A 72,089-nucleotide genomic window follows, 5' to 3' on the forward strand; every position below is an offset into this window, starting at 1 on the left:
AAATCTTTCAGCTAAGAAAATGACACAAAATTGATATGATAAAGCAAGGTCTGGGACAAGCAGAAATGTTTGCACTTCCAGCATTTTCCTTCATCTTGACTTATTTCTAAAAAAAATTCCAACCACATGAAAGGACCTCAAGCACCAGGCTGTGACAAGATGCTCCTCACTGTCTATTTTCTGGCTTGCAACTTCAGTAAGGAGCAGTGCATACCCAGGGAGAGCTGGAGGGAAGAATCCACTCAGCTGTTCTCTTCAGAAAATCCAGGACAGCATGGCAGCACTTGTTTCCTTCAAAACTTCTCTAATTATCCCATTTCTTTTCCCTGCACCTAGCTGGCAGAGCCTTCATGATCCAGCCTGTTGTGTATAACACAGCAGAGAGACATCTGCTTTTGTACATTGTTATATTTATATACCTTGTTTTCCAAAATGCCTCACTCTGACTCTGCTCATGAACGACAGATGAAGCAAAGCCATGTCACCCAGCCAGGGTGAATGTGTCACCCCTGCCTCAGCTCCAAAAGGATGAATTTAACTTGCTCTGTGACAGTTCACAGGGATGCAACTCCTATTTGCTGAATAACGCCTGGATCTTCCCCATATCAGCATTGTGTGAGCGAGGTGAAATGAAGTGAAATTAAGTAAGGTGACTGGAAGGGGCTGGAAAAACACAGGTGTGGCTGACTGCTCTGACACATGAACCCAAGGAGAGGAGGTGGTAAGGATAGGACCCCACCTGAACAGCAGAGAACCTCAGATTAGCTGAAAGTAACCACAGACCACTGCTAGAAACAAATTTCAAGTTCTTTCCCCTCTAAGAAATAGCAGTCTGGGGACAGGGAAATTGGGAATGGAAGATGAAGGTTAATGAGTCATTCTCAAAAAGGTTTGTCATCAGTTCACCTCTATGTTTTGCTGTGACAGTAAGTGCATAGTGCAGAGTCTTGCTTCCATTTCCGTTGCGCTTTTAAGATCAGGTATGTGATTAAAGTCATTGCAGGGTATCACACTCTTTGTGTGGAAAAGCCTGAAGACCTCCCACAGGAACGAGCCTTCACTCAGTTCCTCCCAGTGTCCCAGTGTAACAATTATTCCACTGTTGTGCTCTCTGTAGAAGACAAATATTTAATGACTTTTGATAGACACTTCAGACTATACCTCTTTTATCCATATTTGTGATTCAGACTCCCTTCCTTCCTTCCTTTCCTGCTTTATTACCAAAGGGGGAAGGAAAACTGCTTCCTGGAAGGTTTGTAGGTTCTAGTAAGGCCTTCAATTCCCTTGCACCAGATATCATAGCAGTAGCAACAGGAGTGATTGCTCTGATTTTTTCTTTATTTTTTCAATACTTCTGGCCCATCTGAGGCAGGGCTTCACAGGCAGTTCAGGATAGTTGGAAGTCTTAATAAGCCAGAGTATGAAAGATTAAATCAAATGCAAAAAGCAGTTTTTAATTGTATGTTTGTTTCTTACAGTCCTACTTCCCCCAGCAGCCTCTCCTCACACAGAATTTCCTTATGACCCCTAGATGCCTCAGAGGGAAATGAACTGCCTGTTGCTAAGTGTCTTCACCCATGGGTCTGCTGCCACCAGATACGGTCTTACTCCATCTTCTAAAATGGAAAATAGTTAAATCTAGCCTCATTTTGTGAAGCTGCCTGGGAGGAGTCAGTGGGCAGCAGAGACACCATGCAGAGAGTGGGAGAGAGCATCAGTCTCAGCAGAGCACATCACTGGTCTTGGGGGAACAGAGCTGCAGAGCATCTTCTCGTGGATGGGAGGCTGTGAGGCAGCAATTCCTTCTCTCTGCTCTGTGAGGGGCCAGGGATTAGAGCTGGCATGCTGGTTCATTGAGTTTCAGCTGAGCAGCACACTGGATACCACTTGCCATGATACATCTGCAGCTTCCTTTGGCAGTGAGAGGCAGCGACTGGGGCCTGTCAGGGAGAAAGCATTTGAAATGTACACAGCCACCTCTCTGCATTGTATATTCTCTTAAGCAAGTACAAAACTTCTGTGCTTGCTGGCAGAGACAGATGTAGAAATATTATGTATATTACTTATCTGAGAAGAAATGCATTGGAACTGGAGGTGCAGCTGTGTTAGTAATTACTCTAACAGCTCTAAACTCCTTATCATGTGTCAGATAAGACTGGAGACATTTATTATCATTTTCCCCTGAGGAAACTGTTTCAATTGAATTATTCAATCCATTCTTTTTGATTTGCCATCTCCTTTCTGGCAGTTTCAAGAACCTGGAAGAATATTGCCACATGGACCATGGGGGACTGATGTCTGAGAGCCTTGACTCTTCCCTTGACCCTTTGTCTGTCTCAGAGAAACAGCTTAGGCTTGGCTCCTGCAGGTTACATGGATAAGGTGACCTACAGTATTTCATTTGGCATTACATGTAAAATCCCATCATGACTGAGAAGTGTTTGCACCCCTTATTCATGACAGTGATGGTTCAGATCATTTCCTTTAAGAATGAAAGCTGAGGTGTAAAATCCAGATCTGGATATACAAAATATCTGCTCTCAGACATAATTTTGATGATTGACATGTCTTTTTTGAGGAGAAAACATTTGTCTTCACAGCATAGACCCAGTACATCTCAGATATTGAAACCTTTTCACTGCCTTTTACAGATATTCTACCAGAAATTTACCTGAATGGGCTGGAGAGGTTGGGATTAGATGTTTATTAAAATCACTGTTCCCTGTCTCCAGACCAATGAGTGAGGACAATTTTTGTGATGGCTACATTTAATCAAGGGCTTCAGATTTGCTACACTAGCCTCAAAGGTGCTTCCTGGGAAAGGCAGAATATTACATGAGCTGTAACTCTTTTAGTTTTCCAACCCTGTTAGGGTTCACAGAAGACACCAGCCCAGCATTTTTACAGCTGACTCAAGAGACTGCAGAGCAAAGGTAGCAGTAATTTAATTGCCCAAACCATGTCTGTGTGCAAGCCACAAGCACCCTCTGCACAGAAGCAAATCCCACATCCAGCACGTCCTGTGGAGAGCCTGACCTCAGGCTTAGGCAAGGGGACTTTCTGTCCCACATTCCAGCACAGCCCCAGCCAGAGCAAGGGGATTTTCCACTACAGTTGTGTCTTGCTGGATGTACCTGGACCTGCTCCATCCATCCGTGTTTCAGCTTGCTGCAAGACACCCTTTGCCTCCATCCTCTCTTGAGTTTCCCTGCTCCCAGTGAGCTGAGATAGTGAGCCTCAAAATCTGCCTTTTTTTTAGGCAGAGAACTGATAAAATATTAGTGCTTATCATGGCACCAGATTCTCATCTGTGCTACTGCATTCTCCTCACAGCACGCTAGATTTCTGCTCTTCCTCCTTTCAGGTTTTGGTACCTACAATATAATCTTTTCCCACTGCTCAGACTGCACTTTAGGTACCTTGCTCCACTCTCTGTACCCCTTTTATGAGGTCCCTGCTCCTCTATCTCTCCTCAACTGTTCTGCACCACTCTATCCTCTCCCTTGTCTTCCCTCTCATTTCTCTGCCTTTTTTCTCCATGTCTTTTTCCCAGCACTCTTCTTGCTGGTCGCTTGCACTGGAATATCTTTTCAAAACATCTTTTCAGTTATCTCTATTTTCCTCTCACAGGCCTCTTCCCATCTCCTCACACCTTCCTCCACTTCCTCCTTTTCAGCCTCACACTAAGCATTCTTCTCCTGAATTTCTCTTGGCTAAAAAATGGTGTTCCTGTTTGGGAAACAGCCTTCCTCTAAACAATAATAAATAATTAAAGTGGCTTTATTACATAAAAAAAAAACCAACCAGCTCACATTTGGAGGATTTTGTGTTACACCTTTACTCCCAGACATCTGTTTACTCCTTCTCTTTGTTATGGAAAATTGGAAGCATTTCAGTTCATCTGGCACTTCGGGTAGACATGGTTTTTACAGGGTGGAAAAATGTGATGGTAATTTTGTTGTAGAAAGAAGACTACAAGAAATCATTTAAACTGTGTGTTTGCCATGACAATTTCCCTTTGGATGAAATATACATATGCAAAAAAGATCCAAGGGTACATAAATGTGCAGATATAATTGAGGGAAAAAAAGGCATATTCAAATGCCTTCTTTTGTTTAAGTGTTTACAATTACTCATTTTGACAGCAGTATGGCCTAAGTTATTTTTATGGGGTTTATCATCCCTTCCCTTAACTCCTGTTTTGTCATCATAGCAGATTTTATATTTTTTGTCATATATTATGTTTAGAGTGTGACTCTAAAGGAGCGTGGAGCATTTCTCAGTCTCCAGAAACTAGCAGATTGTATCTGGATGCTGAAGAATATATGACAATAAACTTCTATTTGTCATGTTGCATACATATATATAGACACACACAAATGACAAATAATAAAGGAGGAGTTTCCGTTTGTAAATGACTCTGCCTGACCATCCAGAACACTAGCAAGAGTCCAAATATTCCACATTACACTGACTGTGAAGCCCCCTGGTGCAATCCTTCACTTGAATGTGTGCTTAATCTTGCAAGCATTACAGTGACAGTCAGGGTAAATAAAGCACACTCAAAGTTAAATATGTGCTTAATTCCTTTCCTGAAATATGATCTCCAATTTAAAACCAACAGAATAGAGGTGGAAAGCACAGTAACCCCTATTCATGCTCTTCAACCAAGTAAATTTAAAAAGGGTGCCTAAGGAAGAAAAAAACAATTCATCAGAGATCTGTTTTTTTCACTGCAGCTACTTGGTGAGAAAAGTGTAAAGAATTCCCAAACGTGTGACTGGGCTTGCAGGAAGTGATTATCCAAAGCAGGTGAGCCTCCTCAAATGGATTAGGCACAGGCAACATCTGTATTCGATTATCTGTGGTGGTTATGATGGAAATAGTATATCCAAGAAGGCACATCTAATGTGTTTCTGAGTTAGCAGCTGAAGCTTTTCTTTAGCCTCCGGTGATTTTTTCAATAACAAGCTGTTGGGCTCAGACAAAATAAGGGATATGAAAATAAAGTGTCTCAAGAAAGGTCAGATGATCACCAACCAGCAGATATAATACAATTCAAAGTTGTTTGTCTGGAGGTGAATTCACTGACCTATGGTTTCATTTGCTTGACTTCCAAGAGGTGACCTCTCCTTCCTTCCTCATCCTAAAGTTGCGCAGTCGGCTTAATTTGTCAAAGTTCTGCCTCATTTGATTCTCCAGGAATAAGCTCTGCATTTAGAAAATAGCTTCTCCTTCCTCAAAGTCTTGAGCCTCAGGGTCAAAATAAATGTCAGCTTTCAATTTTTTTTCTAAACATTTTCTTAAGAGTAGGCAAAAGGGAACTGTGAGGAGCCTAGAAATGCAGTCAATTTATAAAGCCCTGGAAAAAAACATAAATAAACATGTTTATTTGTGCACAATTCAATGTCCCTATGGTACAAACTGTGTAAAGGTGTTCCAAACAAAAGACTGTGTTGTCCCATCTGCATTACCTTTCAGAGAGATCACAGACCAGCACAGAGCCAGGAGCTGCAGTTCCTGTTGGGGTCTGCAATTGTTGCTCATGGTAACACCTGGAAAATAACTTTGTAATTCTCTTATGCAGGAAAAGATACCACAACGTTGATGAAAAGGGACGAAAATGTGGTTCTGCTGCAATTTCTGTTGGGTGGGCTGATGGTTTGAAAACCGATTTCTTATACTGACAGATTGGGCTGTGTTATTCTCTTTATCCCCATAACCCAATGCCCCTGAGAGACCTACAAGGGTCCTAATTCAAGTAGAATAACCAAGCTGTCCTTGGACCTTCCCTGTCAGTGACAAATTAGATTAACAGAGGCACAGCAGAGGAAGAGGAAGGGGAGAAGGACAGACACTACATAGAAGAAAAGCAACAACTGGAAAAAGCACAAGAAAGTAAAGAATTGTAGGATCTCTGCAGCTAAAAATCTAAAAATTATATAGGAATGGGAATGTGTATCAGGTGTTTAAGGGATAGACAAAACAATTGTGACATATTTTGCCAAACCCCTGACACACCGAAATATAAATATTAAACTGAGGAGTAATGCAAACACACAAAATAAAACATCTGAATAATGTTAATTGCATCCTGTAGAGCAATGTCTTTAGGAGTATGATTTAAGCATTCTAGACTAAGCTGGCTTTTAAGACATATTTTTCCTTGTGCTTGTCATTGCATACCGTTAAGCAAAAGAAGGTAAAACTTTCTCATGGTGTTATAAAAAAAATTAAATATTATTTTTGCATGAGGAGGCAAGAGGAAGAGACGTGTTCATTGGAACCAAAAATAAATTTTGTTTGAGGTGTGGGTTTTCTCTGATAGTTGTTTTATGAACATTTACAAACAAAAGATGAATCATGGGCTCCAGGCTGTTGTGGAAAATTGTTCAGGCTAAGGGGAATAACACTACAGTGTGGTAAGTTGAGGAGACATCCTGTTACCAATCCAACAGCATTATCAGAACAAAGTGAAAGACCATTCACTTAAATTTGCTGATATAAGAAGGTGTCAAGAGGAATTCTTTTGATCTTGAACTGACAAACATTTGGTGTGAGGGCAAAGAGAATTTTTAACTGAAGTACATGACACTGTACTGTGCCGTGATAGCTGCATATGTTTAACTGTAAGTAGAAAAATGAATGTTTTGATTGTAAAAATAATCAATAGGAGAGTTAAGATCAAGGCACAGTCTGTGAGGGGCGTGAGTGGTGTCTGAAGTCTGTTAGAATATGCCTACACTGTGTGTTTTTTTCATTTGCTGAAGCAAAACATTGGGCTGAAACAGCAGCTGCCAAACTGCCTATGTTCCTCCCCAGGGTACCTGAGGGGCCTCATTCAGCATGAAACTCGGAGTGATGGCAACCACCACACCTCTGCCAGGTCGTGCTGCCTACAGCCCCTGTGCCTGTGTGTAGCTTGGGCTTTAACAGGTACCAGGCTTAAGATGTTTTTTCTACTGTAAAAAACACCACAAGGCAGAGACTAACCCAGGCCCTGCTGGGCTGTTAATTACTGTGTAGACTCATAATTTTTATTGGCAATATTAACCCAAGCAGAAGTATCAGAACTAGCAGATTTGACTACAGATGTATCAAACCTGGGACTACTGGGGAAAGAGTTCTAAGTGGCAAGTTGGTTTCTGGGAGATGGGGATGAGGTGCAAGGGGTCCTTGTCAGGCAGGCCTGCAGCCAGTCATTGTAATTTTTTGGGGTATGTGGGAATGATCCTCTTCTACAGCCAGAAGGGACTCAGAATTCTTCCTGTTATTGGTGGGGGGAAGCCTGGGATCTTTCCACCTGACACCCATGAGGACCTCCTGCAACAAAATAACTGAATTTTCATTTTACATTGTTGTGAGCAAATATGCACAACACTCATAAAATTACCCAGGGTGTGGGTCCTTTCCAATTGCTTACTTGGGTTGAGTGGAAATTACACTTTAGACAGTGTGATGCTCTGTCAAATAGGAGATTTAAATGTCATTTGATTAGAAGATGGTGTGCTAGAAATTGAGGTCTTCATGAGGAAACTGTTGTAGAATAGCAAGGTGAGATCATCATCCAGTGCCCTTGATCCCTTACAGAGAAGGAGACCTGTTTCCACTGCCCCAGCCAGAGCACAACAGCCCTCCCACATGCAGTGGATCCCTTTTGCTCTCTTTGAAAATATTTTTAATAATGCCTGGTCATGAAGTCTCTAAATCTGCATTGATGTCCCATTAAAACACTTGTCTATTAGGTACAAGACATTAAGAAAACACTGCTTTTTCCTTCTCCATTAAAGTGTACTTCACTTGTGATTCTACATCAGAAAACATGTTTGAGCTGACTGGTACCATTCCCATCCTCCAGACAGTTTCACTCTCTTTTTCTCTGATTGTTCTTGAAAGTTTTCAGGCCCTCTGCGGATATCTTTGAGGAAGATGTTTTTCTTCCTAGCTGATTGATAAACGTTTTTCAGGGTCTTCTGACAGCAAATCCCCTTGTATTTGTGAGATTTGATTAACAGAGCACTAAATTTCAACTAAAATCAAATCAGCAACACCCAGTGTGAGATCTGCTTTCTCTTTATATCTGCATAAGTTAAGCTTGATTTGTTGGTCTGTTTTACTCCAGGGTTTGTTCATTTGTTCCCTTTTTTATGTTTTTTTTTTTGCCTGTGCTAGTGACTTCAAAATGATAGCTCAACTCCCATGCCTCCCCACCCAGTTTCTTCTTATCTGATTGTCCTTTTGGAAATATAACCACATGCACTTTCTTTATCTCTGTGTGGGGCCAAATCTCTTATCACACAATTTACATTCTTGAGGAGACAGCACTGGCAATACTGTAATAGTTTATCACCAGACTGATAGTTAATAGCTCTGGCTTTCTTGTCATAATAAGCCTTTTTTGTCTCCATTGTGCCTTTTCTTTGCTTTTCTCCTGTCTGTTTGCTTGCCTTATTAAATGCAGAGCACTCAATTTCTGTAATGTGTTATATTTTCTTCTGAAGAAATCTTTGCCTCCTACTGCTTTTTCTTCACTCTGTGCTCAATCCTCTTCAATTGTTGTCCCAATTACCATTTCAAACACAGAAAGACCTGAAATGTCTTGGGGTGCTTCCAAAACTGAAAATACTGTGGGAAAGAAAAGCAGGCAGTGCACTTAATTCATCTTTAATAAATATACATATCTCTCTGTACAAGTGTATTTGTCAGGCTAATGCCACAGCAAATCCTGCCCTTTTGTTCTCATTGATGGAAGAGGCATTAGTCCAACCTTTAAGTGGCCTGTGAATGCTGACCCTATCTTAAAAAAAATCATATTTATTAAATCAAACGAAGAAAGGAAAGAAGAGGAAACAGGAAGAGAAAAAAACATACCACACTGGAAGTAGCTGAGAATTCTGTACTCCTTAGGACATTATTGGACTCCAGCTGAGAAACCAGAAGGAGCTGGACTGAGCCTACTCAGCACAGAAAGAAGCAAGATTATGATTGATGTGTTTTCCCCTTTTACTGAGGTCTGTCTTCTCTCTGATTGTTTACCTTGTAACCACCTTGGGCCAATTGACTGAGCGTACTTCATAATGTCTTATTTCCTAAATGGAAAACCCTGTCCAAATCACATGTCTAATATTCCTTTCCCAAATTAGTTTTCATTGTCATTTACAACTCAAGCCACATAAATCAACTGAACATAGCAGAAGACATCCATAACTGGGAATTTTACTCCTCTGAGTTCTCTTAATCATCACTGCATGACTTCACTGACTATAGCCAAAAATCTCCTTTTATGTCATGCACCTTTACATGTCCTGAAGTAAATGGTTCACAACTTTTGCTTCATGTTAAAATAATGATGCTCCTTGAGGTGGGGTCAGGGATGATTGGGATTTTTATTTTGTTTTGTTATGTTTTCCCAGAAAAGGTGTCTTTTTGCATGTTTTCATTGTAAATGATGCCAAGTACAAGCCAGTTCAGGCAAGCCACTTTGGTACAGCTTCTCAAAATCTGTAGTGAAGTTTAGCACTCTCTAAGCACAGGGCAGTGGACTATGTGTGTGACATCAATTTGAAATAAAACCATCACAGGGATGGAAAATATAAGTAATAATGAGAAAGCACACAATGATGAGAGCATACACTGCAAAGCAGGAGAAATACTTTTGTTATTATAACTTTTACAGAACTTAAAATGTTTTTAAATAGAGCCCTCCTGCCCAAGCTGAATAAATGTTTTTGTAGTGCTCCAAATGTGATGTTATTACATTTCAGTGTGGTACCTTCATGGCTCCGTAGGATAACTGGTGTCCAAGGTTTCCCTCATAATGGCCAAATAGTCTAAGCAACTTGCTCTTCAAGACTGTGAGTAATCACACCCAGAAACAAAGAGTCAGAGTAGGAATTCAAACAATTGCTCAGGAGAAAGTCTCTTGGGGATCATTTAAGCTCTAGTGTCCAAGAACATTCCAGGGCAAGTAAAAATGAGACTAAAATATTTATATAAGGCATGTGTAGCTTTGCCAAAAGCACGCAGTAGAAGTTCTAGTCAAACATTTTATATATTCATTGGGGAAAGCAAGTTTTTGTAAGTCTCCTATACAGACAAACTGCATTTTTACTTCATATTGAAATGATGGGAGTGGCAGAGGGTGGTTTTTCCACTGACATGGAGCATGACGGCATGACATTTGGTACAGAAACAGTCAGCAAAAATTATGTTTCCATATGATTTGGGATCATTTTGGAGCTACTAAATTAATACATTTTGCTCTTCCTATGGTGCCCGAGTCTCATGCATCACAGACTTGGTCCTTACCATGAGACTTTTAGTGAATCTAGTAACTTCAGTCCAGTTTTTAAAAATATTCTAAAGCCTGAAGGTTATAAGTAAGATATATAAGTACCTGCACAAAATTCTATATTAAAATGGCTGACAGGAGAAAATAAGATATGCCCAGAAAAGACTGAGAGACTGAATTTGGGCCTAATATGGAGGAGAACAAGAATAATTCATCCTTGCAGAGAGGTATTACCTGTGTAGTACTATAAAAGACAGAGAGACTGCCAGGCTCAGCTACAAATGGTTACATAAAACTCCAACTGGGAATAGAGTTTAAATGAAATTCTGAAGGCAAATGGATCATCTCAACATTTTTGCTTAGAGCCTGTAGATTTCAGCCAGCTTTGGAACAGATTTTAAAGAATAAAGGAAATTCCAGTTCCTTAGGTCAATGTGTTGGGCTCGAGTGTGCATCTTAGGGTCTCACTATGGTACAGATATTGTTCTTCACACCCATTATCTGCTAACTGTAGCAAGGTGACACCCTGCAAAATGGAGATCTTGGTGTATTCTGAATAAAAGGCATGGTTTAAGGCTTATGGCATTAGCAGCTGCAGTGGACTTGAGCCCTTGTGTTAGCTCATGGAACAGCGTGGTGTCCACAGGAAACCTGCTGGCATTGTGCCACTGACATTCAACAGAGAGAGAGAGGATTATATTTTGGGGGTTTGTTTATCTGTTTTTTTTCACTCCACATTGTTATTTTCAAGGCCTTTTAGATGCAGAAGCTCCCTGGTTTCCAGTTATTCTTTTGATTTGCAGGGGTCCAGGGGCATGTCACATGCACCAATTCTGTCACTGCCCCTCATCACTGGTCCCTCAGGTAAAGCAAGGTCATTGCCTTGGATATCAGTTGGAATTCTGCTCACTAAGGCAGACATGGGTAGAGCCCTTTCTAGAAGAATTAATCAGCCTTTTATCTGAGTGGGTTAAAAAGAGCATCTACAACTCATGGGCACCCAGAGATCCGAGCTCTGCTTGCTGCTTGGACCTGCCTTGCTTCTAGGTAACCACTGCCAGCTACCTGTGCTTCCTTTGGTGCTTTCTGGTTGGTTTGTGAACTTCTCAGAGCAGTGCCTAATAGACAAGGTCTGGTTTTGCAGGGTCCCAGTAAGTCTCTGTAAGAAGTCACAAAGAGCTTCAGCATTATATATACAAAGCTTATGCAATTCCTTCTCCTCCTCCAAGGGTTTTAAATCATTCAGGCTAATCTAATTATTTCACCAAGTAGTGGGCTTGTCTCTCTTTATGCAAAATACCCCAAATATTGTAAAGACTCCAAGTTATTTGGCCACCTTCCAGTTAATTAACTTAACACTGAAGGAAGTACTGAAAAACAAAATTAAAAGCCATCCAATTTCTAGCCATCCCAATTCCTCACAAAAAGTAATGCCATTATATCTGTCTTCGCTCAGAATATGTAAGCTACTTTCATATGACCCTAAACCCACCTTTTTTATTTCTTATTCTTAATCACTACTTGATTAAAAAAAAAAGGCACAAACCCATGTGACTGATTGCAGTTACACAGAGAAAAAATACAGGCATTCAGTTTGTCGAAATGCAAAAAAAATCATCTGGCCCAGCAGATGAATCTCTCAGACAACAGAGAATTCCTGAGCACCCAAATCAAAGGTATGATCAGAAAAACAAGAGGAGAATGTTCCCAGAGGGGTTGTGCACATGCTTGGATCCATTCTGAATCTAGGGGCAGAGGGAATTCAGGTACATCCAGGTACATGGCAGCTGCTTTCCCACATGGCTGGGAGACAACTGGGTAGGATCAGGGGATGGGCTGTTGGAATGGAATCCCAGTTTTTCTGGCACCTTGATCACAGTTCTATTCATGTGTTGTTTGCAATGGATCTGGTCGTATCTGTAAATTTAAGAATGCATGAAAACCTTTTCACAGTGGTTGTCTGTGTTCCTGTACAGCTGGTAAGACTGCTAAGATTTATTTCTCTACTGCCCCACATTTTTCAGTAGGATCGTGTCCTTTTTGGACACATTTTTTTTTCCATAATCAGGTTTAATGAACATGAGCTCAGTGCAGATACTATAAGAATATATCTGAGTTAACAGCACTGTTTCTCCCACCATGCAGGTGGAAGAAATTGGCAGGTCAAAGATTAAAAAGAATTCTACCTGCTAGAGCTGGTGCAAGCTAAACTTGATAAAAAGCCAGGGGAATAAAAACTATACCTAGACCAAGGAGAATCTGTAACTGGCTGCTGAATCTATGCCCCTCCAGCCCCTGGTCTCTGGGTCTCGCTCTGTCCAAGGAATGCCATTTGAGAAGCAGAGCAGGATCTGAGACTCAGTCAGAAAACCCTGTGCTTTTTACCCAGCTCTGCTGCTGGGTGAAACTCTGCAAGTTTATTGCAGCTGGACCTCTGTATGTTGACCCACTCTCCTCATCCTGTGGAGCTTTCACAGACCTTTTTTCTCTCCCTGTGGCTTGGAGAGTGAAAATGGGGTTATTGTGCAGCCCCAGGGAGGTGTGAAAGGCTGTATGGGGACACAGCCACACTTTTGAGTAAGGCACAGAGTTAGTGCTGGCTCCATTTCCATGCAGCTCTGTGCCCTGCGCTCTGCACACAGAGGTGTGAGGGAAAGTGAAGTGTTAATGCCAGTCAACAGAAAATCTCCATTTTTCCATCACGCTCGCTCATCTTAGGAGAGCTCGCAAATAATGAAACTCATATAGGAAAAATCAGTATTACTTTAAATGACATACATAAAGAGGTCTCCAAAGTCAATACCAAGTCAGGCTAATGAGCTACAGGACAGTCTTGCTGCACTGTTTGATGCAATCTGAAATGTTATTCTGTATGTTCAGGACTGGAATATCATGTCTTTTTCAGTGTTTCTTTTATGCTTTTAATTTTAATCCTCCTCATTTATTCCCTTTTGCACCTGAGCAATGTTTTCTGCAGGAGAAATAAAGTACATCTCTGGCTGTCCTTTGCCATCTTCTCAAGGAGATGGGTGTAAAGGATCTGATCTTGCACCACTGAAATCAGGAGAGTGCTGCTGCTGAATGAAGGCACAGACACATCAAGCTTATGGTGCAGAAAGATATTCATACATTTACCTCTCAATGATCTCTGAGTTCAGTACCCTGAGGCCTCCAGCCTCCTCCACTGCTTGTAAGCACAGCTAGGGTGGAAGGAAAATGGCTTTTCACAGGTTGTTCCTCACATGCAGGGCAGGACGCAGCATCTTGTATCTTCATGCAGTGCATGACAGAAAGCAGCTGGTCCTCAGAAGCTTTTCAGGATCTGAATTCCTGCCCATTTAGAAAGATCTCTGTTTCTAAGCATGTTTTGAAAATTGGTTCACTGCTACTTGACAAGACTCAGTTCACTGATACTTTCTGTACTTGGAAATGTCAATTCACCAGCCCCCCTATGCCTGCTGCTGAATTCTGAGGGCTCCTGGAACCCACTAGGTGGTATGATCATTACACTGATAGAGTCTAAAGATGCGTTTTGAATCTGTTAGAAAATGCCTCCTATAAAATTAAGCATATACATCACATCTAAGCCCTCCAGGCTTCCCATTATGCTCCCACACCGCTCCCACTTCTGGAGCTCAGATTGGAAAGTGCTCTCACATCAAGTTTGCTATTTCAGGTCCCATGTGAAAATAGGACAGACCCACTGCCTGTTTGTTACTCAGAGACTTGATCAAATCATGAAAGATCCACATTCAAGTCCTTTTGCTTCTCCTTAAACTGTGTTCTCACATGGGTAACGGATGAGCTTGGCTGGAAATAGATGCAAGATCAGAGGGCAGGGCAGGGATTTATGAAGGAGGAAGATCAACCTGTGATTTCCTAAGGGAAAATGTAGGAGTCATATTTAGTGGGCATCTGATAAAGAGGGGTTCTAAGGTGAGGATTTGTATGCATTTCTGGAAATAACAAGGGAAGTCCAAGAGAGTCAGCTTGGATTAGAACAATCTCTGGTTCCTCCAGCACACTGGAAATTTTGTCTACTTATTCTTGGTGAAAATTGCCTGGAAAATGCAGCTACCCTGAAAGTCAATGGTGTCTAGGCAGTGTCCCAAAGAAAACATGTTGGGAGATGAGAACAAGGTAGAACAGTGCTAACTCATTTGCTCTACACTGATTCCTGTTCCATGGCATTTACCCACAGCTGAAACAGGTCCCAGGACTCTGTGTATCACTTTTGCCAAAGGCAGAGCCTGCCTCCAGAGCAGATGAGCTATTACTATGCTCTGTACCAAGCTTAAAGTGATTAGGGATTGTCTGCCCCACTAAAAAAATAAAAATCAATGTCTAATGACCAGTTCAATGTTCCATCACAGGAAGAGGGGTTCATTGTATACAGCAGCTCTTATGATGACCCCAGGGTGAAATTGGTATCCTGCTTTGTCTCATTATTGCACCTCCCTGTTGCCAAGCACCTTACAGCTTCGCTCTTGTCTGCCTTTTCTCGTGGAAGTTCTTAATGTTGGAGCATAAAGATATGATGACCCTAGAGAACAGCATGGGCCACACATGCATTTCAGACAAGAGCTTTGTGTATCCTATAGGGACACATTTCTATTTATTCTTTGTCTGTTCATGAGAGGATTTCTCTCTAGCCCCTACCTGTATTACATTTCTTTTTATTCAGTATCACAGTTCTAAACCAGCTGCGGAACAGCAGTGTCATTTCTTTATCAGTGCCGCAGAAACATCCTCAGAGATGGGTGGTTTTGTAATGGGATCCATTTCTGCTGAATGAACCCACAACCCTTCCCAGGGAGGCACCTCTCACAGTCAAATGAACATTAATACTAAATCCCACTCACACTATGGCAGGCTGCTAGGATTAAACCCTGCTCCTCATGGTATGCTATAACTTCCCAGAGCTTTTAAAGGAAGATTTGCAGCTCTAACAATAGTGGGAATAGAATTTTTACTACACAACTAGCTGGTTTTTTAGCTAGTACAACGATATTTCAGTTGCAATTTGATGTCAGATCACATCAATTCCTAGGAAACACCAATTAACACCCATTTGTACAGAAAAAACCTACAAATTGAAAAGTGCATTTACAAGCGTCTACAATAAAACATGGGCATTTTTTTCATATTCATTTCCAACATGTTAGATAAGATACATTCTCCTTATGGGGTGAGGGTTCTTTAGTGCTAACTCATAAACTTTACTGCTTGAATACATCTAAATAACTTCATTTTCTGAACCAGCTTCTTTTATTTCTTTGAGTGTCTTTTTTACCTACATGGAGATAATGTAAAGTGTTACAACCAGGGTAAATTAACAGAGAGTTTGGATCTGATAGTCTTGAGCAAAGTGTGCATAGATGTGAGGTGCTAAAATGTCAGCGGGTGCCATGTTGTTTCCCCTGTTTGTTACTGGGATTCAGATTGATTAGCTCTGAAATGTGTGATCCACTTACAGAGAAAGGAAATGTTGTGTGGAAAACCCAAAGATGAGGTTCCCTATTGATGTCAGCCCCAGTAAGGCATCACAGTTTGGATCAGCTGAGGATATAACCCCAAATGTTTCTGAGATGTCAGTTTATTCCCACAGTTTTGTGAGCAGCAGTAACAAATAAAGGAGTGGAGGATGAAGGAGAAAACTGGAGAAAAATCAATCTGTTTTTTCAAACAAATTGACAGAGGACCCACATATTTTCGCTTCTCTGCCATTTTAGCTGTCTTATGTTGGACATAAATGCATTGCAGATACTGAAATTTGAGATCAATTGACCCAGTGAACTGTTACAAGCAAACAGAAGAGGGAAGGCATGCATGATCAGAGCAGGTCTGTTTAGAGGTTACAAGACTTCACAGACACCAAGAGACTGCAGACAAAGTCCACATGCTCTATGTAGAAGAGCTGAAATGAAACATAAGCCAATATTAAAAAAAAGGAATGCTGAATGATTTTACCACTGAGCTGTTCTTTCTGACCTAGATGGTTCTTTGTTCACAAAAGCTCTCCCAAAATAAAAAGAAAACAAAACCAGAAGAACAAACACTTGCCTAGCTGGGCTGATAAAATGTCTCTGACTTTCCCCACTGTACGCAGAGTTGGTTTTCATGTCTGCAATATGTTGTGTGAAACAAAGGGCCAAGTGTGAGGAAACAATATACTTTTCAGTAGAGGAAAACATTCCGTTTTCAAAGAAAAATTAACATTTCACAGCAGCTGGGAAAAAAAACCCACTCTTCTCCCCAGCAAGATCAAAAGGAATAGTGCAGAGAGAGGTACTGAGGCTGCCACTTCGGAACTTGGCAGCCACCAGACTTTGGTTAACTTCAACAGTGAGTCTGAGACTTCACAGCTGCAGGGATGATGGTGCAGAGAGAAAGGCCCTCACAAGACAGCTTTGGAGGAAAGATCTTGAAGAGAAATTGTGGTTTATTTATCGGTATGGATGTTGTTGGAGCAAGATTTAGGTGTAAGACTTTCAAAATGTGTAACAGTTGCAGTCAGATGTTCGGTATTGTCTAGAGTTTTGAGAGTTGTGGGATTTAAGGCTAATTTAGTTGTTAACCATTGTTGGGGTTCCTCCCCCATGGCATGGAGTCCAGGGGGAGGGGGACCCTGGGGTGGAGGCACGGGGTTTCCCTACTCCCTGGTCAGCCTCGTTCCCCATTGGTTGTTTTGTGTTCCCCTGCCCAGGAAGGACCCTGCTGGTCCCGTGATTGCTCAGTTCTTCAGCAGTCCCCGGCCATGCGGCTGGAAAATAAACATCTCTGAAAAATGTCTATCAAGAATCGATCCTTATATTTTTCCACGGGCCTTGCTGTCTTATGCATGTTGCAAAAATCCCCACTGCAACAAAATGATGGAGATGCCAGGGAAAACGATCCCCTGGAGACAGTGCCTGTGAAATAACTGAAATTCTGAAGATCCCCGAAAATTCGAGAGTAAAGGACATTCTGGGTCTCTCTCTTTTTGCCTTGGTTTGGCTGTTCTCTCTGGACTATGGAGGAATCGTGGGAAGTGTGGCTGTCAAAGCCACAGAAAGAAATGTATCTAGAAGTTAAAGGAATCCTGGCACAGCAAAACAGGAAACTTGTTCTGGGAGATCTAGAACATTTTTTTAACTGGCTTTTCAAAAATTTCTTTTATATTTCTCGAGATTTACTTTTTGATATTAATCCTCCTGGAATTGGTACCTTGAATTTTTGGTTCAAGATCTTGGGTGAGATAATAGCTCAATCAAAACATGCACTAGTGATAGAACTTCTCCGTGCATCTCCTGTAATCAGTGAAGCTCTTCAGGAGCATTTGCATGGTCCCATTACTTCTGTGGTGGAAAATGACCGTCATAACACGGCTGGGACCGTGCGGCGGCCATCCCAGGGGTGTGTGACTGCAGCCACAGGGTTTCCTCTACCTGTGCCGGCGGAGGTGCCTGTGCTGGATGCGCCCGGCCCCCTTGGGAGCCTGTGCCTTATCGCGGACCCCATCCCTGTCTCGGGGTCCCCTGCCACGAGACCGTGAGTGAGGGAACGATGCTGCAGGCACTGCGGGTGCTGTGGGCCACGTGCAGCAGAGAGGCGGCCCCCCACGAGCAGCCAGGAACCGGGGGCCAGCGTGGAAACCCGCTCCGAGCACACGGCTCGGAGAGCTCTGTGGAGGGAGAAGTGGCGGTTTCCATAAGGACACGAGAAGCCGCGCGGTGCCGAGCTGAAGCAGCGCCGCTCGGAGGGCGCAGAGCAGCAGCAGCAACGCGGGGGCCCGACCGAGACACTGGAGCTGGCAAGGCAGCGGCTGCGCAGGACCAGCAGCCATGACACAGACGCAAGTGCGTAATAGGAGAAATTCTAGCTATGAAAATCACAGGAATTGTGAAATGGAACAATATCGAAAACAACTATGGTTTTATAACGAGATGTGACAGCCAGGAAGATGTATTCATCCACAGAACTGCCATTAAAAGGAATAACCCTGAAAAATGCCTCCAAAGTGTAGGAGATGGAGAAGTTGTACAATTTGATATTGTCCAAGGAAGAAAAGGCCCACATGTGGCCCACGTGACAGGGCCTGGGGGTATTCCAGTCAAAGGCAGCTGTTATGCACAACATTATAAACAATATCCATCCCAGCAACTTCCCTACCCGCAGCCTACTTTCCCCTTTGTACTAGTTTGAAAACACCAGTGGTAGGCACCAAGTCAGAATAACAATTTAATGGGGAAATTAAAGAAAAGGAAAAAAAAAAACTAAAAGAAAACACTGTTTCAAACTGACAGAGTCAAGATACAGCCTGAGTCCTTGCTAGTCAGGGTGGTGGTAGCAGTCTGGTAGAATGGTGGCTGCAGTCCTCTGAAGTGGTGATCCTGTAGAAAAAAGGGTCTGCTCTTCCTCAGAAAGTCCAGTGGTGGCTGTGTAGCTCCTGTCCTCTGGATATCCAGTGGAAAGGGTTCTCTCTGGTGTTCAGTCCCAGATTATATCCACGATGGGACGCTTGGTTCCTCTCTCTGGGTGGAGCATCTCACAATGGGGTAATGAGTCATGATGCCAAGTGTTGATTAGGCTCGTTAACAGAAGATAGTCCGGAGGGAGTTATCTCTGAGTCATGGGGCAGGACAATGATGGGCCATTAACAGAAAGATAGTCTGGGGGGAGGAGGCAAGGAAACACTGCCCCACCTGATTTCAACAGCTCATGAGGATGGTAATAGAATACACTGCAATCCAGGACACCGTTTTACCCTATACCCAATATGAACCCTTTCCTAAGTTTACCCCATCCCCAATTTATCCCTAATCCGTTTTTTATGCCATGGCTTCCCTATACAATTCCCTTTCCCTACAATTCCTCTCCAATGCCAAGGGGGGGATGAAAAAGGGGAGGGAAGAAATTAACTATTTTTGTTTAGAGTTCCAACAGGTACAAATGGAAGAAACCCTCTCCTGCCTCAGTTTCCCCACAAAGCATGCTCAGAGAGTCCTGTCTCCCGTCTGTCAGCCTTAAGATGTTCCAAAGGAAAAAAAAAAAAAAAAATCCATTTGGACGTTTAGAGACTCAGGAGGGTGGCTTGTTTTTTTTTTTTTTGAAATTGTTCTTGTTATCTTATGTTTATCCAGTTGTTTTCAATGTTAAGTTTTAAATCTCTTTTTGTTAAAATAAACGGGTGAAGTGTTGGGGTTCCTTCCCCCTGGCGTGGGGTCTGGGAGGAGTGGGACCCTGGGGTGGAGACACGGGGTTTCTCTACTCCCTGGTCAGCCTTGTTCCCCATTGGTTATTTTGTGTTCCCCTGCCCAGGAAGGACCCTGCTGGTCCCATGATTGCCTCAGTTCTTCAGCAGTCCCCAGCCATATGGCTGGAAAATAAACATCTCTGAAAAACATCTATCAAGAATCGATCCTTATATTTTTCCAAGGGCCTTGCTGTCTCAAGCATGTTGCAAAAATCCCCACTGCAGCAAACCATTAATATGAGTTAATACATTTTACTGTTATTTTCTGTGAAATTGACATTATTCATTAATTAAAAAAAAACCAAAAAACTGCTATATATTAATCCTTAAAATAAAGGTTCTGTTACCTATAGTCAGTGAATTTTAATATAAAATAGAAATATACATCTTCTATCAAAATCTTCCTACACACACAGACTTAGAGATGGCAGAGACATATAACTTATACCACAATATTTCTTCCTGTGAGGATTTTTTCCTTGTTTAATATAGCCTCCAAATTAACATGCAACTGCATATAATTTTCCCTACTATGAGTAGTAAATGCCTAATAGACATCCATTTAGTGAGTTCCTGCTTTTCTTCTGAACCAGGCAAATCCTAACTCTGCTAAACTGAGATACAAGCATGCCCATTTTCTTCATTCTTCTTCCACAGCTCAGTTCACTTAAGGACTGATGGATAACAATAGCCATGGAGAACTGTGGCTATCAAACCTATCTTCCCTGGAGACCTGGCCCTTCTCACGGGTTTTACTGTCACTGTCTATTGCTTTGAATGTAAAAGGCTTCCTTTACTAGAATGCAGTAATTCAGGTAAAGGGCTTTCTCTGTAGACGTACTTTCAGTAGAGGTTTGGGGGGGATTTATGTTCAAATGTGCTAAAAAAGTCATAAATTAAGCAATACATTGACATACTTTATTTAATAGTGAGGAGAGGGGAAAAATAATTTAAACCTTGTATTTTTACTTGCTTTCAGCTCCTCACATGTTTGGCATTTCTAAAGAAAGAGGTTCCTGGGTGAGGTCAGAGATTTTCTTTGCCCAATGACCTATCTCCTGGCAACACTCTGCTAAAAAAAGGAATTTCTTTTAGCTAGATCTCCCATGCCCTCACAAAGCAGTGTATACATGAATGGTGCTTAGAGATTGCTCTATCCATTCTTCAATCTGTTACAGTGGAGTCCTGTAACACATCTCAATCCATTCTCCATATTGATTTCTTGGGTATATCAGGTACCAAAGAAAGCACAATCAAAACTGAGCAGCATGATAAAATTTGTTTGTTCTCAGCACCCTTTTAATTAGATGGATGAGATGAAGGAAAAGTAAATAACAACACAACAGGAGGGGAAAGGAAAGTGAACTCCAAAACAGCTGAGAGATTAAATCCAACACAGTGCAGTCCTTCAGCTGTTCGGTATCTCACAGGACATGCATCAGTGATGCACAGGGGCTTAACCACTGTTATTTGGCACAGACACTTCCCTGTGGGAGCTCTCCATGGCTTCTCCTCCCAATTCAGTCTCCAGCATGGGAGCTCACACGGATGTGCTCTGCCCTGTTGAAGCGCTGGAACTCGGGGCTGAAGCTGAGCCTGCTGAGGGCTTGTTCTCTCTGGTTGCTCAGTGCCTCCTGTGGAAGCAGCAGAAGGTGTTCAAGCTGGTGGCCAAGTCCAAGGGGCCTCCCTGTACATGAAAAGCTGCTGATGTGTTTCCTACAGTACCCGTGGTCAATGCTGAAAAGCTGTTTCTGGAAGAGAAGTTTGGTTAACATTACTTTGTGTACAAACATCAGCTATTGATTTCCCAGTGTTCCTCTTCTCAGCCCCCCATTTCAAATGATAATAGGAAGAAAAAAGTTACAAATACATGGATAAAATGAACACTTTGCATCTTCACCTAAGGATATGCAGAGTAAGCAATAAATTGTAGAATAAATTCCATAGTATAAGCACAGCTTTTCTAGGAACCTTTGTCAAGAAGTAAACTTGGTCTAAATATTCAAAGTTACTTTGCCAACAGACATCTTTTTGCCAGTTTGTTTGCCTTTGGCAAAATCAATTTGTACACTGTGCACATTTTAATTTAAAATTGTTATTGTTCTCTGATTGCTTTGAGATTCATTTTGCATCTCAGCAATGAGTATATTACCAATGTTTTTATTATGCCTTGAAACATAATGAATGCTTTGTGTAATATTATTCTCCATCTTTAGGATGGTCTTCACGCAGTGGGGGGAATAAAAACAATTAAAGAAGTAAAAAAATCTTAAGTTGCAGAATCAACATTCTGCTTTCATTTCTCATTCAGATGTCTCTGTACTAATTTAGCCCTTAGAAAACTGGGTTTATGGAAAATATTGCGGCCTGTGAGATAAGTAAAGAGCAATTCCTGGCTGTGCTAGAGACAGCTTGTGAACTCTCAGGCATGTCTCTTTGTGTGACTGTCTGTTTAGTGGCACAAGATAATATTTCCTTTTTACCACTCTCATTCCTGTATATTGAAAATTCCTTTGGAGAAGTCACAACATGCACAGAGCATGTGGATAGATTCTCTGTTGTTCTCACCGGGGTTTCAGTTGCTACAGAAAATAGGAATGTTATTCATGAAATTATGGAATTGGCTTTTGCATGGTTGAACGTTTAGATTTTGTCGGTTTAATTAATTAAGATAATTAAAAATAACCATTTAAGTGGTTAAAAAGGGTTGATAGTGGTTGTTGAACATTGTTATTCCCTGTTAAAATTGTTTATGTCCCCTAGTTACATGTTTGATGGTGATTACTGTTCACATCTTTTTTTGATTACCAGGTTTGGTGGTTTTTTGGTTGAAAATTAGTGATGAAGTTGTGTTGGTCAGGTCACTCCTTTTATTAAACCAGTTATTGATTACAGGTTTTAACAGTAAACTTAATAATCCTTTGTAAGTGTCTCCCTCCCCAGAGACTTCAAACCATCCCCACAGACAGCACCCCCAGAGCTATCCCTGAGGGACTGCAACTTGAATCCATGGCAACCATGCTTACAAATGAGAAGCCTTTCCCGCCACAGAAGGAGATGACATCGCCCCTTCCACCTGTCCCCTAACAGCAGCGAGCTTTTGGAGGAAAGACATTACATCAGAAATCCCCTCACCAATCATCTGAGGCCTTGGAGGCGGGACTGTGGGCGTATCTGGGAGGGGACAGAGGATATAAAACCCCAATACAGACTGAAAATTTGTCCTTTCTCCTGGGACTAGCCGCTGGAGAGACCCGCTGCTGGGACATTCGGTCCTGATCTCTATTTAGAGACTACTAAAGAATTTTGGCCTCAGATTAGCTGAGGCCCATCCAGCATCGCTGGATCGCTGCATTGAGGCATACAGCCAGTTCAGCTTAAAGAGTTCTCGATATCTGTGCCCGGACTTTTTACCTTTTATTTTAACCCTTTTCTTTTCTACAGTAAATCATCTGGTTTTGGACAACCACACCAAGAGTTGTTGGTTTTTATAACAGGAAAAACAAAAAGTTGTGGGTCTTTATCTGGAATCACTCATGGCCAGTTGCTGTGTCCAAGTGGCTACCTGATTTATGCAAGTTGTTTATGCAGCTCCATGGGATTTTATGTCTTTTTAGGGGTAGTGTAGTGGCAACTATTTTAGCTCAAATCCACGGGTGAAGAAAGACTTGCAAGGAGATTATATTAGACGAGACAATTTTAATAAATGTTTGTGCTTCTGAGCATTTTAGAAATCTCAGATGTGTAAAAGAAGTAGTGATCTTTAAAATTAGTTATGGGCTATGAAGGAGTGGTCAGACTTTGGAACAGGCTGCCCAGGGCAGGGGTGGAATCACAGTCCCCGGAAATGTTCAAAAAACATGTAGATGTGGTACTTAGGGACATGGTTTAGTGGTGAACCTGGCAGTGTTAGATTAACAGTTGGACTCAATGGCTTTAGATGTCTTTTCCAACCTTAATGATTCTATGACTATTATATTATTTTTTGTTGTTCAAATAATAATTGAAAAGGAAAGTGTTTTGTTTCAACAAAGCAGCTGATCCCAGGTATATTTGCTGCACTTCCCAGCCTTTTGGAAACAGTCTCCAGATTAAGCTCTCCCTTGCTGGGCTACAAAAATTGTTTTACTAATAAAGACACCCTTCTGGTCTGGCCTAGCTCGCAGATTTCATCCTGCTCTGTGCAGTTTTCTAAGCAATTTACCCTATTGTAGTAGTTCACTTGTCACTGATATTTCAAAATATCAGAAATTGCTAAAAATTCATACTAAAAATCTAGGCAACCATATATTTTGGACTGCACCCTGATTCCTCTAACTAACAGCATTTTTAGGATCCATGGTCCCTTTGCTCCAGAGAGGCAACACTTACATCATGCTGTGCAGCATTACTGAGACACCAAAACCAAGCAAACCTTAAAGCAGAAAACACAGATCCATGTCAGGACCACTGTGCATCAGCAGGAAACTAGCTCAGGAAAGAACTTCAGAATCTGCTAATTATAAGTTTAGATAAAATTCATATAATACATTTTATTTTGCTGTGGGGAGTTATTGACTGGATATGAAAACTTTTACCCATTAGGCTGAGAGGACATGCTGTTTACAGTGACATTTCTGATCTCAGGGAGAACAGATCTTAGAGAAGCTTAGCTGGGGACTGCTTTCTTTTGCAAAGCTCACTCAGAAGAAAACAACTCCTTAGAGTGCTAAACAGTCATTTTCAGTCATCATCCCTCATCCTTTAAGTGGTTCAAGGCAACTTTCTTAGCAAAAAATTGTTATGGCAGAAAAGTAGTGATAATTTCTCAGTGACAATTAGATGACATTTGCAAACATCTCCTAAAAGGTTGTATCTATTGTTTGTTTTTAACTTGATGCTTAGTGTTATAGAATATTGCTACATGTTGTGGCCTGGAATTTTCACTTGTTTTGGCACATTGCTTAGAGCTGAATAACAAATTGTCTTTCGGATTCTAAGAGAATTATCTGTTGTTTAAATGCCAAACTCCAAAATTACGGTCAAAGTCACAAACCCAAACAATGTCAATTTGCAGACACCTAACCATCTGCTGCATAGCAGAAATCCTTCCCTTCCATTGTTTGAGTAGGAAATTCTTGATGTACCTCAATAAGACAAGGGTCTTCACATAATAATGCAGCATAGTTCCACCAGCAAACTACTGAGAGAGTACTTAATATCAAAACCCATGAAGAACACATAGAACTTGAGTACCCATGAGAACAGGTTCTTAAAAGTCTTCTTTGTTTTTTTTTCAATACAAGTATAATTCACCAGCAGATTTTGGCCATCAAAGAGCAGTTTAACTTTGAGCTATACACAATGATTGAGTTATTGCAAATCTCTCCAGCTTTACGGGTGTTTTTTTTTGTTTTTTTTTGTTTTTCTTTTTTAATATTAATATCATTATTCCTTTATGAGCAGAAAACCAGTCGATGTGAATATTTTTTAAGAAGTATCATCAAATTATTATCATGAGTTATTCTTGGTTCATAAGGCAAATAAAGAAGACTCCTACCAGGTGGAGGACATCTTTTTTCCCAGCATTGTATTTTATATTTATAAGAAAAGGAGTCATTACTGTAGAAGAGGTGGCATTTGATGACACCATCAGTCAGAAGAAATATCAGGGAAAATAGCTGCTTCTTTTATAGCATGTCTGGGGACATTTGCCTAGCAGAAAATTGCTCAGTAAATCAATTAATGCTGAACTTGGTTACTGATGGGTTCTGAACATCTATTTCTTACATAATGCAGGTTGTACATCACTGTCCAGTATTCCAGGCAAAGAATTATATACTGACTGGTTTATAATTGGATTGGATATTACTTTGGTGTATCTGAACTCAGATACACCTAGGGCTTTTTACTTTGCTTCCATTTTTGTATGTATCTACAATTTATTGCTGCAGAAAGATTTTTCCAAACAGGCCATTCTGCAAAAGGATCTGAACAGAGCTGACTGTTGATAGGACTCCTTGCTGGACGTCCTTCCTCTGGGTCCCACAAACAATCCTCCAGACAGACAGGTCCACCTCCAACAAGAGCCCCTTGTCTCATTGTCACAGTGATGAGCAGCACCTCCAAGAGATGAGCCCACCCTTACCCAAGGACCACCTCAAAGATGATTCACTTACTGCATCCAGAGAGGAATCACTTGCGTTCTGTGACTTCCTCATAGTGGCTCTTCTGGGAAATCAGACTGGAGAACAGTTTGCAGGCTTGGTTTTTGATATTTTATACATAGTTTTTTTTGAGAGGGGATGGGGGGAGGAGGATTTTAATCATGGAACTCTGAGTCTTATGATGGTTTCATTTCAAGTTCTCAGAAGTTATGAAGTATAAAATACCAGGGCTGGAGTTGGTTAAGTAATGTAAAAGTTAAACAGAATTTGTTTGCATGAAAAGGTGCTAAAGAAGAAAGAGAAAACTCCAGAAAAAAAAATGGTATGGTTACTTTTCCATCTCTTAAGTTCACCAGATACTTATTGGACTCAGAGAGAAAAATACATCTTTTCAAAAGGCCCAGAAAAGATTTTAAAGTATCAGTTGGCTTTGTACAGCCTGCTTAACCCTCAAGAAAGCTGTACATGCATGAAGAATAGGTGGTTCAAGCTTACCTGACCTCAGATGGAAAAGAGAGTGACAGCAAAACCCAAAAATTTCAACTAGTGAGAATTTGGCCATTTTGTTCATACGGTCTTTTCTCAGAAATGCAGGAACCACACTTTTGTTTTAATTCAAGTCTCATCCCTTTGTCAGAAGTTCTACCAACATCAGTAAATAAGGGCACAAGGATACGGATCTGACCTTTAACATTCTGTTTATTTTGAAATTCCTGTTGAAAGATGGCTTTTCTATTCCCCTCCATCTTCTTGTTTTTCTTGCTTCCTCAAGAGGGATCACAGGATCCACAGTTCACCTTTGTGCACTGAGGCAGGTGACAGCAGAAAGGTCAGCAGCTCTGTGGTTTACAGCACCTGCTGCCCATCTGGTTGGGAGAAAAGCACATTCTGCCCCAAGAAATGAAGGCTTCAATTCCACACTTAAAAACATGTTCAACCACAGCTTTAATTGTCACAGTGACCGCTGCTGACCACGGCCCAGGCTGGCTCCAGCGGTGTGCGGCAGGAGTGGGGAGCAGCCAGAGGCACAGAGCTTTGAAGCTGCTCCTCTGAAGCCTCTGCTCTACCAAGGGGAGTGAAGGGTCCAGGCACTGTGGTTTTCAGCAGCCCTCAACCAGAGGAAAGATAGAAAGTAGCGAGTAGGCTTGCCACAGCACACAATCCCACCTTTGATGGGAGCAGATCCACAACGAACAAGCACCGACTGAGGGATTTCAACATCTTATAAAGGGGGGTTGAGTGGGGGGGGGGGGAATGGACTAATAGGATTAGGAGGGAGGGGCGCTGGAGGGGGAGGAGCTACACCAGGTCCAATGGTCTCAGTGGGTGGAGGGAGAGGGGTCACGTGCCCCAATGGGGCGTAGAGGTTTTAGGGGATTTCCAAAGGGGAGGTATCAAAGGAGGCAGGGTCTCGGGGGATTGACAGTGACCATATAGGGGCAGTTAGGGAGGAGTTGGGTGATGGGCGCAGAACTGTCTGGAACTCTGGGAGGGGTTTGGGTGATTGGTGGGGAAGGTGCCAGAACAAAGGGACGGGAATAACCATATTAAGAGCACCAAGGGAGTGGCTTGGATTTCGGGGTAGACCAACTGGGAAAACGAATGGGGGAATAGGGACGAACCATTGGAATGCAAAGAACATAGAGCAATACAATAAAACATTGCACCACCACATTTAATGTTCCCCCCAGTACAAGAAGAACAGAGTCAAACTGGAGCAAGGTCAGTGGAAGGCCACTAGAACGGAGCACCTGCCCGCTGAACAAAATCTGAGGAAACGGACTTGTTCAGAGGAATAGAATCCTAAAAAATTTTCAATACTGTGACACATAAAGCTCAAAGTAACCTGTTCTGAGCTGTAACTGTCCTTATTTGAGGAGGAGGTTTGACGAGAGAGCTCCTGAGGTTCCTTTCAACCTGGATTATCCCAAAACCCAATGATCCCTTATGCTTTGCTACACAGAGGTACCCAGTCCCCATGCTGTAATTGTCATCAAGAACATCAGAGCACTTTTTTCTTCTTTTTTATCTCATTGTGAGGTGGCCTTGCAGCATTTCCACTTCAAAAGGTCACTGCCCCCGCCTCCCCTGGTGAGATGGCATCATACCCATGTCCTATCACTGCCTTTTTCTGAGCCTCTTTCCTGGCTTAGAGAGCCTTCAAAACTAGTCAGCAGCACAAGGGATCTTACCATGTCTCCTCACTGGAGGAAAGATAAAGAGGAACTCTACTTTGTGCCATTTCAAAATTTAAAAAAACCCTCTAGTTTACTACTGCTTTTCATAGCGGGGTTGTAAGGGATTCCCTCATTATGCACAAAATGGGCAATATTTAATATTTATGTCGATGATAGAAGCAATTGACCTGAAAAGTAAAAAATTATTGGCTCCCATACAGAGTTTAATTCTCTCAGGCTGCCCACTATAACTGTGTGGTCATTGTCCTGAAGGGTTGTGAGGCAGTTTAACACTGTCAGGAGGGCAGCAAATGAAAGTAGCACCAACTTTGCTCAATAAAGCACAAACGGGTTGCCATCCATTCTGATGCTCCATGTGGCTGGTGGATACTTGTCTGAGGTTTCCCTCCCTGATCTGCCTCCCCGATCATTGCAGGTTAATTGGAACATGGAGACTGGTGCTTCATCACACTCAAAAACAGTGACGGCCAGAGGAGTATGTTTAATAAACTGCACTGGAAGTTTATATACATTTACTTCTATCAGCTTCTGCTTGCAGTAAAAAATAACACAATTTAATTCTATCTAACCTAGTTGGGGTGAGGATTTATCTGATGGCAGTGTTATAAACAATTAGCAAGGCTGAAAATTACTATTCCATTGATTACAGGATTGGGATTTTTTTTTTTTTTTCTCCTTAATCAAACTTCAACCAGGTTCTATGTTGCCCTTGACTGGGTATGACATAAATCACTTTGTGCATGTAGCAGCTCACTTTGCTTCTGGCCTTTCTGGTTCACTGGGGAACATTTGAATGTGCAGATAAAAGAATTCAGCTCAGGTGCTGTCTTCCACTACAAATCTTTTAAATGCAGAAAATCATGTTTGCACAAATGGGCAGTTAATAAATCCCAACTCTTGACAGTTATTGACTAAAGCTCCAGAATAGGTAGATCCATTGCTGGTGGCTTATTAAAATAATAAGGTTAAAGGAAATCCCTGTCTCAGTGCTGAGGATTTGTGGCCCATCAGCCCTGAGGTTTGGCAAGGAACTAGCAACAGGTTAGGCTAACATTTCCGTTCAGAATATATTTTATTTTAAGAGGAATATGTGTGATTAAAACCAAGTACAACTCTAAAATTTTCCTGTGTACTGAGGGAATAGCTCTGTTCTTCAAAAACTATTATATCAAAACTGTTTTGGATTTTTTTTCTGCTTTTATTGTTGGGAATAAAATCATATTCCAGGTGCTGGTCAGAACTCAGGAAAACAGCTTACAGTTCTGAACTATGCCACCTATCCATAGGATGATGTTGAAAAATTAATTTTTCTTTCAAATTTCCTACCCAAATAAAACCAGGAATGTTGACCTTCATTGCTTATGGGCTGTTGAATGATAGAAAACACTGCAACAGTAATTGCTGTAAAACTGGGGAATGTGAACTCTGGACAGTTAAAACTCTTACCAGACTTCTTAGATTTGAAGGATGGTGTTTGGTTTTGTTTGCAGTTCTGCTATAAGAAAAAAATCCCCCCAAAAATGTGAACCAGGGTGCCTAGACCAGCATTTTGAAGGCCTCCTGGCATCTCAGTTTTCAGGTTTACAGCCGTATAAGAGCAGCTAAAGCTCAGACTTAATATTCCTGACATTTTATTGCTCTTTTCTCCAAAGTAAGAGAGAAAAATCCCAGCTGCCCTTTGGGAAGCCCTCTCCCAAAGAAAAGGACAGGGATTTGCTTTACAGGTAGAGGAGGAGAAGATCATGTCCATGCTGGGCATTGACTTGTTCCAGAATAGGAAGGATGCCTTCCTTTGCATTAAAGAACATGAAAATAATTTTTATCTTGAAATTGAAGAAGAGATTAAACTTGAGTGACTACAGCAGGAGCCTTTCCAATTCTGGAATCAGCAGAAAAGTCCATCTGTCCCTGATTATAGTAATTCTCTTGGGCTGGGTAGTGTGGCTCATTTGCAGACAGCAATACAGAAAGGAGGGACCGCAGCTCTTCTCCATTTCCTACATTTCTAAAGACACTGTTTTGTTGCAACCACCTTTTCTGAGACTTTTCTTAGCATCTTGTCTCCCTGTTTTTTCATTTATAGGATGTGAGTATTGGGGTTTCTGGCCTTTTCTATTTTTTTTTGAAACAAGATTCATCTTTGCATTTTGTTCAAAGAAGCATCTTTGTTTAAAAATAACTTTATTTAAAAAAATAGAGAAAAGGCATAAATAAGTTCCTAAGGTGTTTTTACAACCCCCAAAATAAAATGAAAGATTTGACTTAGAGTCACATAAAATTTCATCAACTTTGAAATTTATAGAAAATTTATATATATATATCTTTAATTTTACTTTTTTTCTATGGGATTTTTCTATGCCCCCAATTGACTGGAGAGAATAATACTCTTCCTGTGAAGAATTACACAGCTTGAAAGAAGGAAATCACCTGGCATATGTCTCTCATATATCTGGCACTCACACAGATGGGACCTGCTGCTCACGAGTCCCTTTTGCCTTTCAGTCACATGTTGTTATGAAAAGATGAACTGTGTTTAAAGCATAATGCAGCTGATGGACACTTTATGAAAAGCTTTTTAAGGCTTTGACAAACTCCTTTTGGATCCAGTTGACTGAAATGTCAGAACTTCCTCTCATTAAATCTCCCACTTCAGCTACATCCCCCATGTTTCAGAAGAGCTTTTTTCACCACTTCCACTCAGATACCAGGAATCTGAAAAGGGTTATTTTCCCTCATGAAGATGATTTACTCCACTGTGGCAGACAATATTTCAGATTTATGTTTATTTTTCTTTTCTGAGCAGTAATATTAGGTTAAAAACCGTAAGTGTTTGCACTGTGTGCTTTTCTTTGTTTCATTTTCACAGCTCAAAATTAATTAGCTTAGTAAAAAAATTTTTTTTTTAAATCTCCAACTGCATTTTCTTCTACTCATGGGCTTGAAGACAGGGGCTGGTTGAATGTTTTGTCATCTGTAAAAGTGCTGATTTTTGTGCTGGAGATGGCTGCTGGTGTTGAAGACCATTGTGCCCATGATAAATCTAATTCTGCTCTACCAGGGGTTGCAGGATGCTGCCAGCAGCTTCTGGGAACAGCCTCTGCGTTCTTAAAGCTGAGCTGGTTGTCATCAAAGAGCTTCTTCAAAAAGTTCCATTACCACTGATTTAGGGATCGTGCCTCCTGAATTTATGACAGTCTCTTTACTCAGAAATCAGCAATTCCAGCACACCTTTGCTAATACAGATTTAACACAGAAGGAAAGTTTATAAACTGGGTGTGTATGGACTGCATGTGAGACAGCTGCTGTGTTACGTCTTTGGAGTTGCTGTTTCCTCTGATTCATCACAAAATTTGGGATAAAAACGTCCCATCACTGCTTTTCCCTTCTCATTCATCTGTTGACTTGTAAGTTCCTTTTGAAACAAACTCATCAGTGCTGCCTCATATCTCAAAGTCATTAGGTCTTGTATTTTGATTGAGATTCCAGTCAAGGACAGGTAAGCCAAAGTGAAGTGATTTCCAGCTCCCATGGTTGCACACTACAGGACTAACAGATCCTTTTCTTGGCATTCGGTAAATGGGACTCTGCATACACAGAGAGAAAACAAGGTAAGAAAGCCTTGCTGCTACCAACTCACCCCCTCAAGCAGAATTTCACTCAAGTCAGAATCAAAAATTATTGAAAATACTTTCAGCAATAAAAATAACTAGTGTATTTCTTCACTTGAGTGTTTTAAAAGAAGTTCACTCTTCCTGTCTTTGAAAACACTGTTAACTTTCGCAATATAAAGTTCCTTTTTTTTAATGCTTTAGAGAAAAAAAAATATTTATGAGGAGATGAAGAGAAAAGTCCCCTGTTTCTTTAGGATTTGGTTTCCCAAACCTTACTAGTGCAAACTTGTTTAGTTTGTCCGTTTATCAGCCTTTCAACACATCCTTTGTGTTCTAATTTTGCCATCTGTAGTTTGGGATTTTTACAGTTGTCAGTATTCCAAAGACTTAGTTTTGCAATTAATTTGGAGAAGGCAAGCCCTCAGCAATACATCAGCTTTGGACTAGAACAGCTAAAGAGGGAATAAATTATATTCAGGAATTTATTTAGTAAGAAAAAACACCTTACAAGTTCTCTTGTTTTCTAAACATCATGTTAACAGGCAGTGTTTATATTTAACTATGTCAAGATAAAATCAGCACAGTTATTGAAGCTGTGAACCATATCCTAAATGATCCTTTTGCATTGTGTACATACAAATTTTAGTGCTGTATAGATTTTGAACTACCTGCAAACAGTGAATCTAGTGGTGCATACATATGAGCCCCAGTGTCCTTCTCACACAGGCTGAGCTGTAGCCATTTTATACCTTTCTTCTTTTAGCCCAACTTTGGAAAATATATGTGGAACCCCTTGGGAAGTATGAAGACACTGTTTGGCTTTTCAAAGCTTTCAACACCTGTGAGAGCTGCCAATGAGACAAGATGCAGCTTGTGAAGCGGAGGAGCACTGTACCACCATGTCAAAGCTCAATGCACCTGATCATTTGCTTTTCTCCTGGTTCCCTGGATTAACTATCCATGGTAGGTGGTGTGGGGTCCCTTCCTACCTCTAAATTCAGTGACAGAATTAGGGAGGGTTTGGAAACCTGCTCTGGGATCAGAGGAGGGACTCCTGTGATGGTAGGGCCAATTTAGGCACATCCGTAATGGGGTCCACAGACCTAAATGTGATGGCAACAGGTCATTTCTTCTCACTGTCTGAATCTCATGTTTTCCAAACACCACCTATTTTTGAGCAACGAGGGACACTGTTCTCTGTAAGTTTGCCATGTGCTCCTGTTATTTCTTCGCATTTCTAGTGCTTAGAGTGTTTTTAGTCCAGTTCCTGGTGACAAATGAAAGATTGTTTGCATGTGGAATATTTCACTCCCCCTTTGCAGTCCCAAATCTAGATGCTAGCAAACACCCAGGAAGGAAACGTAAGTAGTGCCTATTCCCCAGCCGTTTCACCTCACACTGACTTTATCTGCTTCAAGGAAAAAATTAAGATTAAACCTTACTCCTATTATTTGTGTGTACAAAAAGGCAACAAGCTGCTAATGACTATCCCATCTAGACGACAGGGATTTCTCCTCTCTTTGGAATTCCAGTCACTTGATTTGTGGTATCTAGAGCTGTGGATTAAAACTTCCAACTCTTCTAGTGATCTAGCTAAGGCACACTGATACTGAATTATACATGCTGTGATTTTTTCCATCGATGAAATTATTTTTGTAAGCTATTCTGGGGCTAAGTGAAGATCTCAAAGTAAAAAACATGTTGGAATTAACATTTAATCTTCAGTGTTAAAATCAGGTAATCAGGTATTTTGCGTGCAACTCAGTTCTTTCATAGTATTTTGACGTGCTTAGAAATTTGGGACTGGTTTTTGGATGAAGGCAACTGTTGGCAGAATGCTATTATTGAATCACTGTGGCCTGAGATGGAAAAAACTGCTTTGGTTATCTGTTCCTTCTCATTGCCAGGCCAGGATTGGTCTTCATTATTGCACACTTGGCTAATGTTTTGTTCTGTTTTTCTTCTTGCCAAACTATGAGTTTTGAATTTTTTTCCTGGGAGATGATTATTCAGGCTAATAAAGCTGCAAAATTAAATTAAAATTGAAGCTGTTCAATTGTGAATCACTGTGTTTCCCACGGATGTTTATGTGCCTACTGGCTTAAGCTGGGAGTGCTTAGGTTTGTTTTTTTCCAGTTTTGAAGTGCATTTAAGTTTTAAGGATAGCAAGTAACCAGATGTCCCTCAGTGTGGGTGCTGCAGATCCTGCCTCATCAATCTGGGCATTGCTTTGTGAGCAGCACCAGGATCCCATAGGCTGGTGCTGATCTCACGGAATTATCTCTGCCTGGAAGAACAAACCAATGGCTCAGAGCCAGCTCACCAGGTCACCACTTCAGGCCCAGACAGGAATTACCACCTGACAGCTTTTTGGCAAGCAGAGCCTCTGCAAAATGAGCTGATGAACTCAGATCACTCCAAAGAGGTTCTGATATTTTAGAAGTTGTCCCCAGATAGCCTGAAACAGCACAAGAAACATACGCCAACCTAATGCAGTACTGAATACATCTGGTCAGCTATGCATGCCCAGAAAATCCTGTTTCTTTACTTGACAGACACAGCCTAAAACATGCTGATATCCCCTTTCTTATTATAGACCAGCAAGCTTGGGGGAAGATGATAATAGATGTGAACACAGGGCATCATCCAGGGTTAAGAGGATGAGCATGGGAGCTCTGACTCATTGCTGGAAGAGCCAGAAAGAACGGATATGTCCAGCCCAATTGTTTCAGAATCCCTGTTTCTCCTAGTACTGGAATAGAGCAGCCAAGAGTAAGTCCTGCAGATGGAGAGAAACCAAGCAAAAATGGCTTTACCAGAATTTTTCTACAGTCTGTGTTCATACTGTCAGGGACTAAGGGACAGATAAGGGCCTTCAGTTGTCTATTTATTCCCTGTTAAAGCTGTGGGAAGAGCATTGCAGCTTCCCTCCAATCCCCTAGGGGATGCAGAGAACTGGGAAAAGCTGTGACATGGTAGGAAGTGATAGATCATGTTTGTCCCATTGAAGTCCTGTGCCACTGACCATGGGATCCCAAGGCACCCTTGTGTGCATGTACCAGCTCTGTTTCAGCTCCAGGGCTGCATTAGATACATAAATCCACAACAGAACTTCTGAAACACCATTCACTGCTCCCTCTCAGGACAGAGATGAATCTATGGGCGTGTTTGGCATATCCAAAACTTTTAACAACAAGAGTCTCATCCAGTTGTTTAGCTTTGAGCACAGCACATGTAGCTGTGAGGCAAGATCCCAAGAGAAAGTGGTCACTGTGTCTGCTGCCACACCTGCAGCCTTTGGGAGAAATTAAGCAGGAGATTCAGTTCAGTCACAGTTCCTAATAAAGCAGCCTCTTAATTTTGTCCTTTGATTAAAATGCAAAAGCATCTTTCAGGAAGGGTCTGCCATGCTCTTCTATTTACAGACGCTGGGAGCTGGGCCACCTGTGCTGAGGATGAACTTTCTAGCACCTACTTTGACAATAAATAACATCAGATGCTGTTTCTCTAAAGCCTTTACAGGGAAGATAAAATTCATAAAAGGAGAGTTATTTGAAGCAGTGTCATCTAAGCTAAAATAATCCAGCTATTTAAGAGAAGGACCAAAGGATTCGAGCAAAGAAGCTGGATGTTCTGTTACTGTGCCAAGCACGATCAGAGCTCCACAAAATGCCCCTGAGCTCACCAAACCAAGGGCACTCAGGGCTGAAGTAGAGCGCTCACACACTGAAGGAGGAGGCTCTAAATGTGCGCTTTATTAGGATGATAAACTCCAAAGGAGGTACAGAAGGGAGCATATTTTTTAAAATGCAGAATTCTGAAAAGGTGTGAATAGCTTCATCAACCAAACACATGAATATTAATATTCATATACTCATTTCTAAAGCAATTGCTGGTGAATCAAGTTGGTATTTTCAGAGCAGGATGCAAGGACATTTCATTTAATCAAGTTTTTCAACTGGTTTACTAATTAGTTTCCACCAAAGCAAAGAAGCTCAAATAGTGGCATTGAGACCTGAATGAGTCCGTTCTGGAAAGATCAAGTCTTGTGCTCTGTGTTTTTTTTACCTGATGATTGTGCTTTTTGTTGTTGGCTAAGCTGGCTCCCTATAACTATTGAAAAGGAGTGAATAACTTCAGGGTATAAGGAATAAACTGCAGATCCTCATATGAAACTTTCGAGGTTTGTTGATATGCCAAATTATGCCAAAATAAGTATTAGTGCACTAGCTGCATTTTCAATGCAAAAAGATCAAGTGAATATTAAATCAAATAGCCCAGGTGCAAAAGAGAATAGTACATAAAGGTGCTGCACTTGGTACAAGTATCCCAGGTACATGCAGGAAGGCATCTCTATGTCTGTTTCAAATATATATATAAATAAAGCAAATACTTGTGCTGATATTTATGCTTCACAGTATCATGACAGCAGGAACAATTCTGCTTTAAACAATTTTCCAGGCCTTTTTTCTGTCTTTTCTAAATCACTGAAGTGGAAGGTATTGAGCCATATAAGCTTTAAACCAAAGTTTTCAAAACTGGAGATGTAGAGAAAAATTAATGATTTTTTGCACAGGTATTTAAACAGATTTGCAATAAAAATGCATGCTGAGTACATCTGGGAGCAATTTGCCCCAAGAAAGGTGTTGGGACCTCATATCTGGCTGTTGACAAGAGAGAATTAAATGCCCAGAGGCAGCTTCTAGACATGTGAACATCACATATGCCTCCAACCGAGGGGAATTTTGGGCCTGTTCAGCCTTGACAAGATATGACTGAGAGGGGACCTTATCAGTATCTAAAAGTAACATAAAACACTTCTCAAAGCATTAACCTGACCCATTCAACTTTGCAAACTCTAAGCCTGTTGGATTTTAAGTTACTCAAAAATTCCAAGAAGAAGGAAGTAGGAGAAGAAGAAAGAGAAAAGGACAGAAAAGATATAAAAAAGAATAAACATAACTACCACTCCTGGTTCCAGCAGTGTGCAGCTGATGGAAACTCCAAGAGAAGGTAGGGTCAAGACATGTGCTTGCCTGGTGTTTGGCCTTAAATACCCCTTGGCCTTCCTGGGCTCTTCCCCCAGGTGGGACTCCTGGTCATTTGGCCACTCAGGAGCTGGGTTGGGGGCTTCAGGGGTGGGGTGTGGAATATTGCCTTGGGTATGCTGGGGATTGGCAGCCACTGTGGGGCTGGGATACAGGCCCCCAGTGTGTGGTGTGTGGGGTATGGCAACACCTCCCCAAAGCCAAGGCCCAACCTGCCCCTTCCCCTCACCCGAAATGTTTCAAGCCAGCAATCCTTCCGGTCTCTCACACTAGGTTGTTTTGCTTTGCTCTCTCTCCTATAATAGATTTGTCTTTGAATCCTGACACAGGGACTAGGGAGCATTGCAAGGTGTAAATCACAGAAGAAACTCCACTGAGGATTTCTAAAAGGTCTATGACTTCACACCTTATCTTAATGCATCCTATTGGTGATCTTTAAGCGCAGCACACAAGCCTCTGTGACTCCTGTTCCTGGACATCTAACAATACCCAAGCCTTCTATGAATTCTGAATGCCAAGACATGCACTAAGAATGAAAGTGTCTTACATATATAGGTACTTAAAAATTCAGCAATGGGATAATCTAGTTCCCCTTTCTGAACTCAGCCACCTTTTCCATAATCTGAGCCAGAGCAAAGAACTATCAGTGGTTCCTTCAGTAAATAAAATAACAGTTGTGACTGAAACAGGGCCCTAGGAAATGAGTCTGTTCTCTTTCCAGATAGCAATCTTCAATTAAATTCAGGGTGTGATGGTGGGTAGAAAGCTGTATTCATTTAACCACTTTTGTTCATAATAGTTAGGAAGTGGTAGAATAATTGCTCTTGATAACAGACTGTGTCTCAAGAGGTGGGATGTGTGTGCATTTGCCTCTCAAGAGGGTGGGAAGGTCTTTGTTTCACCTGAATGATTTAGTGATATCCAGGAAGAAGATATGAGAAAAGCCAACTTTAGTTTCTCAGCTCAGGAGAGATTTGAGGACGTGGGCTCAGTGGAAAGGGGGAAGTTGTATTTTCAGTAGGAGAGAAGCAGAGTCTTCAGGTCTTTATCTATGACCTGTACAGTTCTGAGTTTCTCTTCCTCTCTTTTGCCTTGTTGAGGGATCTGTATTCTGTAGTAATGTAAAGAGCCTAACTTTCTTTTGGCCCTTTGCCATGATTAAGCTACTGAAGAGGAGAAGAAAGAGGAGGTTTGGATCAGAAAGATTTGAGAACAACCAAGTTGAATGCATCAGGTTTAATCAAAAGGTTTAATCAAAAATCATCAGGCTTCATTCTATTGAGTTCACTGGGTATGGGTTCAGACCTCTTCTGAAACAGTGAACTAGGACTCCCAGAATAAATTGTACTTCTATTCTTTCCAGAATTTATGCAGTATTTTAAGAGCACTAAGGGAAGCTGACCCAGAAAGCTTAGTAAAGAGAAGAATATAACTGCACAACGAAAGATAGAACTGAAGTACATCTTCAGCTGAATATAGTTTAATTAGGTGAAATCCAAGATGTACTGGCAATCATTTAAAGGATAGTCTTCACACTGGGGGATGAGGAGGTAATTTGAAAACCTATTGTTTGCAAATGCAAATGTAAGAAAAAGAAAGGCATGTAAGCAAAGTTTTTGCTGCATTAGGAAATTTAAGTAAGGCAAGTAGTCTAAATTTGGCTTAAAAATTATGATACTGAGGTAAATCCTTATATTTGAATAGTGTGATACACTTGGAACAGTCTGGAATTTAAAGATCTATTATTTACTAATAGGAATGTAAGAGCTCTTGAATATTAAAGTACTGAGAGAAGTTTGGGAATGAAACAGATCTTAGTTGTAGGAGAGGAGAAATATATGTAAAAATAAATTATTATTATTATTATACTTTATATTTCTTGTGATATGATTCAGGAATTGGGAAAATAATTTCCCTAAAGGAAGTGTCATATAATTAGTAGGATGTAGCAGGAAGTTTAATTACATAGGGCTGTAGTGAGTTTCTTCTGTGGAAGGTGAAATTACTGGAGTGTTTTGTGAAAGGAGGATAGGAACTTTTCTTAATTTCCTGAAGTTATTAACAAAAAAGACTGGGGAATGATTTTTTTTTTTTTTTTTTAAATAGTCTTCTCAGGAATTCACATTGAAGTTTTAGGATCTGTGTGTTCCTGAGATAGAAGAGAAAGATGTTCAGAAAAAGCAAGGGAGACATTAAATAGGATTAGAGTTTATTTTTGAAACTGAGTTTATTAATGAAAGGTCATGGTATCAGTATGAATAATTCACTCCTCAGAGATCTGCCATTTCATCTGGCGTGAAAAGCCCCATTGCACAGCCAAGCCTCTCCCAAGTGTGCTCAACATACGGGACAGCAGTTGAAAGGGTTCCTAAAAATAATTCTGCTGAAGAGATGCCCTTTGGTAGAGCGATCTACCATCACAGCTGTGATAGTGGGGTTTCATCACTCATCTTGCAGAGATCAAATACCCAGAACTTGTTAAGAAAAAGAAAGTTCTTCCAGACTCGTATATCTCAGTACAATTAACATCTGAGTTTCTATTTCAATTACAGAGAAATTTTATAGAGTGTGATGTGAAGGGCTTCTACCCACATTCTGGAGTGCTAGAAAGTCAGGGCTGTACGACTAAAACAAAAATATGACAAAAACTGATGTGATGGTTGCAGCCAAAGGCAGCTGAAGTGGAAGTGTGAGGCCACCCTCGGGCCATCTCCCTTAGCTTTCCCTTACAATGAAGAGCGATTTTTCATCCTTGGGTTTTCAGAGAAGAAAGGTCTATGGTGGAGGAAGAAAAGGGCTGAATGAAAATAATTGGAGCAGGGTGAACTGGAGCTCTGCAGGAGGACGGTTCAGCTGAGGGAATTTTCTACAGACAGCGATCCTTAGGCTCCCTGCCTCCGTGGCAATGCGAGGGCACAGTGCAGTGTCTCTCTTCTTCCTGCTGAGCTACAACACCCGGCTGTCAGCAGAAAACTGCCCTTCTTGGCAGGAAATGTTTCACTCTGGTTGATTTTTGTGACTGGTAGCCTGCAAACACAGTGGATGCTCATGTTCACAGTGGTGTTATAAGCTTCCTACTTCCAATCCATTAAGCATGGTCTGTAACAATGTGTGCACCATGGCTTCTTATACAAATATGTATAATCCATCAAACAATTCAAAAAAGTAGAACTCTTCAAAGTTTGTAGAACTGACTTACAAATTGTGTTTGCTTTGTGGAATATGGACAGAAGGCAAGTTAACTAAACAGTTGAAAGCACACCATAAATTACACATGGATCAAAGCAGGCGTGGATGTACAAAAGCAAACAAGCCCTCCCCTTCCCCAAAACAGAGATGGGGATAATACTTGAAAGCAGTAAAGCATCCAGCAGTATGTCACGGGTTATGAAGTTGGATCTAAAGTGCTGGAAAGAATGTTATTTGGGATAAAGGGTATTCAGCAATTTTTCATTATCATTAATCTCCCAAAAGCATGTCTAAGAGAAAAATAGCAGCCAGTAGCTAATTGGACATCTGCTTTAATAAAACAACAACATTCATGTTGGGGTCTTTTTCCTGTAGTATTAATAAATATGAAATGTGTCAGACAGCAGGGGCTGGAGATGGAAGCTCTCTATTTGCAGAGCAAATGCTGTATGTCTGTGCCAGACTAGACTGTTGTATACCTTCCTCCAGTATGGCCCTTGCCAAAGAAAAAGAAAATAATAGTTTTGCAGACATCTCCTACAGTGTGGTCTTAAAATCTTTTTCAGAAGAGCAACCACAAGCTGAGGTAGCACATATGTGTCATATGTGTACTACTACCTTTATCTGGAAACGTAGGAGTAAACTGGCAGTGCCACTCTAGAGTCTGCAGTTTCCCAACCCTGCTAATTCCCATCCACATTATTTTCTAAAACACTGTTCTTTTCTAAAGAAACTAGTTCTCCTGCCTCCCAGATGAATGATTTAATTCATAGGTTTGTGTTCCCAAAGGTTTCAGAGCAAAACATCTGAAATCTCAAAATGTCTGGCAGATCAATGTGGACATCAGCAAGTCTTTACCTGGAGATGTGTAAAGTCAATATTGTTTCATGGAGCAGCTTATGGACATCTCACTTATCACAGCCACCACTGCTGGGAGCCACTCACGGGAAGCTCTGATCCTTGATGCACAATTTCCAGGGCTCTGCATTCACAAGCAATCACTTTAAACCCACCGCATCCCTTGAGAATGGGACACTCCCACCTTATCTCTTGCCTATGACAGATTTTGGAACCCTTAATCTCTCCATTCAACCAATCACGTGTAAGCATTCCTACTTAAGACAAAAAGCCCTACTTCTGCTTCTCTTTCATACCAACACATGCACAAAACTGCACAAAACAGATGATAAAGTTGTTTTTTTTTCTAATACATAGGAAGAGTCTGGCTTTCCTTGCCCAAGGAGTTCACTGTCTAAGGGGCACAGCTGGGATCTGAGGGTGAGTCCTCTGATGTAGGGTGAGAGATACATATATCAGTAATGTGTTTTGTTTAGACTGTACTACAGCAGCATAAGAATTATGTCTACATTTGTGTACATGAGGTATCTAAGCAAATTGGGAAATGCATCTGAAAATTAGTTTTATTTATTAGTTCAAGCCTGAACAATGTAAAAGAATCATTGGGTTAATTAATATGCCCTAAATTCATTAGTGTTTTCTCCAATAAACTGTGAGGTATTCATAAATCTGCTTGCCAAAATTACTTGATTACTTTATTGCAAGAAAATGCAATGAGAAAAAGTTAGAGAACCTAATGAGATCAGAACTTGAAATAAAAGCTTCATACCCAGGAGACAACACTAATCAAAGCCTGATAATTATCAGTTTAATACTGCAAAGTCTTAATTGCATCCAAGTCCATGTCAGTTCCGCGGGATCTGCTGAATATCTTGCAGAACTGAAATCCTCTTAAAAAGCATCAGGGACTGAATTTGCCATCCTTGTTGCTGATTTCAGTGGCTCTGTGAAGTGAGGCAGTGGTGTGAATGAGCTATTTATGCTGCTTGTTTTAGATAAAGGAACATCTGAAAGAGACTTGGGCATAATTTTGCATTAAGGTTGTTTGCACATTCGATGGAAACTGCTCTAAAGATCATCTCTAGCAGGCAATCTCATCTTTACAGAAACTGCTTAAAGGTATCTTTCTGCAATTCACATTGTAATTTTCTTTGATCTATACTTTTTCCCCTAAAGTGGATTGCTAAAGACAGCTATACCTCTTAAAATAATATGCTAAGAAAAATGCAAATTGAATTAGGACACTTACCTCTCTGAATGAAGAGCTGGTAGGACAACACATTGAAAACCACAAACTTCCCTATTTTCCCAGCTCTTCAAAATAGCTAAAAATGTTGTCAATGGCAAATTACAGAGCTTGACCTTAAAACTGATTGGATGAAAATAAGGAAACGTCTTACAAACCTTGTTCCACAATTTTTCAAGCGCTGGGAGGCAGTTTTGCCACAAGTAGCATAAATATGATTGTACAATTTGCTGTCCTGGGCTTATATATGATATGAAGTTTGCTTTGAAAAGGTTGGCATCAATTATCTTTATCTATTAACCTTGAAATAAAAAAAAAAAAACTTTAAAAAAGTCAATCCAGCATTGCATCACAAATTCAGAGGCTGCAAAAATGTTTGCACCAATGACTCAGATTCTCACAGATGAGGACTGTTGGATCAGTTAGTTTGACCCTATCCTGCTATCAGGCACATTTTACTCTTCCACTTCTATGCTGAGCTCAGTAAGTTGCCTAACCAGTTACTTCCAGGGAATTTCAAATTCTTGATTTGAAGACTTCGCAGCTGGAACATTCAGCTGGTGTTGATGATCATTGTTTTCACTATGGATTTCCTTGGCATCAGCACCCAGCTATTAGGCTACCTGTGGGGAACCAACCTAATTATCCTGTTTAGGTGATGGAAGCAGGAATATTACCATCATGCCTCTACTCTGTCATTAAAAATGGGGCCATGAAACCAATGTTTCTAGTGTGTAGGAAAATGGATCACCCTGAAGGCAGCATCCAGGAAAGGTGACATAATGATCTCTATTCAGACTGTTGTTACAGGTGCATCCATCTAAAGAAGGCACAAAAATTGCTTCAATAGCATAATTTAGACCAAGCCTGCTATTTTCTAAGCCCGTAAATGCTGGGCTGAGACCATGTCAGATGTTCTCTCTGTCCCTACATAATCATCTTTGGCACCTCTGCACCTCAGTCCTCAGTGGCTCTAAGTGAGTGTCATTGCTGTCCCTTGCTGGGGAGCAATCAGGAAAGTTCTCAAGGGCCACCTGAGAGCTGTGACCATCTGCTCAGGGACAGGAGCAGGTCCTTCCAGGAGCAGGAGTTCATCACGAGAAACAGTGATGTCACTCTCTTCTGTTTGTGAAAGTTTGAAAATGCTTTTCGCATAGCTGTGCTTTGGCTGATGCTATGGAGAATATCAGCCTTTCATGGTAAATATCACTACAAAACCCTCCCCAAGGTAGCACCATGGTCACTTCCACAGAGATGATGGAGAAGCAGCCCAAGGTAGAAGCAGAGAGTCCCAGAAAACATCTCTCCCAACCAACACAAAATGAAAACAAACCACTCTCTCAGCTCCCTGAGATTCACTGGGCATCACTTGAAGTCCACTGATTTCAATTAGTACCCTGGAACTAATTTCTCCTCTGATTTCCAGCGTACCTCAGATGCCTTCCTGGTTTATTGGCCCCTTCTCCTTTGACCGTAACTTTTTCTGGCTGTGGACCAGAGGGAACATTAAGCACCTGAATTTCCAAATTTAATTACAGTGTTTAAATAATGATACAGAGCATCGATTCCATTTACTTACAATGGTACAAAGCAGCTTTAAGTATTTAACACCTGGGGCACTTCCTGTCTCACTGCTCTCTGTTTAATCACCTTCTGCCAATTAGAAAAATCCCTAAGAGGCTGGTCTGCTTTCTACCATTAGAGAAGTTGACTACCTCAGGCACTACAGCAGCTTTTATTTAGTGTTTTTGTCCTGGAGAGAAAAATTTGCTTGAAATTAAGTAGATGGCGTATTTAAATCTATATATTGCACACCTACAACTCACTGAATTTCTTGGGCACTGGCACAGTCTGACCTGAGTTTATAATTGGTGCATTTATAAACTCTTTCTGTTGGTCTGGCTGCACAAAAGGACTCAGAGGTGAAGAGACATAGGTCTTAGCAGAGAAAACAATGTCCAGAGGGCTCAGAGCATGTCTGACAGGACAGTCATATGTTTCATTGTACATGAGTGCCATTTCCCAAGCACATTCCACCCTCTCAGGCTGAGGATGCTGCCTGCAAGTGTCTGCTGTGGGCAGCTGGTGAGATGCTCTCAGTCCCCATGTCCTGTAAGGCCACATATGTCCTGCATCCTGGGCAGCTGCTCAGGAGACTGAGCTGGCCTGGGATGAGCTGAAATCCAGCCATGTTCTGTTCTCTGAGTATTTCCACCTAACTCCAGCAAAAAGCCATCCCAGATCTACAGTCAACAGCAATACCTCAGCACACCTATGCCACAGAGCTTGGAGATTTCTGGTTTAATGAGACCAGCAGGATCCTTGTTACTGTGCTCCCTCTTTCCCCGAGGCTCAGGGCAGCTGAAACTCCTTCTCATGTTTCTTTACAGCTGCATATCCTTCCTTCCCTCCCTACCATGGTCCTCTACTCATTCTTCCTCCTCATCTTGCCTGATGTTTATATATAGACACTTCCCAAGATCACCCATGTGGAGGGGCTTTCTCTGCTGTACTTTCCCCCTTGCTGTTCTTGGCATCTCACTTTCTGTGTTTTGCCAGTCATCATGCACCCAGGGAAGCAGAAGGACCCTAACTCAGCTCTGGCTGTGTGGGGAACACAGAGGGAAGCTTGGCTTGACCCTTTTTCCCTAGAAATCCATGGAAAATGTCTCTTTGATACGGATACAGCAAGGTTGTACTTGTATTTTCTCCATGTCCCATTGTGGCCAGTGAGAAGTTGAGAGGAAAAGAAAGCATGGGAACTAAGAGGGGAAGGCAGATACACATGTATTTATGGCTATGCCTTTCCCTTCCTGGGACTAAAATCACAGGGTTTCTTGACTGTGTTTCCCATACTGGCTCAACCAAACAATCCCACTTATGTTCTCTGTGTCACATTTATTTAGTCACTCTCCTAAGAGGGGATAATTTTGCAGCTTCCTTGAATTGATTAATAGCAGCTTTACATTAATAATAGTGTCCTCTTGATGCTGATTTGTTATGTTGCTGTGACTGCAGTCCCAGCACCATATCCAGTTGAGAAATATCCCACCCCTGGTGCCCTGGTTGGTCCCACCAGCCCAGAAGAAGACAGATGTCTTCCCTCACCCTTTGCAGTTGTAATAATGTTACAGCCAGGCTGACACTGCTCTGACATCCCAGCTCATGGCTCATTGCAACCCCCTGGGAAATGGTTTTCCTCCTGCTCGCTATTCCATCCACCATCCATGAGTTCTTGCTGCCACAGAGCCTCACAGTCATGATTTGCTCATCTGCACCCCAGCAACAGAGTTACTCCCTGCAGACTGTTTTTTTACCTTCCCCTAGATCCATTATTGACTCATGGGCCATCAAGATGCAGAGTGCTTAAAATCTCAATTAGCTTTCCTTGCAACCATCCTCGTGCTTCTGTTTAATCCTTTGGAATGTCTTCAAGTTCGCTCTTAGCCTTAACAGTTCCTAATGGTTTCTTCTACCAAGGGAGTGCCTTGTGCTCCCTTGGAGTCAGCAGCAGGAGCAGAGAGGCTGAGGAACTGCTTGGATGTGCTCATGTCCCCTTGGCTGGAAGTTTTGCTCCTAAATGAGAACAAGAAAATTCCTATCAGATCCAGCTTCTCATTTTTCTGTTGAAAATGCCTTAGCAGATGGTGTCTGAAATGGGTTCAGTTTTACAAATCCATTGTAGGTTATTCAGCTGCCCCTATCCTTTTTCCAGAGTTTCTCTGTTGTCACTGGCATCACAATGTTGTCTTTAAGATAAGATGGATCCTCTGAGATCTGCCTTTTTTCGGCCGTCTCTTCTTCCTCACTGGACTAAGCCATGGAGTCTCTGTGCTGAAACCATGTCTAAATTCCTTATACCACATTATATCTTAGTCACCAAGAACATCTTTTTGCTGATTTTGTACTTGTCTCCTCTGAAGCTGAGTTCTCATCTTCCCCTTTCCTAGCTTTTCCAGATTTTTAGGGTTTTTAGGCTGCCGGTTTTCACACCAGAAAGATCTGAAGGCAGTAAAGTGGTTTATGAGGTGATTTTTTTCTATGTAACTACTTGCATTTGCAATAAGATTTTTAGTTCTCAAATATAAATATTAGCAAAAAGGTGGTGGGGAGAGCCATAATCTCTTGCTTTGTAGCTTTAATCAACTTATTAGGCACAGCCTTATTAAGAATAACATTTATTTATTCATCTTTTCTGTATTATATTTTCATATCAACACTGTTATTCTTCTTGTGCAAATACTACCAGAACAAAAATGGTGTAAAGTGTTTTCATTTCAGTTTAGGGCCTTTTTTATCTGCTTACCACTCAGATGTGAAAGGCCATACCAGGGGCACCATCTGGAGAAGTGTGGGCAAACATCCACTTCTCCTCCTTCTCAGGGCAGCTCTCCAACCTGAGTTGATGGAGGGCTGTCACAAGGAGCCTGAGGTGTGAACAAGCCCTTCATCTCAATGGAGTCTTGAACCTTAAGATTAATGCAGTTGGAGGAAAAAACCTTTTCCCAAAAGGCTTTGGCACGCTCCCATCTTTTGTAAATGCAATTACTGTAACGCTATGCTCCACTCGGCATATTTGCATGAGCAAGTGGTCTATATTTAGTTTAAAGAGAGGCTATTTATTGAGTGTAACATGAGGCTCAAACTTTACAGATGAAGACTACAGGCAATGGCTAGAAGTTGTAATTGTCTTTTATCTCTGAGCACGTTTGCCATCTCTGCCACACATATGGAGCCTCTGGAAAAAATCACAGGGCTCCAATTCCACGGGGCAACCTGCAGTGAGTGAGCTACAGCTGCCCACTGCAATTTTTAACAAGGTTTTTGCTGGTAAACTTTTCCAGAATATAAAATAGCATAAAACATCACACTCATCTATTAGCTTTGAAAAATAGAAGGCACAGACACAGCAAATGAAAACTGGAATATGTGCATACATTCAAGGCCTCCAGAGGAATGGGCATGGAAGACTGCTGGGAATCAAGTTAGGTTTAGGAAAGATCTGACAGAAATTTGTGCTCTTGGGAGGAGGGAAGGGACACATATATTGAGGAAACTTGCATTTTATTCAGAAAATTATATTTTTCTCCTTCATCTCTCTTCTCCTAATGCTTCAGGCATTCATTCTCCCCGCTCTGTCAGACTATGTGTTCAACAGGAATTGGAACAAGGGGTCAGTTCCTCAGCTCTTTTCTCTTGCAGTATCTGCCTTACATTGAAGGGCTGGTCTTGGTTGGAGCAGAAGTTTGTACACTTGGTCTCTGTATGGGCTTCATCTGCCAGAGAATTTTTCTCCTTTCGGTGGTTACAGTGAGGGCTTGCAACTGAGATGAAGCTGGGATTTTATCCTCTCATTTTTAGGATTTCTTTTTTTTACATTACAAAAAGGACAAACTGATTTGTTTCCCAATGCGTGAAGCTTTTTATTATTGTTCATATTTCAAATCCATTTTGTGTAGGTTCACACATTTCATATGAGGATAGATCCCCTGGGTTTTACAGTGTGAAAGATGGCACAACTAGCCAAAGTAGCAATCATAGCAACATGGAAAACCAGAAAACAAACAGGCTCTAGAGGCTGCATTCATAAAACAAAAGAGGCAATAAACCAAAGAAAAAAACCATTCTTAGTAGTTCGTTATTTCATTTCTGATGGCATCAGCTCCCACACAGCCAAAATATATAGAAAGATGTAATATTTTGCTACATAAGGTTTTTCAGATAATAAATATAAGCACTGCTATCCTCTCTGGAATTGTTTGCTTTATTTCAGGGACCTGGGAAAAAATGTATCCTTTCTGGAAAGTATTTAAAATAGAAGAAATTTTTTCTTGTAGAGAAACTAGTAATAATCACTTTGTTTCTGAGGTTCTCAGGGCACTCTAGTGACTAGTGAAATTTGCTTTAACTCAATAACAAAAAAATCCCTCATGTGGGAGGAGAAAAGACCTGAGGCCAGAGATGAAAGGGGTTCTACTGCATGGATTTGACAAGGACCATTGCAGTTTTTCCAAACACAGAGTTTCAAATTAGATGCCCATTTTCAACTGTTCATTTTCTTAAATGGCAATCTCTGTTTATAGGTGCAATACTTCTCAAATTCTAAACTGCTCTAAACAGTAGTCAAACAATATCCCATTTTTGGGATGTCTGTCAGACTGACAAGATTGGAGGCAGACATTTGCGATGAACTCACAGTATTCTGCTGCAGTTTAGGTTTTTTCACTTGTTGTCAGGCCACAGAAAAATAAACTCCTTGGGGATATTGCTGCACATATAATGAAAAAAAATGTATCTTTTCTGTAAATTTATACTGTACCCACCTGGAGTACTGCATCCAGCTCTGGGGACCTCAGGGTGTTAAGTCTGAGAGGCAGAACTATTGATCACATTTCTGGAATGGGAAGGACTCAAAACTGTAAGGGCACCACTCAGAGGTGCTTATGCCAGGGTGCTGTGTTCCTTGATGGTGAGGTCCAGGACTTAGGAGTTAGAGAGGCTAGAACGGGTCTGATGATGCCAAGGTATGCCTGGGCCATGCTGGTGTCCTGCACCATCAGGAGTTTCCTCAGGCTGGCAAGCAGACTGGGGTCATCTGAGTGGAAAATGATCTAAGTGTCATAAACCTGTGTCATAAACCTGATCACCATCTGTGACAAGGGATGTGGTCTTCTAGCAAGCCAAGGTACTATGGAAACTAAAATCAGTGATGGTCCTGGCTGCCCACCTGGGTGTTCCACCTCCACAAGGTGTAATGTGCTCCTCCAGACAGGAGTACCTGCCTTGTGCTGTTGTTTTCTATTTCCATATAAAGTACTCACATAATAAAGTACAGATTGTCACACTCTGGAAAGTTGAATATTTATATATATTCATATATAAATGAAATTTTATATATTTATATATAAATATATATATTTTATATATTTATATATTTATATATAAAATATATTTATATCTATTCATACATATATGAAAATAGCATCTAAGGCATTCTCTGACTAATTGGAGAGAAAGGATTTGACTGAAAATGTTTTGTAAAGGACAACCTGCCAAATGTTTACTTAATCTGTGTAAGCCCCTAGTTTAGACTGGAAAAGCCATCATTTCTCCCAGGAGAAAACTTTATATGTTTGGCATTAAAAGCATTAAAAGGAAAAAAAAAAAAAAGCCTCGTAGGTCACTGAAGTTCATAATTGCTGAGTTGAGAGTTCAGATGTCATCTGTGATTGAAACACCTTCTCTCTTCATTCTGATTAAGGGAAATATCTTCTGCTTAGACTTACTATTGCCTGGTGCCAGGAAGTTACTATGATCAGAAGTGCACTACTCTCTAGGATGTCTTCATGCACCTTTTCTAGAACCACAAGCCATCCAGACTTGCATTTCAGCAGATCAAGACATAGAAGGCAGCAGAGCTATCTTTCTCCCCAGATAACACTAAATAGCTAATTATTGGGGTGAAATTTATGTATTCCATATTTAATCCATAAACAGATTATGGTATACAGGCAAGTTAACATGGCATTCTAATAGGAGAAAGAGTGCAATGGAAGGTGTCTGCACTATTCCAATCATGCCTTTATCTTGCAGCCTCTCTGACAGTTAAAATTTGTTGGACTATTTATAGATAATATTAGGTCTGGATGAACACAAATCTATTAATTAGGTTTTCCCAACAGATAAACTGTCCTCAGTGGTTTGTGCTATGTCAACATCATAATGTTGTTCTCAGCATAGGCTGTAGGATGCAGGCATTCAACCACTATCCTTATCCAAAACAATTACTTCACACACCAAAGAGTAATGAAGGAATTGTGAAGTGTTTTCCCCCTTAGCTGTAACCAACAGTATCAAGAAAGATCAAAGGAAGGCTTTTCCCCAGATGTCACACTCCATTTCCACTTCATTTCCCCTTGCTTGGTTTGATTGATGCTCCAAGCTAAGGAGAAGAGCCTTGTTTTTTTTCTGAGCAGATTTTCTTTCTCAAGTGTAAACAAGCAGAGATGTGTAGGCTGGGTAGCACAGGAAGACAACAAGCTAAATCCAAATTAAGAATATCAGAACTGAGTACACCCCAGAGTCCTGTGGGAATGAGAAAAGCATCAACATCTCCGAGGCTGGCCACCCACACTGGTGGTGTGATTAAAGTCCAAATAGATTGGCTGTGTGAGGCAACCCTATAAATAGCATGTTTCAAGTATAAACAGCACATTGTGTGCTCTCTCCTGGTCAGGATTTGGAGCACAGCAGTGCTCAAGCCCAGTCCTAATCCTGATGCTGCCCTGCAAGCAGGGGAAGAGGGGGGTGCCTTTCAGCAGAGCACAAAAGAGGCAGGCACTATGCAGTCACCAAGTACTGACATTTCTCTTGGATAACTGGGAATTTGAGGTATCCAAGTCCATGTATGCCATCCATTTGCACAGGACATCATGTAAAATATAGTGACATTTGAGATTTTGAGGAGACACGTCCCTTCCTCCTTGACATTCAACCGCAACCCCCTTTTACCCTTCCAATTCTCTCCCCATCCCATAGGGAGGAAGGAAGCAAGTGCCTGTGTGTGCCTAATTGTCCTCTGGGGTTAAGCCACAATAATCCTTCTGGTGCTCAAAGGCTTTGAGGTAACAAGAGATTTGGTTGGAATGTGCTAGATCAAATTTAGAGTCTTGTGCTCCTTAGTGGCTGCTTTTGGTTTTGCTGCTTGTCAAGGTCTTTTCTGCTCCTCATCCCCTCAGTGGGGTAGTTGGGGGTGCAAAAGAGCTGGGAGGGGACACAGCCAGGACAGCTGACCCCAACTGACCAAAGGGATTTTCCATACAGTATGGCATCATCAGCAACATGTAAGGCTGAGAGAAGAGCAAGGGGAGGGGATATTTGGAGTGATGGTGTTTGTCTTCCCAAGTCACCATTATGTGTGATGCAGCCCAGATTTTCTGGCGATGGCTGAGAACCTGCCTGCCCATGGGAAGGGGTGAATGTATTCCTTGCTTGGCTTTGCTTGCGTGCACGGCTTTTGATCTACCTATTAAACTGTGTCTATCTCAAACCTGGAGATTTTCCACTTTTACCCTTCTGACTCTCTCTCCCATCTCACCACGGGGGAGTGAGTGAGCAGCTCTGTGGGGCTTGGTTGCCAGCTGGGGTCAAACCACAACACAATTTTTTTCAAATAGCCTATTCCGTGCTCACAAATTATGGCTGGAGGAAGCAGAGAGCCTGCTGCCAGCCCAGTGATCAGTGCACACCTCCAGGGACTGCAAATTCAAGTTCACAGTTCCCTCCAGCTGGGATGATTCTGCCTTATGCTCCTCACAGCCCTATCTTTATTCCACACAGCCCTCTTGCCACTCCTGCTTGGGTCCAGCTCAGGACTGGTGGCTGCTCAGAGGAAGAACAGGCAGAGATGAATCTGTGTCTCTTGTGGAGCCCATTGCATGAGACTCTTGTTGAGACAACAGAGCAGGACACAAGTACCTCTCAAGAAAAGTAATTCTGCCTTATTGACAGCACCAAATGTAGATGCAAGAGTAACCACTAAATAATATAGAATATAATATTAATATCAGTTAACTAGGAAAAAACATTAACATACAGGAATTCAATTTAGCTTATGTGCTATCTGGTGACTGAAGGACAAGAAAAGGGTAAATGTGTGTTAGATCATAACAATGGTGGTAGTTTTCCCTAATAAAATGCATTACTGTCATCAGAACTACTTGATATATTTACAGCCAAATCTCCATCGTCCCTTTGCATCTGCTGTGACTTAATTATGATGGTAGCACCAGCCTGTTAATATTGTTTGGAGCTGGCTTAATTTGCCTTCCATAATTTAGGCAAATTACAGGAGGTGAGAAGGGCTGAATGAGCAACCTTATTAGCAGAGAGACCTTCTCCAGGATGCAGGCCGGATGAAGGTTAAAGGAAAAAGATTACAGCAAAGCCAAAAGAAAGCTAAATAATTCAGGCTGAAAATTTCATTTTACATGGCTTCTCTCATAACAAAATTTAATTTACTTGATCCCATGTCATAATCATTATCTTTATAACTTTATTTTTTCTATTTTTGTTTTTGGTCTTCAGGTCAACACTTTGTTGACAGCATAATATATGAACCTTGTTCAATACCCATTATTTGTATTTATGGTATTGTAGATCATCCTTACACAAAGGAATAGAATAAAAGAATCATGTTTCCGAAAATTACAATGTCCACATTGTAGCTTTTCCCCCTCTTAAAAAAAAAAAAAAAGGTATTTGTGGAAGCTTTTAAGCTTTTTCTTCTTTCTCTCTCACAGGTGTAAATACAAAGTCATATCATTAAAATGTATGAAATTACCCTGGCATAAAATTAATAGGAGGAGATTTGGTCCCATGCATTTTTGTATGGATTCTGAAGTATCAAAACTGTCGCTGCTACATCAGGAGCTGCATTCGTGTAATTCAGGAAAGGATGGGGTCTAACGCACTCTGATTATCCCTGTGTCAATTTTCACTGGCAGCACTAGTCTATACTATTGAATAAGTTATTATGCTTTGATTGATTTTTCTTTCTTCAGACATGAATTTTATATTTGAGGCAATTCTTGTGAAAGAAGGAAAACTGATGCAACAAAACAGGAACCCCAAACTTTCAACACAAAATTTTTTTGATAATTCCCGTGGAAGATAAATTGGTAGCAACGTGTTGTTCTGTACTTGACACCTAATAAAGACCAGGCGATTTTTCTCCTAGAGGGTTGGATTTTTGTTCCAATTGCTTTGTTTTTTCTCTGCCCTCCTCACAACTGGGATGGATTGTGGCTGCTCTCAGGAGAACTGACTGAAGACACACTGAAGACTGTGACACTGATCTCCATGAGACCAGCCTCTCTTGGATCAGCCCAAGCTGAAGTTTACTTGGCTTTTAAGTCTGCTGGTTCCAGTTTTTCCCAGATTTCAGCATGAGGTAGACAGATGTGCTTAAGCCCTCCTCTCTTGGATGTATATTTAATTTGAGGCAGGCAATGGAATATGGGCATTCTAAATGACAACCAGCATTTTAAAAATGCATAGTCCCTCAAAGCTGTCCCAGAATTCCTGAGACTGTTCAGAACTTTGTCTCTACCTCTGTCTTATCTCTGATTTTACTAGAACTGAGCAATATTTAACCCTAGCACCTGTATGGAAACTTGATTTACTAGCTTAGCAAAATGAGAGCTTGGAAGATACAAGGCAGCTCACCCACAAGGAGGCAATTACTACGGAGGGAATGGAGATGGAGGGCAATATTATCATGAGATTAAATGAATCAAAGGGGAAAAAAAGATGGTCATGGCTGCCCTGACCTTGGCAATGCTGACAGCTGCTCTCTCTGTTGCTATCACTATGGATTAATTCAAAGTAGAGAGGCTGTTATGCTGTGGGGGACCTTGTTGCAAGCACAAGGTAGTAGGAATAAAAACAGCACAAAAAGTAACAAAACTATCTGTGAACATTTAGAAGGGAATGAAGCAGTAAGTAACTATAGACTTGTATTTGGCATGTCACATCAGAGCAATCTAATCTAAAAGCTGTTTGTGACTATCCAAGATGCCTGGGTTGGGGAAGAAGCAGCAGGTACCATTTATAGAGCCTTTAAAAGGGTTGGGTTTTTTTGGATGCCACCTTGCACAACATCATCAAAAGTAGAAGAGAGATCTTGAATGAGCCCTTCAAGTGTGAGCCTCAGAAGAGCCACCCAGCCAGCGTTAAACAGCAGCTCAGTGTTTAACTGGGAGAGAAAACATCTTGCTCCCACCACGCCATGCCTTTCCCTGGAACCTCTCATTTTCCTCTCATGTTCCTGTGTTACAGGGTGTTACTGGTTAGCAGAGGAGAATATTTCACAGAATCGTAGAATGGTTCAGGTTGGAAGGAACCTTAAAGATCATCTAGTTCCACCTTCCCCTCATCAATTTAAAGCCAAGAAATGTCAGAATTCTACCATCCTTCCCCTCTCCACCCACAGCATGTGCAGCCCTAGGAGATGATGTGCTTTCTCAGAGAAAACAGACAACCCAGTCAGATCCTACAAAACTCCTGGTCACTGGACTGTAGAGACAACCTCATTCACTCCTACACATAAGAAAGAAGAAACTTAAGGCAATTGCAGTTTACAACTTGTTTATCAATTTTGGGAGAAATAACAAAGTTTCAAGTCTATCAAAAACACAGTGTTATGAGGAAGTTAATTATTACACATAAAGATGTTAATAGATGGCTAAGGATAAACCATAATGGTGCCCTTCATGCAATCAGCACAAAAATCCTTGACACAGTAGACTAGAATAGACTACATAGCATTATTTTGCTAATTCTGACCTTGTGTCATGGTACTTTTATCAATTTTTATATTGTGGAAATAAGAGACTATGTTCCCTTTAGTTTTATTTTTCAAGTCCTCATTCTATTTCAGAGAGGTTTTTCACCATAAGACTTTAAAGTCAGTCTGTTTTGAGAGGGTTGCATATACTCATAATGGACACATGTAATTTACTTGATACCAAAGAGACAAAGACAGATATGCTGTGTTTATTCAGAAATAAGATCTTTTTTAAATGATTCATTGCCTGTCCTGAACAAATAATCTTGCATACATAATTTGTTTCAAGATGGATGAGCTTTTGCACCAATATTAAAGATAGTTAAGAATACCCTCCACAATATAAATCACCCTCACTATTGCTGTGAGGGATGTCACCTTGTATGACAAAATAGGAGTTTAGGAAATTAGAAAGGAGATTAATGTCATGTTCTGATGCTCTTGCATAGAAGTTATATATAGTTTGAATCTCTGCTGCTTGATCTTTCCATAGCTGAGGTAAATTGGTTTATGGAACTTCCAGATGCACATAAGGAAAGATTAGATGCAGTAAACATTTAAATTAATCTGTCTACTAAGTGTGTCCAAAATCAATACCAGGATGTAGATTTTTAGTGTTTTGAGCTTAATTCCTCACTAATGAGAGGTCATTTTTCACTTAATGGAGTTTTTCTGGAAGGCAGGTGTCTGCCATCTCATCTGATCACAGCAAATGACCTTCGTCTTTGAAGACAACCTGAGTTTATTTGATTTAAATTCAAAATTATCTCCTAACAAGGATCACTGACAAGCACTGAAATTCTTTGGAAAGGAAGACCACAGTGTGGTAGCCAGTGACTCCATTCAATGTATGGCTGAACTGGATGCTGTGTGAGGATGTGAACATGCTCTGCTTTGAGCTGGCCAGAACACCCTGACCCAGCTTTTGCTGTCATCTGGGCTTCATCTGGAGGTTCTGAGCACAAGTTCATTGCTCTGGGGTAGTCACCATCATGTAAGCATGGTCACTTTCTGGGCACTTTGTAAAACTACTGGGAAGACCTCTACAGTTCCTTCTCTGAAATTCTAAAGCCAGGGAGGGCCAAGAAACCTGACTGGTGTTAAAGGCTAAAAGTTAAAATGCTGTGTCAAAAGATATCATCCTCTAGGCTTTGCCTTTGTAATTACAGTCTGCCTCTTAAATATGTCTGAGCTCCTTTCCAGCACAACATACTGTATTATCTGCCAGATGCTGCCTTTGGGAGACAGAACAATCTCTAACATAAGGGAAAGAGTTCATTTTCCATAACAGTTTTGAATTTCAACCCTTAGATGCATTTAAATTAAAATAAATGCGTTGAATTCCCATAAAAAACATACTGAGTCAAAAGCTTACAAATTCTCTGCCTGAATTTCTTTATGATGAAATGGACTGGTCTGCTGAGTAAGTCCAATTGTAATGAGACATGCTTCAATCTGGCAGCCAAAGCTTAGAAGGCAGCTTTAAATTAGGAATTATTTTGGAATTAGGAAACTCCAGCCTTATCAGATCTGCTTGAATCTGTAGTTTAAAATAAATTGGGTCATTAGAATGTGTAGTGTGGTTAATGCTAATGAGCTGGTTGGTTTAATTACATAAGAAAAACAGCTCTAATCATTGGTAGGGGTTTTTGTTGTTTTGGGGTTTTTGTTTTGGTTTTTTATTAGCTTTTTAACTAGTATCAGTGATGATGCTAATGTTGTCTGTGCTAAATTTCTTCTCATAGTACATTTACTCGTTATCATGTCTGGTGATACAATCTTGAAAGTGTTAAGGAGAAAAAAACTAAAACCACGCTGAAAAGCTGTGACTGATGCTGATTTTCTGATACACATTCTCTCACCTCTCTTCCTTGTCAGATGGAAAGTAATACACAAAGACTTTCCAAGCTCAGAAAAGCAAGAAAAGCCGTAGAGATATGAATTAGCACCCTGATCTATTTTTAAATTGAGAGAGTATTAAATGTCATCTGGGAGGGTCAACTGTATTTACAACAGCGAGCCTATGCTCTTCACTGTTCACCTTTATTACCACATACCCTGTGTAGTGAAGGTCCTTTGGGTTATAACTTACTGTCATATGATTACTAGAAAAATAAATTAGTAGAAATGATGAACATATCTAAAAACTTTAATAACAGGCTACCTGATGTCCAGAAGACACCTTTGCCAACCAGTTGGTATGTCTCTGATGAGGTTCATCAATAAGTGCATTTTTACCAGACCCTGATAAAGATTGTAAAGCAAATGAAGGCCTGTGGAGTATCAGATATTGATAAACTGGATCGGTCACATAGAGTCACCTGCTCCACTTAACAAATCAGGCCCAGGTGAGAAGATACATGGAAGCACCTAGGATAAGCCATACTTTGGGAGTGGATTGGGAAAACCCTTCTGAATCAAAATCCTCCAGTGACCATTTGAACAAGACTAGTGAATGTGAGCAGAGGTGACCTCACCTGGAAACAGGTAAGCAGCACTTGAGAGTCATCTGGCACTGGTGGTCACTGCAGAAGTTAAAGTATTTAACCTAATTGATACTTCAGTTTTCCTTTAAAACATGAATCTATTAAAATATATTCACAAAAGCAATCACCTAAAATATCTCAGCAAAACCTTCTCTGGTTTGCAGTCAGTCCACCTGGTTCTCCTCCTATGAGGGTGATCTGTGTCTTGTAGTTGCTGCCCCGAGAGATGTGGGCCAGTGCATGGCACTGAACCCACAGAGCTCTGGCTGTGGTCACAGTGATACCTGAGATTCCCCCAAAAAAACAAAATTTGAAAAACTGTGACAAGCTGAGCCTCAGACACCTTTATACCCATAGAATCATGGAATCATGGAATCATGGAATCATGGAATCATAGAATCACAGAATGGTTTGGGTTGAAAAGGACCTTAAAGATCATCGCATTCCAACCCTCCTGCCACGGGTAGGAACACTTTCCACTAGACCAGGTTGTTCAAAGCTCCATCCAGCCTGGCCTTGAACACTTCCAGGTATGGAACACAAATTCTCTGACTGGTTCCAGTGCCTCACCACCCCTCACAATAATTTCCTGCTAATATTTAATGTAAACCTACCCTCTTTCAGTTTGAAGCTTTCCTCCTTGTCCTGTCCCTCCAGGCTCTTGTAAAAAGTCCCTCTCCCTCTTCCCTGTAGGCTCCTTCAGGTACTGGAAGGCTTCAATTAGGTAACCCTGGGGACTTCTCCAGACTGAACAATCCCAATTTTCTCAGCCTTTTCTCTCCTCACTGGAGAGGTGCTCCAGTTTTCTAATCATCTTCATGGCCTCCTCTAGACTTGCTCCCACAGATTGAGGTCCTTCCTGTGCTGGGACTCCAAGGCTGGATGCAGCACTGCAGGTGGGATCTCACCAGAGCAGAGCAGAGGGGCAGAATCCCCTCCCTCATCTGCTGCCCACAGAGCTTTGGATGCAGCCCAAGACACATTTGGCTTTTTGGGCTGCAAGTGCACACTGCTGGGTCATGTTCAGTCTCTCATCCACAATTACTGGTCTCATCTCCAAACGTAGCATCATAAAGCTGTTAAAATCTGCAGACTTCACACACTAAAACTATGAAGCATAACAGTTTGTGCCAAGTAGAACACAAATGGTTATATTTCTATATATGTTGGCCACATGTCCCTTAAAGCTTTCTGTCTGAAGGGCATTAGGTGAATACTAAACATCCCAAGAGCACAGAGTTAAGGGTTGACCCTGCCTGTATTTATTTGACCTTATGCTTTGCTGCCAGGGGGTGTGAACTGCTGAGAGCAGCAGTCCCATCTGTTAAAGCAGCTCCACAACTACTGTTGTATAGACAGACAAATAATGTCTGGTTTTGATATGGACCCATTACTGAGTGCTGACAAAATCTCTAGGACCTTATCCATTTAACAACTCAACCATCAGTGAGAGTCTCATTGTATTCCAGATCATAGGCTTTGATTCAGAATAGCTTTTATATTTATGTAAAATGTATTTAAAATATTCCAACTCTTTAGAAGATCACGATACATAACAGAATAGATGCAACATTTTATGTAGTGTTTTGGCTTTAATACTTTGAATTGAAGAGTGAGGGTTAGGAACTGATCACCAAAGGAACTATGTTTTGAAGAATGTTTTCTATACATCACATTTGCTGCAGGCAGGATAGATGTATGCATATTTTCACTGGAATAGAATGTGCAGTGATATATTTCTTCATTTCAGTCAAATTTACATGTCTAGCCTGCCATTATAGATTATTAGATAGCTAAATTTACTGCTCTGAAATTATTCTTAATAACACCATTGCTCTCAACCTGCTTCTTAAGCTCCAGAAGGGAAATTGATATTGTGTGTAATTATTTTCAGCAGTTCTGAATACAATAAAACTGCACAAATTGGAATCACGTATGTCTGTTCATAAAAACACCCCCCCACACACTGCTACAGAACAACAGGCATTTTTAAAAAATGTAAATCCCTCTTGGTTTATCCATATATCATAGATAATATGTATGTCTGCAATGGGTGATATATGGAATAATGTCTTACTTTTTTCAGCAATTGCTTCACTCACTTATCTTTAGAACACAACTCCTGCTAGCACCAAAGGAAGGGACTCCTGCTTCCCTCCATGACCATTTAAAAGTAATACCCTCACACCATCTGTCATCTCCATTGCAGTGTGGTTGATAAAGGAACAGACACTGAAGGCTTATTTCTGGCTTGGAATTTGATCATGAAACTCTGAAATTGCAGGTGTAATGTTTGAAGTCTACAGCAGGATATTCCTCACATGCTCCCTCTGCAAAGGGGCCTGGACTTCTCTATCCAGGGGGCTTCTCTCAAGGAGGGATGAGTCATCAGAAGTCAGACTTAATTACCTTGTTCATTTTTTGGGTCTTGGAAGTCTTCAGTTTAGATTCTACTAAGCTTGTTGCAGATATCTCAGAGATGAGGCTCAAAACCATCTTATGGAAGAGGACACAGCACTTTTCTTTCCTTAACACCACATATGAGAGCCACCCACACTGACCACTCGTTATCCTGTCAGAGGGATGCCTAAAGGGACATGGTAAAGCATAACCCACACTCGTCTATTTACTCTGCTCTGTTCTCAGCCAAGAGGTGGTGACAGGGAGTGCCAAAGTTCCTATTGTTACTGTGAAAAGGAAAAACAGAAACTAGGATGTACAGCCTGAAAAACAGAACAAAATAAAACCACCAAGCAAAAAAACCTCAACTACAATAAATAATATTATTTTACCTGAATTTGACATTCTTCTGTTAATCAAGTAAAGCTTATTAATGGATGGGTTCAAAAAAAGGCATCTTTGGCCTGAATGCATCCTTTCTGACATTAGTGCCTCACATTTAGCTCATCTGTCTCAAGGTGGTTTGGGAGCTCTTTTGATATTTAAAGGTACTTCTTCTCCTAAGCCAGACTTCCCTGAATGGTATTTTGTTCCCCTAATTATTTTACACTGAATATAGATGAGTTTTTCAGAGAGAAAGATGAAATAAATCCCATCTTTGGGGCCCTGGCCCACTGCAAATGAATCAACAATGGACAAATCAATGCTATTAAAATAATTTGAATTTCCAGCCTTAACAACTCTTGAAGGTGATAGAAAAGAGTTGTACAAACTTAGAACTTTTCTACTTGAAATGATGAAAGTGCCCAAATGACATACATCATGTAAGGCTTATGTTCTCATGGAGTGTTTTTTTTCCTGTACATTCCTAAGAAAAATATTTCAAGCTCCTATCTCTCCTCAGTACGAAATCCAAGTTTGACAGTGGATATATTGTTATTTTGCATGAGTAGATGATGCATTAATTTATAAGTCTTTAGAATAATGCTTTTTAGCTACTTGGTATAAGATGAAAGAATATGGCCATTACTTATTCCTAGTAAAAAATACCAGGTATACAATTTATACAAAGAGAGCACTATCTGGCACAATCCTTGTTGCTGGGAATAGAGGTAATTGCACAAGGTATCCCCATTATCCTATCCTATCCTATCCTATCCTAACCTAACCTAACCTATCCTATCCTATTAGCCTAATTTGGCTAAGCTCATTTTAATGGAGCGCGGAAATGCGGCTGCCTGTTCATCCTCTCATCCTGGGAACATATTGTAATTAACTGCCTGAGCAGCTGCATGGCAGCAGGAGAAGGCTCTAAATGATGTGACTCTGTTGATATTACCTGTGCTAAAATGATTTTGGAGATTGGAAGGGAAGAGCTGATTGCCTTTTACAGCAGTTTCTAAAGCCTAAATGAGTTCTGACACCTGAAGGAAGGAGAAATAACCTGCAGACTTCACATCAGCATTCTGTAAAATGCATGTGGAAGCTTGATCACCATGACCTCACCCCCGCAATTATTTCAGCCCCTCCAGTTATTGTCACATTTTTTATCGTCAATTTTGTTTTAATTGATACTGTGAATGTTAACATAAACTTGATGGCAAAGGAACAACTATTCACTGTGTAAGGCAATTTCTTCATTAGCACAAGGAACCAAGGTACCACCAGTGACCCAGCTTGTGAGTAAACAGCAACAGTACATTGAAAATCTGCCAAAAAATATGCTTGGGGAAACTATTACAACACTTTATTAAATGGAAGAAAATGGAGTTAGTCTGGCAGACAGCTATAGCTTGTGGGGCAAGGATGAGGCAAGACCTGAACAATACATTTAAGGTATTAATAGCAATGGTTAAAACACTCTTCTGTAGGATGACAGTCGTGCAAAGCTGGGTGTTATCTTTGTTTCTAATCTGTGAGATTAAGACAAATGTTGGTCATCATGGTGAATTATCATGAAAAACAGCTGTGAGCCAAATGGCTAATTGAAAACTTCTGCATCTTCTCCAGGCCGAATAACCCTGAGTGTCTCAGCCTGTTTCCATAACTCTGTGTCCTGTTCAAGTCACTTATGCCACCAAAACAATCAGCAACCTGGTCTAGCGGAAGGTGGGTTGGAAGGGGGGTTGGAACTAAATGATCTTTAGGATACTTTCCAACCCAACCCATTCTATAATTGTTACCAGAGGTATGTGTTTCATTTGCCCTTTTGGCTGCTAGAAGCAGGGAGAGAGAGTCACCTGAGAGTGTCAAGGGTGTGCATAATCAAGAGAACACTGTGGGAGCTCCAAGAAAGAGTATAGGAGAGAGTATGATCTGCTTAAACATTTCATCCATCTTTGAGAACCTCTGCAGATGTCACTCTGCAGCTGTTTGGGGAGCTAATCCAGTGCAGAGGCTGTCAACAGGACATAGAGCTCTGAGTGATCCTGGAGCAGGAGCACAGAGGCTGCTGCTCAGTAAGGTTTGTGATCTCATGAACATTTTCTGGCTTCCTTCTGTCTGTAAAAACGTGACATGTTTGCAACTCGCATTTATAGACAGACTTCATAACCACGCCTCAGTTAACTATGGCTTGTTCTGCTTCTCTGCTTGTTTCCAGAAATTATGTGATGAGTCTTGTTTAAGAACGTAAGGTCCCCTGTGAAGAAAGCATTTCTCACAATCTAGCTGTGCATTGTTCAACACAGAAGCTTCTGGGCCTTATTAGTGTTGGTATTTGTATTTCAGAGAGCACCACAGAGATTTGAGAAAAGTTGTTTTCTTGGCTGGAAGAAGGGGTTTCCCCATGAAGTGTTACTTCAGGGACATTAAAATCACAAATAAAAATGGCACAACACAAAGCACAGAATGGAATTCTGACATGATTCTGGGGGAATACAAATTACAGCCACAGCAGTACTAAGTACTAAATATCAGCATAAATATTTGTCTGTTCCATCTGTATATTCTAACAGAGATTTAGACACAGAACTGCCTAATATTACCAAAGCATTTGTTCTAATAATATGGATTTTTATATTTCTACTGTTATGAGCAGTATTAACTCTTCATTTGAAGTACATTTGTCTTCATCATTCACAGTATCCCTTTTATTTACACTCAAAACTCTGTCAGAAACAAGCTGTATTTATTCCACTGATTTTGATCTAAACTACCATCTTGGGTGAGAAACACAAAATACATTTATTCTGCTTTAATTAGACCTCTAGCAAATCCTTAGCAAATGTCAATTTTGAGCAGAAGACAAGAGAGCTATTTCTTTTAGATTCTCCCTACCACGATAGCAGGATGACAGAAGGAGCTAGGAGTTAATAGGAAACATTAACCAAAATTTGCCCTTGCAGCAGCCAGCAGTTCAGCTGCCATTTCATATTTCTTCCGTGACATCACACTTACTTCCAGACTTTAACATTTGTCCATGGCCTTCAGGGAGTGCACAGCTCAGTAATAGGATGAACTGCCTTTAAAAGATTGTTCCAATACCATCAGGGCTGACACAGCACTGATGTCAGTGGAGGTAAGGGAGAGCGCTGAACTCCTCACCTCCGCTCCTATCACAGGGAGGATGAAAAATGAACACCCTGATGGTGCCAGCATTGGAAGCTGTCTGCAGCTGCCCACAACCAGCAGTCAGGATCAAAGGGTGGGAGGTGCCAGGGCCCCACAGTGCTCAGGTTTGAGTGCTGTGATGGGGGAATAACAGTGGGGGTCTATTGAGGTGGGGAGAAGAAGGGGCACAGAAATTTCAGTCTTGCTTTTTTTTCCAGGAGACCTAGATCTGACTATCAGCTTAAAAATGCAGTTGTGCTCTCCAGGGGTTCAGGTACTTTAAGACATTATTAATCTGCATTGGATCACCCCAGTGGTCCTGTATGTACTGTAACCTTTGACAAGTTAGAAAAACACCCAATTTCTCAGTCACAATATTCTTTGTCCTAAAATAAGGGCACGCATGGGAAAAACAGTGACTAAGGCATCACTGAGATAAAAATTCCTTCCCAGGCCTGCCCTTTGACTGCCCACTGGCTTGGGGTGAGTCCCTGTGGTTTATCTTCTTTCTCTTAGAAGCTTCATCTATTCAGTGCAAATTTTTTAGGGCAAGAGCACCTTCTGAAATGGGTTTGTCTAACATCAAAGGTGACTGATGTCCCCAAGTTCAGCTGCAGTGTATAAATAGTAAGAAGGAGACCAGTGGGCTGCAGAGAGCAAAAGCTTTGTGCTTTGCATTTTTTGACCTTTCCAAACTGTAAACTTACAAATATTAAAAGGAAAGGATCCAAATGTGCAAAGGAGGAGGAGGAGAAAGGGAGGGAAACCATGTACTAATGAAAAATGAAAAATCACTTTGCAATTTTTTAACGAAAAATCACTTGGCAATTCGTCATCTGCCTTCTTTGAGATAAAAAGCCAATATAAAGTAATCAAGAGCAATTATGTTTCAGCCTACAAAGTGTCTTAGGCTATGTTCAAGCCTTAATTTTTTTAGCTTATGAAATGTCTTGGGCTCTGCTCAAGCCTTCACTTCTGAGTTTATGTTCGTGTGTTTTGTCTCTTTTGCAAATAATGGACTTTATCATCATTATCAGGTATTACTTTCATTGTGGTATTTATACTCTTGAAGGTTTCAAAGTTCAGGATATGGTTGAAAAGTTACCTGATTATAGTTGTAGAATATACAGCGGTTTAAGGAGTTCTTTCATATGCCTGATGAAGACATAACTGGGATAAGAGGACCAAAAACTGAAACTTAAAAGCCATCCTGGAAAGGTTGGGATTTTTTTTTTAAACAACAGCTGCAGAAATTTCTGCTGGAGCCAAGAGAAATAGTTGATAGCTCTCTCTTTCTCTCTCTCTCTGGGCTTTTCAAACAAATCTGAGTGTGTTTCCCAACAGCCCAGTGGCCTTGATGTTATTCAGCATAGCAGGGTGGAATATTGCTATCCTGGCAAGTAACATGGAGAAGTCATGGAAGAAGATGGATCCTGCCTTAATAAAAAGACCAAACAGCTGCCTGTAGGGTATTAATTTATTTGGACAGCAGCTCTGTCCCATCCTCCTGGAGTTAAACACTGTGAACATGGCAAGGGGAGCTCTCTGCCTTGCAGAGCTCACAGGTTAAATGTAAGATGGGATACAACAGACAGGCCAGGAAAGCACAAGGAAACCAGCACACACCATTGGTGAAAGTGATAAATCCAGTGGTTTCAGGAGAGGAAGGACACAAGCCCTGATCACAGATCAAACAGGTGTTTGAGGGAAGGATTTCAGAAGGGAATCATAACAGTCATTTCAGGCTGGTCTGGAGTTTTTTTCTGACTAATGCCAGGGAAAACCAGAGAAGGCACAGAGGAGCTCACTTGAAGGCACAAAGCAGCAACTGAGCTGATGCCAAGGCCCAGCTGAGGATAAGGAAGAAAAGGGAGACAAGGAGACAAAACTGTAGGCTGTGAAATATTTTCAACAAGTTCCTCCTGGCTGTACTGTAGGCCAGTGAACAGCAAAAGCTTTTGGAAGAGAAGGTGGATGACATGAGCAGCAGTGTTTTGAAAGGGCAGGAAAGGGGAAGGGAAGATGCCCACATTATAACAAAGGGGCAAATTGATGGTGTCACTACAGTGACAAAGCCAAGAGATGGGGCAGGCAACAGGGCAGAATCAGGGCCAGATTCAGGGTCCTGGTGAGATTACAAATGCCCAAAAGGAATGCAGAAGACAGGCTGAGATGCTGGTAAGAGATTGATTGTGGTGTACTCTTCGTGTACTGCCCAGAACAGGATTTATTCTCAAAATGCCTGACAAAACAGATTTGCTCTTTTTGATGTTTTTGTAATATATTCTTCATAATTCTTCCAGCCAGCCAGCTGATCCAGCATCTGCCAGCCACAGGTGGGCTGTGGCCTCATCACAGCAAACAAATGCAACTCTATTGATTTAAAGATGTATGAGTCTCCTGCTAGCAAATCATTGTATTCAATGGTTTCTTCATTGCCTTTAATCATGGGAGTAGGTGTTCCATTATATTCAAAAGACATTTTTACCTATTTTAGGAGACTTATGGAATAGCACGTAACAAATGCATGGAGAGAGGCATCTTTAAGCAGCCCTACACAATGGAAGCAGACTAATGACAGGAAAGGTCAGTCTGGCAGATCCTTTTCATGCTCAAGGGCACCATGCACTTTCCAAATACTAAATTTCCACTATAGTAATGCTCAGGACCAAACAAAAGCTACCTTTTCTCTCTCCTACAAGCAGGTTTATTAGCCCAGTGAGAACCATCACCTGCTTTCCTCAGAGTAGAGTCAGGTTGTTGTTTTTCTGTTCTCCTGGTCTCACGAATCACGAACTGTGAGTTGTGGATCCAGAGGGATGGAGTGCATGTTCGTGGAGCACAATGTCTGGGGACAGGAGTGACAGAGACTCAAAACCCCCCACATCAGGAAAGGTTAAATTCCTGCTTTTTAAGTACTGACTTCTTCCCTATCATGGGTTTGAACATCTGTGGTCTGCCAACCCTATGGATCTGTGCGTGGCAGTGGGCTCCTGCAAATACAGCACCACAGGCCAAGTTCTCCAGGTTTTTGGGTGGAATTAGACATTGGTGCCCAAATCTGAATGTCAGGAGATCTTGAGGGTGACATGGGCACCAACCTGATCTGAATGGGCGACAGCAGAGTATACAATGTTTGTGTTTATGTGAAACTCTGGGGCTGACCAAAGGCACACATAGACAGTAGACAGTAAAGAGAGTATCAAGAGAATGGCTGCTTTGAAACACTTGTCTGAGCTGTTGGCATCCAAATTTGCAGAACATTAGTCTAAATTCAGTCTTAATTTTGGTGACTTCAATCTCACCTTCACTGTAATTACATGGAATTGAATTTTGTCCTGCACTTACCTGTGCAGTAAGCTCTTCAGGGACACCTCAGCCTTAGGTTGGTATCAAAACACATTTATCATCCCCCTATATTTTCATTAGTTTTGTGACTCTGCCTTTCTAACCTGATACACTGCTTCCATTAGTCCAGACACAGAAACAGCTGATCTGACAGAAGGGCCCTTGCCTATCTTATTTATCTTTTTCAATACTTTTTTATAGTTTCTAGAACATATACTTAGAATAACTTTGGAAGATAACAATTTGAATCAGTTCTCTCTTAGCCTGTAGTTATTTTTAGTTAGGTCTCAGTGTAATCGTGCCAAAGACCCTCAGTCTTGATCAAATCTGTTTGCTCTTCTCCCTCTGTTTCTCCAAAATAGTAATTGAATTGTTGTATAAGTCTAGTGAAAATAGCCTTTTCCATTTTCAAGCATCAAAGGTCTTTGCAAGTATTTATTGACTGCTGTCTCTTGTGAATCCTCTTTGAAGCAGGTATGGTCTGTTACAGTGTTTAACCAATGGATAAACAAGCCATAGACCTTGAATGACGTACAAGCATAGATATTTTTATTAAATCCCTTCTTTCAAGCCAAACTCTGATAGGAACCTTCATCCTTCCCTCACAAGCCTGGATATGGACTCAACAGCTCAAGAGTTTTAGTTCAGCACACTGGAGCTGAGTGCAGAGCATTGGTTTCTTCCTCTGCTTTGCCCATGCTGCCATGGGGTTGTCAGGAAATTGCTGCTGGAATGGTTTCCTGGATGCTGCTGGCACTCAGCCTGTGCCTGGGACAATCTGCAGAACATGGCACAGCCCAGAGGATGCACAAGAAAGCTTCCAGCCAAAGTAAGTGATGGCAGAGACCAAGGAGCTGAGGTCCCACTTTCCTTTTGATCTCCCTCATCTCCTCCAGTGGAAAAATTTCCATACATCATGTGCTTATTCAGGAGCTTTCAAAGGGCAATGAAACATTTTGGCCTTTACACAACTGAATTTTTTTTTCAGCATGGCTTGCAATGATTTCTTTTGAACATTTTTGGCATCAAACTGGATCTCCCTACCAGGCATGCACAACCGGAGGGGACCTGCCATCTTCTCCACCAGCATCCACGTTCCCTGGATGGAGGCACACTACCATGGATGCATTCTGGTATCATTTGTTCATGTGAAATAAATTAGGTTCTTTTGCTTTCCCCAAGTGAAATAACTTTCTGGCATATCCTTTGCTCTGCCTGCTTCATTTTGTATTTCTTTTTCTCAGGCATGGAAAACCAGAATTCCCATGCTATTCCAGATAAAGTCTCATTACAGTCTTGTATTTCCTTATCCCCAGTTATCTCACAGCTCTACAAATAGCCAGTTTAGTTATCTTAAGTAATAATTTCTTACATGTCAAGAGAAAAATGCACTGTTGACTAATTTAGAAAATTTCCTATTTTATCAAAGAAGACTACAGATTATTCTGAGGATTCTGTTTTTAACAAAGACTTGTAACATTAATTAATTTCTCTGTATATCTGTATTTTCCTTAATAATTTCTTCTAAAGTCTTAGATATAACTGTCATCAAACTAAGTGGGTTTTAATTATCCATGTTTTTTTTTTTTTTCTTACCTGCTTGGTAAGTATTCTCCAGTGAATTCTTTTGACAAGATTTCTGATGAGATCAGGAGATATATGCAAACAAACTGTGCCAAGGAAAAATACTTTTCACAATACCACAGGCCATCTATTTTTCTTTAGTCCACTGAAATCCAAAGGGCTGATGAACATAAGCTTGTGAAACCAGAGTCAGATGTAACAGTCCTGTCCTTAAAACCACCCTTTTCACAAGATTTGGCACTTCAGGACAGGGTGATTTAAAAGCCTGCCATCCCAAAATGTCCCTGCCAGATCACTGATTAGGTGATGTGCTGATTTTGTTACTGCCCGTGAATGTAAACCACTATCAATCTCAGTTTACATTAGAACATCAGGTTGCAAACTGTGCAGGCTGACAACTCAGATTCACAATCCTCTCTGATTTAGCTGCAACAGCTGAAGAGTTTATCATCCAGGCGGGTAACATCTTCAGCCAGCACAGGTAAATCCAGTGTGAATCAGTCTGAACTGCCCTTGTTTTCTCAATTACCCAGCTATCAATGTACAGAGAATCAAGAGAGACATGCTGCAGAGCTCTGCCTTCTGCTCCAGAGGTCTAAGTCTTATCAGAAAAGACATGATTCAAAATCCCATGCATACATTTCAGCTATTCCACTTGTCTCATCAGGCAGTGGCTATGTATCATTATTAATATTAATAATAATTTTATCAGAATATTGTATTCCAAAGCCTAGGAAATAAATGCACCAGGAAATAGATCCCTACTTTTCTTATTGTGGGGGAAATGCTGACTGCTTGTTGCTGCAGTTCTGTCTTGGTTGGCAGCTATATCAGTGACAGGAAGGGAGAGGTGAGAGCTGTTCTACAATTAGACTGAGCCTTGTGGAATGAGCCTCTCAGAGCAGAGATCTTTGTGCCTGCCACTGAGTGATGGGGTTAGCTCACATCCCAGCATGGATGTGATCTCGTCGTGCAGGAGGCTTTTGAAAATGGCTTGGGCTGAGAGGGAATAAGGGTCACTGCAGCAGCTGAGATTTGAAACGGCAGGTGCCACCAGGGAGGTGACAGGCACAGAGGAAAGGACGTGGTGAGACATGCTGGCTGCCTGTGTGGAAATAAATGTTCCTGGACCTTGAAGTCAGGTGGTACACATCAGACTGCATCCACACTAGTAAATCATGACAGCCCTCAGAACAAAGTAGATGCACAAAAAACACTTTGGGGAATGATCCCTGGACTGTTCAAGCTGTTGAGTTGTATTCAAGCACTGCTGGGCAGTTCACAAGTTGGAAGAGGACAAAGTCTTGACAGAGAACAATCTAAGGATGTACTGTCACATGGAACCACGTTCATGTGCCCAGGATTATGCTGGAAATTACAGAGGCAGCCTTGATAGGCAAAGGGATGCAGAACTGGCACTTCACTGGGAGGGAAAGGTTTGTTAGCATCCAGACCTTAGGGAGTCACTAGTAGGGATGACTGCTCTACACACACAGATTAGAGCACCTGGTCCATCGTGTAATAGAGCAGTCAGGCCACAGAGAAGACTGGAAAGCATGGACTGCTGAGTTGTTTTTCTCCCTCCTCAGTGCCAGCACATTGAGGCTGGATGAGCAGACCACAGGTCCATTGCTGGTTGCAGGGCATGGCTGGGGCTTGTGGCTGCAGGGGACAAAGGCAAATTCACTGTCCTTGGAGCCTGAGGTTTGCAAAGGGCACCCTGTGTGGGTCTGTGGATCCACATCCACCCCCTCTGCTCAGCTGGAGTAAAGCCTTTAGGGTGCACCTCCCATATTCACATATATGGGAAAATATCTACAGTTTTGACTGAAATTCTCTCCAGCTGTACTGTTTATGCACTAAGTTCCCTCACTTTTGTATTACTTTGGTCAGTTTAATAAATTTCTCCTGAGAAAAATGAAAGGCAGTCTTTCATAGTTCGTGTGTCATATATGACTTTCAAAAACAACCTTGTGGGCAGAGATTTTTAATTTCACCTGGTTAAAGAGGCCTTTAAATAGCAGTCAGCAGGACTTCTGCCAGGCTCTGTCCTTGTGTACCCAGGACAAGCATCTATGAAAGGTAATGGAAGAAAAGTAGAATCACTACATGGTTCCACAGTGAAGGTGAATTTTTACACAATGCCAAAATAGGTACTTTTACAGATGCAAGGATCATATGCATGCAGATATATGATTTGGGTTTGTTGGGTTTTTTTTGGCTGACGCTGAAAATAAACGATTTCATCTTTCAAGTGACAAATGAGTTCTTATTTGGCAGAGTTGATTAAATTTGTTTTGTGGATAGAAAAAAAATTGTGCTGCAGTTCACTGATACAGAAACAATTAAAATAGATTGTTTTACCTGATGCAATTCCAGACATGAACTAATTATCCTTTTATGAAATCACATCTGTAAAAGGATAATTGATTTGAATGAATACAATATTTCACAGAGACAGGAGTGAGTACAGCACCTACTTACCTACACAGCAAATTCTTATAGTCTTTAAAAAATTAATTCTGAATAGTGGCTGGTTTAATATTTGCTTGTTTTTACTTCATACATACATTTTCATTAATGCATATGCTTCCCTCTTGGATATATATTTAAACATCAAAATATTTGGCTTCAGAAAAACAACAAATTAGCTTGGACCACTGCAGATGAGCCCCAATTTACTTAAATGACACAATGGTTTCTAAACCTTCTGTTAAAGCTTGTTGCTTCCACAGACAGTCTCAATGAGTTCATACAACATGATGTAGCTCTTTTTTGTTGTTGTTATTTGGATATTAAGTAAAATAGTAGTAATTTCTTCTGCTTCTTTTGCTGAATGGATGTTCTGCCTAGAAAATACGATTCTGTACAGCAGCACATTTCCTGCTGGCCCATGCACATGCTTTGCCATGCAGAAATAGGATCTACATTGGCATCCAAAAGTCTGAGATACATTGGAATAATGCCAGAGAAGGGCTGAAGGTCCAAGAGAATAATTTAAAGGTGTGACACAGGAAGAACAGCTAAAGGGATTTACAGCATACAGTGTAAAGGACAACTACCTTAGAGATAGAGCAATAAACAATATTTAGAGAACGTGTAAAATGTCAGAAGAAGTGGAAATTTAAGCATGCTATTTGGAAATGATCAGTGACATTTAGATGTCAGGTCAACTCGCTGGTGGAATAATATATACAGGGCAATAATAACAATTCCAAAAAAGTTGGAACAACTGAGAAGGAAAGCTGCTCTGAATTTGCCCATCCCAGGCAACTGAGAGTCACCACTGCTGCACCTGTGAGAAAAGCAAAGGGGTCTCTAGGACAGATGAGACCTTTTCAGAATATACAATGAAATACAAATGTCACTGAATCTCACAGCACCTTATTCCTGGAGAATCTCACAGTGTCCTTATTCCTGGAGAACCCTCACCTGCAGTACATTGAGACAGTGAGGTCCTACATTCAAGAACCCAAACTGGGCATGGAGAAGAAATCAACAGTAAAGTGGCTGGGCTGCTGTGCAAAAGGCATCTGGGCACACCAAGCTTGCTCAAGCCATAATGACAAAAGATTTTTGTTAAAAAGTACTTCTTTTTCTCCATTTTTTCAATTCCAGAAGGGGTGAACCAGGTTAATGCAGGACAAATAAACTGGGCATGAATACATTTAGATAGAAACCAGGAGAAAGTTTCCAACTCTCTGTATCACAACCAGTAAACATAAATAAGAAGAAAAAGTTTTGAGACAGATCCTAATCAGCAGTTCACGTGGATAAGAAACTGTGTACCTGTAATAGCAGGAAGCAGAATCTGATTACTCTTCTGCTTTAACATTCCCGGTAAAGTAAAATAGAGCAGCCTGATCAATTACTACTGACTCAGAAAATAGTGCTTATTTGTGACTGACTTAAAAAACACATGGGAATTTGGCATCTATTTAATTATTGGACTGAATTAGAGCTTTACCAAGCACTGCAGGCTAATGTATTTTGATAACAAGAACTAAATTTCTTGATGCAATATTGTGTTGTTAATAGAAAAAAAATGCATCATAAAGCAAACAGAAAATACAGCATAAAATACACCAAATTTAAGATTAAAATAATAGTATAAACACTGCAGTACTCATTTTATTTTTTCATAGCAGAGACTTGGTGATGGTTTCTCTTAAGCAACAGAAAACCAGGTTTTATCATCCAAATATGAAAGTTAAAAATGGGCAGAGTATATCATGTTCCATGTGTTTATTCTGGTTGAAGGTTACATTGATTTTGTGCTATCCTCTGCTTTATGTGCATGATATTAAAGCTGTGTGCCATTTCCATACTGCTGAAATGCTGTGTTATTAACAGAAAGAAAGGAGTCATTTTAAAAGTCGATGAATATTTAGTTGACAAGGATTTTGGTGGAACTGGAATCAACATTACCTTCTACCAGAAGGTACCAAAACAGCACTGAAAAGTAAAGCGAAAAGTACAGATGTAATTAAAGAGGAAGGTCATTGATTCTGTTCTCAAAGCACAGATTCCAGTAACCTAAAGAGTTATTAA

The sequence above is a fragment of the Aphelocoma coerulescens genome, chromosome 2 (genome assembly GCF_041296385.1).
Source record: "Aphelocoma coerulescens isolate FSJ_1873_10779 chromosome 2, UR_Acoe_1.0, whole genome shotgun sequence".
Lineage (NCBI taxonomy): Eukaryota > Metazoa > Chordata > Aves > Passeriformes > Corvidae > Aphelocoma > Aphelocoma coerulescens.